Source organism: Vicia villosa, unplaced genomic scaffold (genome assembly GCF_029867415.1).
Source record: "Vicia villosa cultivar HV-30 ecotype Madison, WI unplaced genomic scaffold, Vvil1.0 ctg.000029F_1_1_1, whole genome shotgun sequence".
NCBI classification, from domain to species: Eukaryota; Viridiplantae; Streptophyta; class Magnoliopsida; order Fabales; family Fabaceae; genus Vicia; species Vicia villosa.
Genome location: NW_026704961.1, coordinates 770461 through 832928, shown reverse-complemented (window position 1 = coordinate 832928; position 62468 = coordinate 770461). Strand labels below are relative to the sequence as shown.

General features: G+C 34.8%; 3 protein-coding genes across 5 annotated transcripts; all 3 read right to left on the bottom strand.

Annotated features, from left to right (window-relative positions):
* Positions 1-29179: 29179 nt before the first annotated feature.
* On the bottom strand, positions 29180-29658 carry LOC131622276 (uncharacterized). Its single transcript, XM_058893300.1, has 2 exons — positions 29515-29658; positions 29180-29401 (listed from the first exon to the last, which is right to left on the bottom strand). Exons 1-2 carry the CDS (start codon positions 29656-29658, stop codon positions 29180-29182), a joined length of 366 nt encoding a protein of 121 aa, XP_058749283.1.
* Positions 29659-31355: 1697 nt separating this feature from the next.
* Positions 31356-32020, bottom strand: LOC131622305 (two-component response regulator 24-like). Its single transcript, XM_058893332.1, has 2 exons — positions 31772-32020; positions 31356-31685 (listed from the first exon to the last, which is right to left on the bottom strand). The coding sequence occupies exons 1-2, from the start codon at positions 31985-31987 to the stop codon at positions 31500-31502; spliced, it is 402 nt and encodes a 133-aa protein (XP_058749315.1). The 5' UTR covers positions 31988-32020; the 3' UTR covers positions 31356-31499.
* Positions 32021-42677: 10657 nt separating this feature from the next.
* LOC131622332 (CLIP-associated protein-like) lies at positions 42678-59565 on the bottom strand. Of its 3 annotated transcripts, none has more exons than XM_058893365.1 (21): positions 58866-59565; positions 57449-57604; positions 57290-57352; positions 56604-56672; positions 56268-56427; positions 55233-55391; positions 54106-54203; positions 53739-53813; positions 53594-53662; positions 53422-53507; positions 53237-53354; positions 51642-51740; positions 51202-51559; positions 49241-51054; positions 48345-48446; positions 45373-45477; positions 45131-45208; positions 44976-45044; positions 44784-44852; positions 44195-44296; positions 42678-43116 (listed from the first exon to the last, which is right to left on the bottom strand). In XM_058893365.1, exons 1-21 carry the CDS (start codon positions 59196-59198, stop codon positions 42955-42957), a joined length of 4344 nt encoding a protein of 1447 aa, XP_058749348.1. In that variant the 5' UTR covers positions 59199-59565; the 3' UTR covers positions 42678-42954. The 3 variants fall into 3 exon arrangements, with proteins under 3 accessions (XP_058749348.1, XP_058749346.1, XP_058749347.1); XM_058893363.1 differs by having other exon boundaries at positions 55233-55394; positions 58866-59563; XM_058893364.1 differs by having other exon boundaries at positions 45131-45205; positions 55233-55394; positions 58866-59562.
* Between the last annotated feature and the right edge of the window lie 2903 nt (positions 59566-62468).

Sequence of the window (62468 nt, the reverse complement as noted above, 5' to 3'; positions counted from 1 at the left end):
CAGCCCCCTCCCCCTAATCATTTACCCTAATCTTCTTCCAAACTCACACCCCAAGAGATTTTTGTGCAAACCAGTTCCAAGCTACCTCAAAGGCTCCATCTACTTGCTCTATTACATTCAAAAGTCCTCCAATCCATTCAATCAGTAAGCATTTTGATTTTAAGATCTATGATTAAAATGTATATTAGGGTGTTTACAAATAGCAAAAAAAGTATTAAGTTAGGTTTATACTGATATTTAGGATGTTTAGAATGTGTAGACATAGGTTTGATGTTTGGTTTAGGGGTCTGCCATGGAAGTTGCAGAAAACTTCCTCGCAGGGGTGTTTCGGAAGTTCATTTCCGAAAACACCTCCATCCCAGTTTTCGGAAATGAACTTCCGAACTGTATCAGAATTTCAATTATTTTTGTTTCTTCTTTTGTCTCGCATATTAATCGATTTCAATTGTTTACAGGAACATGTCAGGCAACCAACCAGCACGCATAAGACAGGGTAGGGAGACCCAGACTGCGCCGGCTAGACGCGAGCGGGCGGCGGCGCAGCTGGCGTCGACCCAGGGACGGGGGCATGGTCGGGGACGCCGTGTGCGAGTTCCCGTGGGCGAGGGAGAGGGTACATCTGGTTCAGGATCTAGGAGTCGGCTGGCTCGGGCATCTTCTTCCCGCCAGCGAGAGGAGGAGGAGGAGGAGGAGGAGGTGGCGGTAGTGACTTACCACGAGCCGGAGGGGGTACCGGATGTTGACCCTCCAGCCGGGGAGGAAGATGAGCAGGAGGACGGCTATCCGGGAGGGCCCTTTGACACTTCCGTGCTGATTCACTACCACGATCACGTTGCTCGGCGGATCTGGGAGGGAGAGGTATTTTTTTTAATTTAACCGTTTATTTGTCACCATTTTTTATAATTTAACCGTTTATTTGTCGCTTATTTAATATATGTCGCTTATTTGTTTTTTTTTGTAACAGGAGAGAGAGCCGCTGAAAATGGTGAACCACGCCCGCAAGATTTTCAGTCTGTTTAAACCAGCAGCTGAGTGGTTTAACGACCATGTGCGAGGTTCAGGGCATCAGCGGGCTCTGCATGACGGGGTACACCACCATCAGCACGGCATGCAGGGGGCATTTGTGGAGCGCTGGCACAAGGAGACGTCCTCTTTCCACTTGCCGATTGGGGAGATGACGATCACTTTGCATGACGTGCAGTGTCTTCTCCACCTGCCGATTAGGGAGCCGCTGTTGACCCGCTCCAAGATCCAGAGGGTGGAGGCCATTGAGTGGATGACGCTTTACTTGGGCATGGAGCACGAGCTTGCTCACTTTGAGTGCGTCACGACTTCTGGGCCTCATGTTCGGTTCACCACACTGAGCACTTATTTTGACCACCATCTGGACGCGGCTGCCGAGGCTGAGGGTGTGGGTAACGAGCTGTTCACAGAGTATCACCGCGGCTGCGCTCTCCGGTGCTGGTACATGCATGTGGTAGGCGCTGCATGCTTTGTGGACAAGAGTGCCAGGTACGTCGACGTGACCTACCTCCGCTACTTCATGGACCTGGATACCGTTCACCAGTGGAACTGGGGGGCAGCTACTCTGGCATACCTCTACCAGAAGCTGAATGAGGCCTCCAACTGGAGGACGAGGCAATTGGTCGGATCCTGCACACTACTTACGGTACGTTTTATTTTAACATATTATCGTATTTATTTATTTATTTATGTTTCGTATTTATTTTTAATACATTATCGTGTTTGTGTTTCAGAGCTGGATCATCTCCTACTTCTCCCGCATCCACGGCTTCCACATCGATCCTGCGTACGTTGACGCCATGCCCAGGGCCGCCAGATACGCTCTCCAGAGGGGGAACGATGCGGTGGGACCATACCGTTTGTACTTGGACCGCACGATGCACGACGACGTCACCTGGAGGCCGTTCGCCGACTACGCCCAGATTGTCCCCTTTGACGGCATTGCTCTATATTCAGGCTGGTTGGCATGCGGGACCGGCATCATGGTCCGGTATCTCCCTGAGCGGTACATGCGTCAGTTCAGATTCGTGCAGCGGATACCCAGGTCACCCTTTGAGGCAGCTCCCGACACAGTGACCCGAGTGCAGCTCACTGCCATATGGGAGGACTGACAGCATCATGTGGTACCGCAGGAGTACCGTCTCACTCGGGTCACACAGGACTGGCACAGTGAGGAGGGGTACGTTACATGGTTCTACCGGGTGTCCCATCCTCTACTGAGACCCGACGTTCCCAGCGCTCCTAGGCCAGCACATGAGGAGATCCTAGAGAACCAGCAGGCCGAGGATGACCACGCCATTGATCTCCTGCCGATCTGCCAGCGGATAGCGATGCTTGGGCGGGACGCCTTGGATCGGGGTGTCGTTCTTCAGGGTGGTCCAGATGCAGTCGCCGTGATGGAGACGACCGTCACTGATGCGGACCGTGCGGCGGGGTACAGGCGGCAGAGGAGGGCTCAGGGTGAGAGGGTTAGGCACACCCAGTAGTGGTCGGGTTTATTTAGTTTTTGTTTTCGGATTGTATCTTGCGCACACTATTTACTATTTGGTTCGGCTTGTATATATTATTTGGATTTTATTTATCGTATTAGTATTTTCTGTTTATATGTCGCTTATTTTATTTGACGTTTGCGTTTAATTAAAATGCGAGACTGTTTAAGAAAAAACATAAAAAAAAACACAGTTTCTGCATAATTCGGAAATGAACTTCTGAATTCACCCCCCATGAGGTGTTTTCGGAAGTTCATCTCCGAAGACATGTTTTCGGAAGTTCATCTCCGAAAACACCCCCCATGAGGTGTTTTCGGAGATGCACTTCCGAATTATGGAAATTTTTTTTTAAAAAAAAGTGCTTCGGAAGTTCATTTCCGAAGCAGGGGTATTTTGGAATTTTCGCTGGGGGTGACCCCCATAGGGAGGTGGCTAAAGAAATTCTCTTAAATGAAGGGGTTACTCATCACACCCTATATGTCATTCACATATTGCGGTGAAATTTTAAAAATAACCCTTAACTTTGAATTTTGTAAAAAAAAAAATCTTAATTTTGAATTTTAAAATTCAGACGCACTTCAAATACATATTATTTCTGAAGATTAGAATAATCCTCAAAACTAGATATTAAAAAACTCTGGAGGTTCGAATTCAGATGCGTCTAACATATCAAATCTAGAATGAAATCAAGACCACACAGTTTAAAAATCATATAGATTCCAAAGTCTGATTTAATATGAAGATTAGAATTCGAATGCATCTATTTAAGTAAAATCGCGCCTTTCCCTCAGCCTTCATATTTCTATTTTTGCAAAAGAGCAAAAACAGATAATACTCTTTTAAACATTTGTGATATAATATTTTAACTATTTGACTATGCATTTATTTTATGCAGTACAATGATACATTAAAGTGTATCAGCCATGTTATGAAGGTTGCAAAGCTGACGTAACCTGATGAGCAATGTTTTCAAGATGTCATGCAACTATCTAGGTTGCAGAATTTATGTAGGACTGTATATGGTTATACTAACCATGGCGTATTATTTATTTTTATAGAGAGATGGCATGCAGAGATGTCGTCATTTCATCTTTTGATAAGTGATATGTCCATCACACTTGATGATGTCTCATGTCTCTTTCATCTTTCCATCAAGGGAAAATTATTAAACTACTCCAGGACTAGCAAACTTGAGACACTAGACATGATGGTGACTTATTTGAGAGTTGGCCTTGGAAAAGCTCATGAAGAGTTAGATGACACTAGACGATGTCACTCTAGGTTTTCCTTCTTGATGGATTTGTATGAGCACCACCTGGCTCTAACCGTACATGCTGATGGCGACGTTGCACTAGTTGCATACCACAAAGTGTGCGTATTGAGGTTATACCTCTTAGTTTTGGTTGGCACACTTATTTTTGTGGATAAAAGTGCGACCTATGTCGACGTTATCAACCTTATATATATATATATATATATATATATATATATATATATATATATATATATATATATATATATATATATATTTGAATTAGAGAGGATCCACGAGTATAACAATGTGGTTTCATGTTTTTTTTATCTCTACTCTAAACTATCTTAGGGTGGTATATGGAAGATTTGACAGATGACTAGAAACAAATGTCTATTTAAGCTAATTTTTTTGCACCATTACTGATACTAATTTAATAATACCTATGATACATTATTATATTACTAATATTTCTTTTCACCAATATTTTGCACGACTTTCTGACTTGGCATATGTGGAAGACTACTCTGGAGCTTTGTCGTCTGCATGCTCGATCATCTTGCTCAGAAGGAATAAGGTGACTGAGCTGTTTCGAGTAGTTATTGGCCACATGGTGCCGAATGACATTTGCTTTATTTCATATGCCGATCACCATGAGACACGACCCTTGGAGGTGGTGGCATTGTACTTTGGATGGTTGGCATGTGGGTCTCGACTTATGTACCCCCCATTTGCATAAGTGAGTCCTGCGCTAGTTTAGGTATACCTAGATACCTCACCATTCCTTCTCCAGCCACTGTCCTCCATAGAGTTGTTGATGAGATCTTTATAATGTACGTTGATCATTTAGTGTTAGAGGATGTACGTCGTGTGCCAGCACCTCTTCCATATTGTATGAAATATGGCTACATGGTTTTATAGAGTTTCATATCCTTACATGACACCAGATGTAGAGGGAAATCCCTTAAGGCCATCTCATCATGAGATCTTAGAGGAGGAGCATGCGAGGGTGGTTCATGTTGTTGATGTGTTATCAATATGTAACTGCATTATGGACATTGGGAGAGAGACCATAACTAAGGGAGAGTTTGTGGAAGGACCTCCTCAGATGACCATTCTATAAGCCATCTTAGCACAGCTACGAAATATGTTGTAGTACCAACGAAAAAGGATAAACAAGGGTGTTAGATATGCTCACTAGTGGAATTTTATTTGTATATTTTAAATTTTTTGTATTATGGTTTATACTTGGATTGACTATGACATGGTGACATTTTGTTTTTGGCATTTTTACACACACACACATATATATATATATAGTAGTTTCTCTATTTTGATATTATTATTGAATAACAAATATGTATGATTTATTGTGAGATTGATTTATAAGTGACTTATAAATGTTTGTGATATATTTGTCAGCTTCTCAAGCCTTGTGTCAAGGGGGATATGATTGTGATTGTGATTCTAGAAGATCCAAAAGGGAACAGAAGCTTGCAAGTATAATCTCCATGGGAGGATCGTCTGGCCTAAAGGTACATCTTCTCTAAATGTATTTAATCTTTGAAATAAGTTATATGCAATATAGAGATCAATAGGAAGATGAGGTTTAACATCTCTACATACACTACAAGTTATTGCTAACTCTCATTGCTTCCCTTGGTATTTTCAAGGAGACTTTAACACCATTATTGGATTTTATGAGTATCATGGATCCCATCAACCATCATGAGTTCCAATGGATGACTTCTGCAAATGGACAAACTCAAATCACTCCATTCATCTTCGCACCTCTTATGTTCCTTTCAATTGCTCCAATGGTCACAAGGATCATTATCACATAGAAAAGAGGTTGAGTAGAGTTATTTGTACTCAGTCTTAGATTGATAAATGCTCCTCTATTTCTTGTTATACAATCGACAAGAATAGGTCAAAACATTACCTCATTCTCTTTGATTTCCAACGCCAATAGGGCATGTTTACTACTCAATTCAAATACATGCACACATGGTCCATACATCCCGATTTCAAAGATATTGTGGCCTCAATTTGGAAGAATACGGTGGTGGGATGCCCAATGTATTTTTTGTTCTAGAGGAACAAGTTTATTTTCTTCTTCATTCATATAGTTGCAGTCAAAACCAACACCGCTCATATCCCTAGCTATTTTTTATACACACTGACTTGGTCGTGCCTTCCAGCTTATTCAAAAGGGTGACTTATTCCTATAGGTCAGTAGAAATTTTAGTGAGATTAGCTTTCTCTTGAATTAATATATTTATTTGAGACTTTTTGTTTCTCAATTGTCATGCATTATTCTTTCCATTTTACATACATCAATCTATATGATTCAACAACATCTTCATTTGAGATGTCTTCATCACTTGATTCACCATCATTTTGGTTATTTGTTTTGTTCCCTAGGAGAGCAGTGAAGGCAATCACATTGTTAGCCTTTTATCCTCACTCTCATATTCAGTTTCTTCATCCAAAAGAGTAGCAGAGTACCCATTTTTTTTATTTTCTTAGGTAGTTGGTACATTCTGCTCGGATGTGTCAAAAGCCTTCACATTCATGACATTGTGTACCATTGCCTTTGTTCATATTGTCTCCATCTTTGAAACTGCGATGTAAGTTGAAGCCTTTTGAGTTGTCAAGAACTTTTACCTTCGCATTTGTCATGACATTGTTCATAGAATGTTTTTCAAGTCTTCTCATTATTTTGCCAAACCTTTTTGCAAGTAGATTAATAGAGTTGAACATGTTCTCATCAGTATCTTCTACTTCTTGCTCCTTGTCTTCTTCCACATCAACTTTGAAAGCAACTCCTTTTCTTTTATTTTCATCTTTGTCACTAAGAGCTATTTTAAAAGTCAACAATGAGCCAATAAGTTCATCCACTTTTATACAACTGATGTCTTGAGCTTCTTCTATTTCCGTCATTTTCATGTCAAACTTCTTTGGAAGTGATCTTAGATTTTTTTGGCTAGTTTTTCTTCAGAAGTTTGCTATGTCACGAATACGAACATAAAGTCAGTTGTAGTTTGATCTTCCTTCATTCTTAGGTTTTCAAACTTGGGGTGAGAATTTGAAGTCTGGACATCCAAACTTTGAAGGTTCCTTCATGATCGATTTTGAGAATCTCCCACGCTTCTTTGGCTTCAGTGCAAATGTTGATAAGTCGAAATACATTTTTGTAAAATCCATTGAATATGGCATTGAGAGCATGAGCGTTTCCATGAGATTAATCATCTCCATCTTTAGACCAATTTTCTTCTGGATTTAGGGATTGGGTCTCATTTGGAGCAATAACCACTAGATGCCCACTCTTTTATAATTACCTTCCATGTTTTGTTGTCCATGGATTTGATAAAAGCTATCACGCAAGCTTTTCAATAGTCATAGTTCGTGCCATCTGGGATAGGTGTCCAGTTCACAAATCCTCCTTCTTTCTCTCAACAATTATTCCTAGTGTTGGAAAGATTACAAAAGTTGGAATGATGGAATTATTATAACTCAATAATCCAAATTGTATTCCTTTGGATAAGAATGATCAAACAAATAATGTTTTACAATATAAACCACACAGACTCAATAAACACAAATGCCTTGTTGATCTCTCAACATTTGACTCTTCTGATAGGGAGTGAGATTTCTTAAATAACGAGTCGAGAAGTTGCACCTCATGAATAGGGTTTTGAAAACTTCCAGCTGAACAAAACACCCAAAGGTGCATATCCAAATTTTGATTTGATTTGATTTGCAATCTATCATAAATTAAATCCCAATAAATCTGATTTAGTCTTGATATGTGATCTTTTTAGGAATTCTTTCCTGATTCCAAAAAATACATAAACACGATGATAAATAAGAAAACAAATCTGGCGCTTGATTGTGACTGGCGTAACAAATTTTGGTGAAAAATGATCCATTATGTGTGGGACATCTTGATCCATATCTTTGCATTGTGTTTTAAGCACAAAGAGACCATAAGTCTCAAAATCATGTCATGAAATCTTGAATAACATGTTACTTATAAAAATGTCGTCATCACTTCTAACAACAAGTTAGTTGTAGAGGTTTTTTGGTTCCCCCTAATCATTTGTAATTTTCAACAGCCACCTAAACTACTTATAGAACCATGTTAGATCTTAGGAAAAATAACCATCATAAACAAAACAATTTCCTCCAATAGCAACTTAAGACTATAACCCCAAGAAAATTAGGTCACACTGCTAAACCGCTTTTAGCTTACACTGATAATAGGACTCGCGATCCAGTTAGAAAAGAATATGGCTAGGCTAGCAACCTACCAAGATACCATTTCCAAGAAAAAGATACGCTCTTATCTTCCATATCCCCCCTGATCTTTTAGCTTACCTATAAAGATGAGGTCATTCTGAAATTTCTAAATAGCTCTTACCCCTAAGTGCCAAATTATGGTAAGCCCGTCTCTCACCCTACGCAAACCCCCTAGAGAAGAAAATACCTCATAAGTGAGATAATATCTCACGACAATACAATTATTCTCCCTAGCTACTGAAAAATCATATACCATAGGTTTGTGATCTCTTCCATGTTCTCTTTACTTCAGATAAGAAGTACTTTTCAAAGAAGAATGATAAAAAACTTGCACTAGAAGTTTAATAGTACAACAGTACACTATCTTCTCCACTACTGCAAGGACGTATGGTACAAACCCGATTTTGGTGTGCTCTTTGTCCCCCACGATAAACACTAGTAGACTTGAAAAAGATTTGGTTGAATAAGCTCGATTGTGTTTACATTCATCTAACCTCGCTTCAGCACGGGGACCGTCAGTCGACTGTCTATTATTCTATTTCAATTGGCAATTTATTTCTTTTAAGGTGTAAATAAGTCATTGCAAATATTTATATTTATATTTATTTTTTATCTTTATTCTTTTATTTTAGTCTATGTAAAGAAATTGAAATTAGTCAATATAATAGATAAAATATTTGATTTTTGTCATTAGAATATTTATATTTCAAGGGCCAATTTCAATATAAACCAATTTTGCAAAACCTAAGACAAAATAACAATGATAAAAAACAAACGACATTGATTTGTAAGAACCAAATCATCAAAACTTAATTACTCAAAGTAAAACTAAAAGTGATATATTTGTAAAGGCTAATTATATATTTTAATTTAATTAATAGTCAACTTAAAGTTTTCATTCTACCACTAATATTTCATTTTAGTCAAAGTGATTAAAGACGATAACTGTTTCTAAGAGAAAGACCTAGACGTCTGAATTATTGTTCGAGTTTAATGTTAGCTCCAACAACGCTCCACGTACACTTGTATTATCATTGACAGACACTCCAACAACGCTCGACGTCTGACCATCACCTTATTAGAAAGACTTTTCATACAAGTAGTGTGTCTTGAGCCATAGAGCTGTCAAAATGGGCTAGCACATATGGTCGGCTCGCAAGGCCCTCACCCTATTATATTAGTTTTTCACTTATAATAAATATTCAAGTATTTATTTTATCTAATTTAGACATATATTGTATTTAGAAACACAATATATTATTTATAAGAGATAATATATGTAATACAGTGGGAGAACTGACTTTTAGAAATGTCGCGGTTAAGCAAGAGTCGCCACCGACTTTTATTTTATCCAATTTATAGAAAGGCTAAAAGAACAGAAAAAAACCTTTATGAAAGAGATGGAGTTCGGGGGGTAGGTTATACAAAGGGAAGGTGTAAGCACCCTTTGTATCCATGGTTATCCATGAGCTCTTAATTGCTTAGCTCACTTTGTTTTCAAAATATTTGAAGTGTAGTGTGTGAATAAGGGTTAGAATTATTACTCCCTAATGTATAAAAAATATTAGTATTTAAAAGAAAAATATTATGTTAAAAAACAATGGGCTTGGACTCTAAAAAAGATTTAATTAGTAATTAAAATAAAATTCTAATAACTATTAATTATAATACTAAATAATAATAATAGCTAACTAACTATAATATAATTAGAAATAAGAATATAAAACTAATAATAACTGAATTAAAACTATAATAATAATAATAAAAAAAATATCTATCTAATATAATATTTCTAAATCTTTAATATAATACTAATAACAAAACTAATGCTTAAAATAAAAAAAGTAACTTCTAAAAACGATATATATTTTTTGTAATTTTTTAATATATTTTACTAAAAGGGGTATAAAAATTATTTAAAGAAAAAAGATGTTTTAAACTTCCTGATAAAAAAGAAGAAAATTAGAACTAAAGAAGTTTAAAAAATAATAAAAAAATAGAAAAAAAGTTAGAAAATAAAATAAAGGTTAGAAGTGAGATTCGAACCCGGGACCTTTCGGTCGTGCGTCTTTTACCCTCAAATTCTTACCGATTGCGCTACGTCAATTATTTGAAATAAAATGACATAGACAATTATAAGAGGGCAAATTTTGGGGTATGACAGCTGCCCCTTGTCAATCTTCTTAAACCTGAGGATGTAGAGTGGTTTGTATACCAATCGGTATTTGAAGGTGGAAGAGGATTGAACACTAGAATATCCAGAAATTTGCCCTTGATGATGCAGGGACTTTTTGCCGGAGATGGGCTTAAAGATGCCATCCAGATGTTGGCAGGAGGATGCTTATAGTGATGGGTCCCTTCGAGGGTGGATAGGTGATAACCATCGGTTTTGGGATGGGTCTGAGTGTGAGATGGGCTTAAAGATGCCATCTGATTTTGATAATATGAGAGTCAGAATGCGTCGTACGTTAGACTGTATCTGAAAGGATATACTTAGGATGAGTCGTACGTTAGACTGAATCCACTGTATTGATGAATGTCAAAGTAAGCCGTACGTTAGGCTATACATTTAGGACGAGTCATACGTTAGACTGGGTCCGATTACATTGATAAATGTCTGGAAAACCGCGAGTTAGGTTGAAGGATGGGTCGTACGTTAGACCGGACCCAATTTGCATTTGAAAAATGTCTGGAAAACCGTGCGTTAGGCTGAAGGATGGGTCGTACGTTAGACCAGATCCAATTTGCATTTGATAAATGTCTGGAAAACCGTGCGTTAGGCTGAAGGATGGGTCGTACGTTAGACCGGATCTGATTTTGCATTTGATAAATGTCTGGAAAGCCGTGCGTTAGGCTGAAGGATGGGTCGTACGTTAGACCGGATCCTTTGTATTGAGAAGTGTTTGTTGGAGATTGATCGTGTCAGCACCATTCGTAGTAACTAAATTAGATCTTGGAAAAATGATCGTGTCTACACCGTTCGTAGTAATAGAATTAAATCTTGGAATATTGATCGTGTCAGCACCATTCGTAGTAACTGAATTAGATCTTTGAAGGATGATCGTGTCTACACCGTTCGTGATGATAGAATTAGATCTTTAAATGTTGATCGTGTCAGCACTGTTTGTAGTAACTGAATTAGATCTTGGGAAGATGATCGTGTCTACACCGTTCGTGATGATAGAATTAGATCCTTGTAGGTTGATCGTGTCAGCACCGTTCGTAGTAACTGAATTAGATCTTGGAAAGATGATCGTGTCTATACCGTTCGTGATGATAGAATTAGATCCTTGAGAGTTGGTCGTGTCAGCACCGTTCGTAGTAACTGAATTAGACTTTGGAAAGATGATCGTGTCTACACCGTTCGTGATGATAGAATTAGATCTTTGAGAGTTGACCGTGTCAGTACCGTTCGTAGTAACTGAATTAGATCTTGGAGAGATGATCGTGTCTACACCGTTCGTGATGATAGAATTAGATCTTTGAGAGTTGACCGTGTCAGTACCGTTCGTAGTAACTGAATTAGATCTTAGAGAGATTATCGTGTCTACACCGTTCGTGATGATAGAATTAGATCTTTGAAAGTTGACCGTGTCAGTACCGTTCGTAGTAACTGAATTAGATCTTTGAAGATTAGAGATTTTGTTTATCTGTTTGTACCTGTATTATGAAAAAAGGTAAAGTTAATCTTTATGCAATGTCATGATGCATGTATTATGTGATAAGTTTATCAAAATAAATGAGAAACTTGTATGTATGAGTTTATCACGAGACGCTGTTTGCAATGTATGGATACGTATGTGATATATGATGTATGAACACGGCTTATGCCGTTTGGAGTGTAATCATGATTACTTCTTGATTGAGAAAATAAGTCTCCATATCATTGTGATTTTGATGTCTGATCTTGTTTTGAGGATGCTCAGCTGGGGATTTATGATTTCTGCTTGGGGATGAGAACCATTTGAATGATTGATCTTGATGTACCCTGACTGGGGATAAGAGAGATGAATAACCCTGTTTGAAGAAGAGAAATGTGTCGGGGAACCGACAGTGTCGAAGATGTAAACTCCGTTGAGGAACTAAGTCTCTGTTGGGACGGGAACATTTGAAGATATCTTCTTAAGGATTACTCTGTGGGGATATGATCTTGTGAAACCGGCTCTGTGGGAAGGCATGGATGACTTGAACATTGCCCCCAGTGTTTATAGTAGCTGTCATTCCTGCACTCGTATTGATTGGAACACACTAATGAGTATTGATCGAAGTGTTCAACATGCCTTGCATAGCTTTTCCCCAGCTATTAGGAAATTTGAAGAGATTCGCCTCGCGAGGACTTTATGAGGTGTGTACTATGGGTGACATGCCCCCAGTAATCATAGACTTAGGATGATGCTCCATGTTGATTGGGAAGTAGCTGCAGATCCACTTGGGTGTATGCCCCTGGTTGTTTGGAATCTTGAGAGATTCTTGGAATCTTGACCTGACTGCCCCAGATTGATTGACATTCTTTGAGAGTTTCTCGGAATCTTGACCTGACTGCCCCAGGTTGATTGGGTAAACCATGTCATACCCCTTGTATACATAAGAGACATTGCTTCTGACGTGGTTTTATCTGTCGGGATAACTTTCAGTCATTAGTTGTACCATGTGAAAATTCTTCCTGATGCTAACATTCGAAATTATGTAGCAAAATATGTTTAATAATGAATTCATGAGATGCAGTGCTTATGCCTGTGTTGATTTTTTTTGAAAGCATTAAAACAGAAGATGTAAAAAGCGTGATGTTTATAAAACGTGATGTTTGTAAAAGGAGATATCAACTCAGCTTTTATGGCAACCCTTAAGGAGTCAGGATACCTTTTTGGTGACAGTATGCTTTTGAACTAACCATGCTCCAGTTAGGACTTTCAAGGGTTGTAACGTGGCTTAGTTCACGGTTTAAGAAACAAAGGATAATGGCTCAAAAATTTATTTATACCCATCCCAATCTTCGTGATGTTCTTCGATCCTATGCTCAATTAACTCGGCGTTTAAGCCTTAGCAAAGCTTGAAGTTGTAACATTGATATTTGATGATGGTTAAAATACCAGAGGTTTATTTGGACAGGTAGTCGTCCTTTTTTTGTAATACTTTCTTTTTGTCGAGGATTTGTAGTGACTCTTTTGAAATGTTTTCTTTTGTCGAGGAAAAATTTTTAGCAACCTCCTTTTTAACTTTGATTTTGTTATCCCTAACTTTTGTCTGAACTGTTTATTTTGAGATTACAGTCAGCGAGATGTTTTGATTTTTGATAAGTCTCCTTCATAGATTTTGACTTAACAGTTTCTTCTCTTTTTGACGGATATTGACTACCTGACTTAATGGATGCGGGAACCCATCATTATTTGGTGTAAACAATGGCTAGCATAATTGAGTTAACTGAGTAGCTACCCTGCCCCAGGTTATGATTAAAGGGTTTCAATTTGCACGTGAAAGAAAACTCCTACACCTTAGGCTCAAAGGAGTTGACGAGGGATTAACATCCTCATATCTCCACTGTTTAGGAATTGAAACAATGCCTGTACATCGTCAGCATAGTCTGTTCGAAAGCATATTGTATGAGGTTGCGGTATCATTTTCGTCATTCTCCCTCAAAAGGCATACAGATTTAGTAGGAGTTAAGTATCACAAAACATATGCAAAGTAAAGACGCAGTTTAAAATGAGTGATAGCGAAACGAATTATTCAAGACAAACATGTGCAATGCACTGATGATGATTATTAAAACAGATAATGTCTATCATAAGTCGAATTTTTAAACAAACAGGATAGAATTTGCAAATGAAAGTAAAGCTAATGAACCAATAGTCCATCCTTCTAGACGTTAATCAGTCTTGTCATGATTAGGCATGAGAGCAGTGATCACCACAGGATTTTTAGGACTGTCGAACTAAACTTCACTAGAATCAATCATGTCTTGGATCATAATCTTCAGTGCCCAGCAGCTATTGGAATGGTAGGCGCATCACACATTTGGATTGTGCTTTAGCGAAAGAAGTGTTGATGTGTTAAGGCGGATCCCATACAGTCATCATTTATGCCTTCAACAGGTATTGCAGTTCCTGATCTACTGACATGTCAATTTTGGTGAATTAACGCTTAGGTGCCTCTGGCTTGCGTCGTTGTTGTGGAATTGGTGTAGAGATTCAGAGTATCCGGGGTTCGAGCTTCCAGAATGTATATCTGATAAGAATGTTTCAGAAGTCTGGGGGTTAAGCTTCCAGAATGTTCATCTGATTGGAATTTTCAGAATGTCCGGGGTTCGAGCTTCCGGAATGTATATCTGATAAGAATGTTTCAGAAGTCTGGGGGTCAAGCTTCCAGAATGTTCATCTGATTGGAATTTTCAGAATGTCCGGGGTTCGAGCTTCCGAAATGTATATCTGATTGGAATGTTTCAGAAGTCTGGGGGTCAAGCTTCCAGAATGTTCATCTGATTGGGATTAATTTGTTGATAGTATTTGTCCGACCAGTTGGTCGACCTGAAAGGCAAAGTTAGTTTTATGTGATGTTATGAATGCAAATGCAATCTTTTCAAGGATCTTTATGAATTTAGTTAGCAACAATAGAAAATGATTTGATCACGTTTTTGTCTGAAGAATTCTGAATTTTGTCTTTGAACGTCTTTCTTTGAGAATCAAGCTCACCATATCGAGTGGGTCATCGCCTCTGATTCGGGATACTTCTGAATTGGAAGGTACATGGCTAGAGGAAAATAAATCCTCTTGCCCCTTGATAGGTACTGAGTCTTTGAATTGGAAGGTATGTGGCCGGAGGAAAATAAATCCTCTTGCCCCTTGATAGGAATTCAGCCCTTGATAAATCACCTGAAATTGTGCGCCCTAAATTCCTAAGATCCTTGAAAGGGTTAGTTAACATGTGATGTTATGATTTTATGATGTCATGATGTTATGTGAATGCAGTGCATCAAGCAAAGCGTAAGATAGTAGGGATAAATAAGTCCTACAAGCAAAACTTGCAAGGAAATCAAAGGGTTAGATAACAAACAAGTCACGCAAGAGTCCTTAAGTTTAAAGGCTTGCATGAAGTATGACCAGGTAACTACCCTTCCTCAATAGGTACTTCTAAGGATAAGGATGAAATCAGCAACGGGTTCTACCAGCTACTCAGAATTGCCAGCCCCTCTAAAGCACCCTCGAACATGGTACATGCATACCACACAATGATACTTTGAGAAAGAACCTATCTGAGTTGTAGTATCGAGTAGCGGCTATGCCCTCAACATACATCAAGAGTAGTCCCCCCACTACGTTTCTAAGGGTCAAGATGGGTTAAAGGTAATTAAAGGTCCTTAAGCTCCGACTCACCTACAGATATCCACACGAACCTCCCTCATGCAAGAGAGGCATGCAAACACCCATAGAGGCCTAACTTAAGCGTGAACTCTCATATTGACCAATCCTCCACATACATGAAGGAGGTCGCCATGACTATGCCACTTCCTATCTCAAGGTGCACTCGAATCCGGGTATAGGATTCATCTTCCATTCAATTCCCAAAACAACCCTGAAAAAATAAAGCAAGCAAAACAAACATTAAGTGATCCTAAACTTTAAGGTAACCCCTCTTTTTTAAAAAATCTCCAGCAGAGTCGCCAGTTCTATAATACGGTGGAAGAACTGACTTTTAGAAATGTCGCGGTTAAGCAAGAGTCGCCACCGACTTTTATTATATCCAATTTATAGAAAGGCTAAAAGAACAAAAAAAAAAACCTTTTTGAAAGAGATTGAGTTCGGGGGTAGGTTATACAAAGGGAAGGTGTAAGCACCCTTTGTATCCATGGTTATCCATGGGCTCTTAATTGCTTAGCTCACTTTGTTTTCAAAATATTTGAAGTGTAGTGTGTGAATAAGGGTTAGAATTGTTAGTCCCTAATGTATAAAAAATATTAGTATTTATAAGAAAAATATTAGGCTAAAAAACAATGGGCTTGGACTCTAAAAAAGATTTAATTAGTAATAAAAATAAAATTCTAATAACTATTAATTATAATACTAAATAATAATAATAGCTAACTAACTATAATATAATTAGAAATAAAAATATAAAACTAATAATAACTTAATTAAAACTATAATAATAATAATAATAATAATAATAATAATAATAATAAAATATCTATCTAATATAATATTTCTAAATCTTTAATATAATACTAATAACAAAACTAATGCTTAAAATAAAAAAAGTAACTTCTAAAAATAATATATATTTTTTTGTAATTTTTGAATATATTTTACTAAAAGGAGTATAAAAATTAAGATTTAAAGAAAAAAGATGTTTTAAACTTCCTGATAAAAAAGAAGAAAATTATAACTAAAGAAGTTAAAAAAATAATAAAAAATAAAAAAAAGTTAGAAAATAAAATAAAGGTTAGACAAATCCTTACCAATTGCGCTACGTCAATTATTTGAAATAAAATGACATAGACAATTATAAGAGTTGCGCTACATCATCTATTTGAAATAAAATGACATAGATAATTATAAGAGGGCAAATTTTTGAGTATGACAATATAGTATTTAAAAATGTATTATATTTAAAATAACATAATTTTTAACTTTATTTATAATAAATATTATGGAGTTTTATTATAATTTTTAAAAATAAGAAAGCCTATTTAGGGTCGGGTAACCCGAAGCCCATCTAGAGCCGGGCTCGGTTAGTAAATCTCGAGCCCATATTATATAGGGTCTTTTTGACCGAACCCTAAAAAGCTGAGGACCTGCTAGGGCTGGCCCGTTTAGGGTCGGGTGGCCCATTTTGACAAGAGCCATTTGATTTGATACCACTAATAAATAATGAAGAGGGCATCTATATTGAATTAAAACAAACCATGCAAGTGCGAACGTCTAAATGGAAAATGGATCACCTCCTACTTATTTTGTCCAACTTTTCCTCATGTGTTAATCCAATAGTTGAGAATTCATAAAAAAGAAATAAACAAAAAATTGTGTCTTGAAAAGAGTGAAATATAGATGGATGATTGTGATGAGAACAGGAGATACAACAATGGAGAGCTGAAAGTAGAGAATAAGTGTAACACGTATGGCACAACTAAGGCTATCAACAATGGTTTATGGATTCAACACCATTCTTTTTCACTTTTTACACTCCACATCATCTTCTCTCTTCCACCTAATAATTCAAGACACATTCAACTTTAACTCACTACAATGGTTTTGTTTAATTCAACATCCTACCCCATCACTTTTATTTCATATTCTTACTTTCTTTTATATTTTTTTGTGTGATTATATATTAATAATTATTGAATGAAATTAAATTAAAATAATTAAAAGTTAATTAAATTTATTTTAATTTTGTTTCTATTTTAATAACTTATTTGAATTTTATTTTTTTAATTGTGTGTTTTTAATTAATTATTTTCTTGCAAGTAATAAAGATGAGATATTGGAATAATCATTATTAAAACAAATAAAGTTACAAAATTTAAAATAAAATACAGTAAAATAGAATTTTGAATGTTAAAAGGATTATTGTTAGGATCATTTCACTAAAAAGATGTTTAGATCTGCAAACAAGAATTTATTGGAGGCTAAATAAAAAAACTAGAGAGAAAAATGTCGAATTTTTTTGTGTGTCCAAATCAAATGAACCAAATCTCTATTTATAGACACAAAAAAATTAAGAATTTTGGTGAAAATAAAAATAAATAAAAAAATTAATTTATTATAAAATATTGTTCTAAATAATTAATGTAAAATAAAAATCTAAATAATAAAAATAACCAATAAAATTTTGCAAAGTATATGATGTGGTTCTCACTCCCTTCTCATTCAACATGTTGAATATATTCAACACCAATTAATCCATATCATATTCACCATGTCATTCAACACACCATTAGAAACATTCAGCTATTGAAAAAATTATTCAACACCCAATTGTAAATGGTCTAAAGGGTTTCATAGTCATGCGGTGGTTTGGGGCATTTTAGAGACAATAATATTGCAATCATTGGTTGTTTTTCCTCCTAAATCCGTATTAGTTCTTACATTCACGCTGCCATGATGGCAAAACTGAGTTTGCTCTTAATAATAAATTGCTCATATTATGGTTAGAGTATGATTCGTCTTCAATGGTTCATACATTTTCTTCTTTATGACTAAGGTTTCTTGGAAGTTGAACAAGTGCTGGGTTCATTATCTTCATCACATCAATAGTGTGAATTTTTTGTTTCTCACATTCTCATAAAGGATAACTATTGCACCGCCGCCGATGATCTAGCTAATTGTATTGTTTCCACAAGATCCTTTACTTTGTGGGAGATAGTTCCCCAACTTATGATGTAGATCTTTATCATGATAGATTTAATTTACCAAATTAGAGATTCACATGACTTTGATGTGTATAATTTGAAGTGGATATGTTTCTATTTTTAGTTTCGTTGTTTTGTATTGCACTCTCTTTTTCTTCTCTGTAATTTTATTTCTTTTCATTTTTTTATTAATGTATTTAATTAGGGTCGTTTAAAATTGAATCGGTCCTATTAAAAATTTCTAATCGAATCGAATCAAATTGAAAATTGTAAAAAATTGTATTCAATTCCGATGTGTTTAGATTATTTTTTTAACAAAATTGTGTAGTTCGATTCGATTTACGATTTAAACCAAATTATATATATATATATATATATATATATATATATATATATATATATATATATATATAGAATCATATCTTTTTATTATATTTATTTTAATTTACATATAAAAAACAAAATATTATTATTTATAAATAAAATTATTTTTAATAGAAATGAAATTATTAAATATTTATTTTTTTTGTTTTATTTTTAATTTATTAACGTTAATAAAGATAAGATTAAAAATAATTTAATTTTATATTATCTCTTTATATATAAAATATTAATAATAAAAAAGAAATTAGTGTCATGATATTAACATAGTCAAATGCATACACTTGTGTATACATGCATCAAACTATTAAATTATAAGATGCAATTCATGTTCATACATTAAACTATAAATTTATTTTGATTAATAAATTCAGGGCCGGTCCTTTGAATTTGTGTGTCTTGGGCAAATCATATGAGTGATGCCCCTATAATTTTTTTTAACGATAAATACTTAAGGATAAAAGAAATAATTAGATAAAAATACATTTTTATTTGACATTATGCAAAAAGAATACAAGTATGGATCTTTGAATCATTGTTTATACTACATCGAAACATAAACCACTATAAAGAGGCTTATTCTTCTTTTTTTTCTTCTTCTTCTTCTTGATCCGATCTTTTTTCCTATAAAAATTTTTTCCTAAAAAATCACCATCTGGATCAGGAGAGTCGTAATGTTTTAAACAAATTTCAAGAAGTTTATAACATGCTTTCAAGTCTCTACCAGATAATGATCTAAGTCTTTCAATACTAAACAAGAATTCAAAAATATTTTTATATGTGCTATACTGCTAAAATCTTCTATCAAATGAGTCAATTGTTTGATCTATAATATATAAGAAATAGTGATTTCGAAAAGACTCTTCAGCAGACTATGGATTCAGTTGTGTGGGTTTATATGGATTTTCATCAGTGTTGTTTTTTACGAATTTGACGTTTTTGAATAAACACACATTCAATCTTCATTTCATTTTCAATCTTTTCAGCACTAGCCTTAACATTTACAAATCCAGATTCTCTTTTAATATATATAGATGTTAAAAAAATATTTTTTTGGTGCCCCTAAAATTATGGGGCCCTGGCCTCCCGCCCCGCGAGCCCGTGCTCAGGGCCACCCCTGAATAAATTTATTGTACATTAATATATTAATATATGAATGACTATACACAAAATTATATTATTTTTTTAAGTGTATCTATGACTCATTAATTTTTTTTTATAAAAAAATCAAACCAATCGAATAAATTTAAACTACATTAGTTTTTTTTTTATTTGACATAATTTTATTTCTAAAAATTAATTGAATTAAAATGATTCATGCATTTTTTTCTTTTTTCAGTTCAGATGACTTTTTATTATCATAAGTATTGCATCGCGAATATCAACTAGACATTTGTCGTGTTTCCTCTCAAAGTCTTATCCTGATATATTTAGAGTGAGTGGTGGTTTGAGCATTTCATTTTAGTGATGGTTAGAGCATCCACATCCATCATATCCATTTGGATTCTTTAAATAGAACTCACATAATTTTTTATATTATTTCACACTTCTCAATTTTTTAAACAACTCCTCTATAATTTTCAAATATCCATCTGACCCATAAAAAATCTAAAATGAGTCCCACTGTAACTCCACGATATATTACATAATGGTTTCGTACAATTTTTTATTAATATTAAAAGTCTAACTGGCAAGTGTAAATCGTTCACAAACTAACCAATGTCACAAATTAAGCAACCCTTATTCTTTCTCAAATATCTATTAATTTTGACAATAATGACTTAGTTACTATGTAGGAACTCTAAAAAAACCTGCGATAATTGTGCTCTTAGTAGTTCATTTAAAAAAATCTGACTATGTGGATAGACTTATCCATTTAAATTTGGATTTTTTTTTCAAATGCAATGGTTGATTATTAAAGAAGATATAATAAGAATACAAAAGGATCCGTCAAAAAAAAAAAAAGAATACAAAAGGATATTCTTATTAATAAAATAAAAATGAATATCTATTTATAAAAAAAATGGAACATGCATGTTTTTATAAAGCAAATGAAACTTACTTTTATGATGCTGTTTTTTCCTTGGACAAAAAAATTCCATTCATTAACATGTCCAGAGTACTTGTGAACTTGGACCATGGCTTGGCTTCTTTTCCATTTTCCACTACCAAGTACTATGTCTCATCAACCTTGAGGCCTATTAACTAACTAGATTCTGTGGCTATCAATTGTTCCTCACTTACAAAAGCTGTTTTTTTTCCTTATTGTCTGCTGACATACAAAATATACACATTTATAAGTCCTACATAGAAATTATATATATTTTTTCTTTTGTATTTTCTCCAATAAAATAAATTCAAACTCTCTCAAACAACTCATTATTAATAACTTAAGCGTGTGCTTATTTAGTTTATTACAATTATTTAATGACTACATGGATTTTGTATGCTTGAATAGATCGAATGAAGAATCAAAGATGATGTTGTTGTAAGTAAGAGTGTTACTATGAGCTGGATAGATAACTATTGATCAAACAACCAATAGGGGGGAAGATGAACAAGTGGACTGGGAACAAGAGCAGTATATACTTCTTGCATGTGCTTCAAAAAGCCATCGAGAAGTGACTAAATAAAGACATGTGCACTGAGCATCAGTATGTGATTCGTTTTTTATTTATTTAATAAATATAAAATAATTTATAGGTGATCGGAAGAATGAAGCCGAAGAATCTTTTCAACTTTGGTTGCATTAAGGTTACATGTCCGAAATTACAAAGTTGTATCAAAGAGACTTTCTAATCGAGAGGAATGTGTGGAAAGAAGCAAAAAAATTTAGATGCACATTAGAAATTATAGTTGTTTGAAATTCGAGACAGAAAACAACTCAAAACATAATAATATCCAACGGATAATCAATTTATCCCACTTGAAAGAACCTTTGAGGAGCAATAGCAAATAATCCAACAATGAATAAATCACAAAAATAAAAGGACACATAGATTTTAATGAGAAAAATCTTCTCAACGTGAGAAGTACAAATTATGGGCATAACTTAGTCAATCAAGCTCCACTATGATTAAATTTGAGAATACAAAAGAGTCTGAAAATATATATAGCACAGTTCGTGCTCAACAATTAGCCAAACAACTAAGAAACAATTTTTAAATAGAGATCTAAAAAAACCAAAAAAAAAAAAATGATGTTACTGTTCGAGTTTGATATCTCCCATCATAAATAACTTCTCATCGATCCAACCGTTCAAATTGAAGTACCGGAAGTCACGAACCTTTATTCTCTTCTCTCTCACTTTTTTCTTGTTGTTTCTTTTCAAAAACTAGCCCTTATTTCTTTCTTTCTTTCTCTTTATATATTCTCAATAAACTCTCTCCACTATAAAGCGAGGCAAATGGGCTTGATAAGTTTGGACTTTTCTCCACATTGTTAGGAGCCCAAAAACTCAGCACATCTCCCCCTCACAACTATGTGGAGGTGATCACCAAACCGACGATCTCACAATAGGTTTCGAACATCCATCTCGGTATTGTCTTGGTCATCACATCAACACCAATATCATCTGTGTGAACCTTGGCCAATTCCAACAATCCATCATCCAAAACATCCCACATCTAATTATACCTTACATCAATATGCTTGGACCTATTATAAAAAGTTGAATTCTTACCGAGATGAATTACACCTTGACTGTCACAAAATAGAAAGTATTTTTCCTGACAAAACCAAACTCCTACAATAATTTCTTCAACCAAAGCAATTTCGCGCATGCTTCTATAGTGGCAATAAACTTTACCTCAACTGTGGACAATACAACACACCTTACAATCTAGATTGCCATGCCACAGCCCCCTGCAAACTTAATCAAATAGCCTGAAGTGGACTTTCTAGAATCAATATCTCCAGCCATATCATAATAATTATAGCTCACAACGGTATGCTTATCACCTCTAAAACAAAGCCTCAAACTGGTAGTACCACGAAGATACCTGAAATCCATTTTACAAAATTCAAATGCTCTCTACCTGGATTAGACACAAATATACTAACTGTACCAATAACATGTGCAATATCGGGTCTTGTACGCACCATTGCATGCACCAAACTATCCACAGTAGATGCACAAAGAATCCATTGCATTTCTTATTTTCAGCTTCATTGGAAGGACTCTAATTAGCACTCAATTTAAAATGAGTAGCAAGAGGAGTACTTGCAATCTTAGCATTTTTCACTTTGAACCTCGGTAACACTCTTTCAACATAGTGTGTCTGGAGCAACCAAAGTTTCTTCTCTTGCCTATTACGAATGATTCTTATACTAAGAATCTACTTAGTAGTTCTCAGGTCTTTCATGGCAAATGACCCGCCTAATTGCTTCTTTAACCTGTCAATCATGGAAATATTTTTCCCAACAATAAGTATGCCATCAACATACAATAACAAGATAGTAAAATCATCATCACCAAAATTTTTAGACAAAGACACAATGATTAGAAATACACACATAGACTGTTTCTTAGCCTACACACATAGGCTTCCTTGCCTTTAGCAATAAAACCATCAGGTTGCTTCATGTGAATTTCTTCCTCCAAATCACCATGAAGGAGAGAAATTTTGACATCCACTTTCTTTACCTCTAAATCAAGAGTAGCATTCAAACTCAACACAGTTCTAATGGATGACATTTTCACCAAAAGAGAAAAAATATCATTAAAATTAACACCATTTCTTTGTCTGAAACCTTTCGCCACTAATCTGGCTTTATACCTTGGAGATGTAGAATTGTTTTCTTATTCACCAATAGATCCACCTGTTTTCCAAAGCATTCTTGCCTTTTGTCAACTTTACCAAATCAAAAGTGTGATTATCATGCAAAGACTTCATTTCATCTTGCATTGAATCCAACCAATTTTTCTTTTCTTCACTCTCCAAGGCTTCATGATAACATTCGGGTTCTCCTCCATCTGTCAAAGTAACATAGTCATCAAAAGGATAATTGGTAGATTTTTTTCTCTGCCTATTAACCTCAAAATTTGAATTTGAGGTGGATTAGGAGCATCACCAAAAATCCTCGTCTTGTGACATCTCATGTTCCTCTTCAGTATCATCATTAGGAACATCAAAATCATCTCCAATATGCTAATCTCCAACATCTTCATGTTGCTCATCATTGTGAACATTATTTTCTATAATATCCAGATCATGTTCAGGCATCCGAACTAAATCAACATCAGATAAACAATTACCTTTCTCATGTGTAGTCTTCTCCATCTTATCAATGTCTTCAATGGTTTGATCTTCTATGAACTTCACATCACGACTTCTAACTTCCTTTTTCTCAATGGGATCATAAAACTTGTATCCAAATTCATCTTGATCAAAACCAATAGAGATGCATTGTCTTGTCTTTGCATCCAAATTCGATCTTTCATCCTTTAGAACATGCACATATACCTCATAATAAAAAACTCTCAAATGATCATACCTGCATTCTTGCGAAACCAATTATTGTCTGGCACCTCATCATTCAAAGCAACAGCAAGAGTCAAATTAATAACATGCACTGCCATGCACAATACCCCACCCTAGAAATGCTTAGGCAAATTTGCTTCAAAAAGCATACACCAAAATCGTTCAATTAATGCCATGTTCATCCTCTCTACTAAATCATTTAGCTGAGGAGTTTTAGGAAGAGTCTTTTCATATATGACATTTTGCTGCTTGCAATAAACATCAAATGATACACAATATTCACCACCATTTTTAGTATGAATGTATTTCAGCTTCTTGCCTGATTGTCTCTCAACCAAGACATTAAATTATTTGAATGTCTCCAGAACTTGTTCTTTTGTCTTCAAAGCATAGACCATAACTTCCTAGAACAATCCTCAATAAAATTAATAAAGTAAAGTGCACCACTAAATGACTTTACTCAAGATATCTTTGAGCACTTGGTTACTCCACAAGAGTTAAGTGCCACTCCTTTCAACAATTAAACCTTGAGAATTATTGATGAAGTCTTTTATTTGCTTTACTTGAAGATCAGGAATGTGATAGAGTTTCCTAACATAACTCATCTCAAACCCGGACTTCATTAGATGTACAAATGCTCCACCATTGAGTTTGATATCCATGTAAACACAACTGATATCCTCCCGCACCTGACCACTTTCTTCATTTATTAGAGCTTCTCATGGAGTCTTCCTTTCAGTAGCTATCAACTTCAAGTACTTTCTATTTAGCATATCTTTGTAGGGATCAGCATTTTTAGTAACTTGTTCATACCCATCATGAACTCCTTTGTTCAAAAGGTATATAACCATCAAAATCACAAAAAACATTATCAATGTTATCATTCACCTTCACCACATGATCCTTTTCATGAGAACTCTTATCATGGTACTTGATTGATTTCTCCATGATTCTCTTCATTATGTTGGTACGAAGAAAGTATTTAGTTTTCATACTCAAGTGCCTATTAAAAGAGGTACTTTCATATCTATATAATAGAGATTGAATTTCAGAATACATGATAGTCTTGGAATCCATTTTATAACTTTAAGATGGGCAATAGGATCATAAAGGCTTCCATATTCATCTACATATATCATAGAGGTTCCTAATTCAACACTTTCATCATTATTGGTAGTCATATTATTTATAGATTGTGTGTTCTTTGAAACCAATATATACTCCTTGACATTAGTAGTATAAATGCTTTCATTCACACTTTCACCCATTGTCTTCACATTTTCAAATGCATGATCATGGTTATTGACAATGCCATCAGCTATAGCAATATCAACCTCAACATCTTCATGAACATGATCATCATTATCCTTATGCACTTTAGGCTTTATCAACATGTCGTACATGATGTGTGCCATATCCTTACCACCATCAAAATTTCTCAAATTTGTTTCATGGGCATATTCATAATAAGACATTAGAGTGTCATGAAGATTTCTCATATCTCCACCAGCAGCTAGATCAGACTTAATATCAAGTGGGATGTTGTGGAGAGAAATATCTGATACATACATCTTACAGCTAGACTTCAATACACTAGTTTCAGCTTCACCAAACAACCTATCAAGTTTTTGGTTAATCATACCTCCAGACTTATGAGAAGACATAATAGGAGGAATTATGCTGTAACCACTATTCTTATCTAGCTTCTTCTGAACCACTGAAGGCTGTTCAAAATTGGGAGGACCTCCAGCCTGACCACCAGCCTTCCTTTTAATGACACAATCCTCATAAGATAATTCAGAATCCTGAGTAAGATTTTGAGACATCTTTCCAAACATCTTGGTTGGTCTTTCCTTTTTCTGAGTATTCTCTTTATCAATCTCAATACCTTATAAACCCATGATGTCTTTCTCATATATGACCTTCTTCATGAGAACTTATTTACCCTTGTTATTGTCACCACCTTTAGATTTGTAGAAGTTCATATGCTTTGATCACAGGGATGGTTTATGCTATTCATATTGGCCATTGAGTTTTTCCTCAGCAGAACCTCCTCTCGACCGGGATTGGTAAAATTCCTTGAGCTCTTGATTCTTCCTTTTGCTCTATAGCCAAGAGTGACAAAATATTGTCATTCACTAGAGAAACCTCTACGCGATGTATATGTTATGGAGCCAGTTAAATTAGCATTATGTTTCCACTTCTTCTTGATATGGACTTTCTTGCAAGCTCTAATATTCAATTTCTTTAGACTATCATGTTGAAGATATACATGTAGTTCGAAGCAATAAGGTTGTATATGTCCAAACTTTCCACAATAGCGACATTTTATAGGCAGCTTCTTTTTACTACTGTGAAGAGGTGAAATATGTTGTGCACGATGTTTTAACCAGTGGTCCAACCTTCGAACCTCATACTTCTTTTTCAGGTTGAACAACCTTCTATGAGGGAATCTTCATCTTTTTTGTGCTCGTCCCAAAACCTATTCTTTTCACATTTTTGGCCATCTCTCCAAACTCCATCATTCCATCAAGTAAACTCGAACTATTTTTCAAATTATTTTCAATATGTATTAAGTTTCCAAGTTTGGAGTTTAATAAAGAAATTTTTTTCTACACCTCTGATGGTTGATGCAAGCTTCTTTGTTTCCATCTGAAGAACACCTATGGTTTTCTTATGTTTCTCTATTGTTAAGCACGCTTCTTCCCACTTGGTATGTCGTAGCCTGAAAGATGTATCAAGCTCTTCTTCCTTCAGGTCTTCCTAATTATCAGTATTTTCCACTTGCTTTTGGGGTGGTTGAGACTGAAACAAAAGAAAGCTGGAAATGGTTTTTGGAACTGTTGATGAATGATGTGGGCCATAGTAGCAGATATGTCTTTATATCAGACCAACAAAAGGTATGTGTTAATGATTTAAGTTACAATTACTTGTTGCATTGTTTGATGAATGGTTTATGTGTGGCTAATGGTTGTAAAATTTCAGGGTCTTGTTGCAGTGTTTGAAGAGATGTTTGAAAGGATTGAGCACAGAGTTTGCTTAAGGCATTTATATGCTAATTTCAAAAAAAAAAAATTGGAGGAGGTGCCCTAATTAGAGATCTCATGATGGAAGCTGCAAAATCCACATACTACCAAGGTTGGCTTCAGAAGATGAATGAGTTAAAGTTGGTAGATCCTAATGCCTGGAGCTGGTTAATGGGTGTTCCTCCAAAGGCCTGGTGTAAGCATGCCTTCTCCTTTTATCCTAAGTGTGATGTTCTGATGAACAATATTTCTGAATCTTTTAATGCTACCATTTTAAGTGTTAGAGACAAACCTATTTTGACAATGTGCGAGTGGATTAGGAAGTATTTGATGAATAGGTGTTCTGCCTCATCCCTAAAGCTGAAAAATGGCCTCATAAAGTAATGCCAATTCCTAGGAAAAGGCTTGATAAAGAGGTCATGCTTAGTGGACATTGGCTGCCCACCTGGGCAATGGATGAGACTTTTGAGGTGAATCATTCCTATAATGGTCAGAAGTTTATAGTTGACATTTCTAAGAGATCTTGTAGTTGTAATTTCTGGGAGCTGGTTGGTATCCCTTGTAGACATGCTATTGCTGCTCTAGGTTTTAGACAACAAAATCCAGAAGATTTTGTAGACCATTGTTACCACAGGGACAAGTATGCCATATGCTATAGTTTTGCTATAAGCCCAATAAATGGTGAAGAAATGTGGCCTGAAGTACAGTCTGAGCCAATAATACCCCCTATGTACAAGAGAGGTCCTGGCAGGCCAAAAAAATTAAGGATCAGAGAGTGTGGTGAAGATGGTGCAAGGAGGAGGAGATTGCCAGGTGTATCTTATATGTGTACTAAATGTGACAAATTTGGTCACAATGCTCAAACTTGCAAAAGCACAACTCAAGATCCCAATGCACTAAAGAGAAAGGTATGTCTACTATTCTTAACATGTATGTTGAATTAACAAATCCAAATATGTATGTTGAGTTAACAATTTCTGTTTTTGACTGATGAAGAGGAAAGTGAAAGTGGAAGTTCAAACTGGTACAACTGAAGTTCAAACTCAAGGGCTATCTGAAGTTCAGACTCAAGGGCTATCTGAAGTTCAAACTGAAGGGCAAGCTGAAGGCCAGGCTGAAGGGCAGGCTGAAGGGCAGGTACAGGCTGAACCACAAACTGAACATGTACAAGACCCTGCAGATAATGGTTCAACACAAGTCAACATTAATTTTTTTGGAGACATCACTAATGAACTGCTATCAAGCCTTCCAGACATTAACTCTACCCAATGTTCTTCTATGAATGGCAATGCACAAAGGAAAGGTAAGGCAAAGATGTCACCTAAGAAGCATATAAAAACGAGGACAAGTGAAAGACAAAAATTATTCTGGTTTAAGAAACCAATCATAGGGCCAGGTGCTAATCCAGATCAGCCATTGACTATAACTGATGAAGACAAAAATGATGATGACTCAAAGCGTGGAAAGAAGAAATTAAAGAAGAAGTGTTAAGTTATTAGATGCTGATATGTCCTAGTTATGTAATTAGCTAGTGAACATTTGTTTTTTACTTATGTTTTGTGTTGGTACAATGGTTATGTTTTATGTTGGTACAATGATTATGTTTTTTGGTTGTACTGAATTATGAATTTGGTTGACGTTGGAACAATGGTTATTTTGATATGTAAGACCTGTTAAACCAAATCTTGTTAACAAATTTTGTTATTTTGGAACAATGGAACAATGGTTATGTCTCCTATGTTATACTGAAATATGGCAGACACATTTTAAACCAAGCTTTTCACCAAAATATAAGACCTTTTATCATTGATTGAGCAAACACATCAGTACACATCATTACAAATCATTACACATCATTTGGAACAACACGCATTACATTACATATAAGTGTACAATACACCCATTACAATCCAAGACATCACCAACATCACTTTCAGTTGGGAAATTCTTCTCTTCAAATGAGCCTGCTTCACCTTGGTTTTTTCCAGCATTGCTTCTACCAACTCATTCTTCATTTTTGCCAACTTACAATGTTTGCATACTTGTTCTGAAGGTGTGATTTCATCATCCCAAGCAAAAAGGTCACAACTATTGTCCATCTGCAACGACAATACAATACGATTACGACTTAAATGACAAAAAAATTCTTCTCTCCAGATTACGACTTAAACCCAGCAAATACAATAGATACGATTCATACATTACGACTTACCCCTGCATTTCTGCACTTCCAGAATTTTCGGTTGCGATTTTTGACGGTGTTAGCTACCCACATCTTTATAGGACGACTACATCCACATGTAGGAACATTCGAATTGTAGGAGTTGCAGCTAACGACACTTTTGCTAGAAGACATTTGGTACGAAGAAGACGATGCAAAGGAGGAAGAAGTTTGAAGAAGATGATGCAACGGATGAAGAAGCGTGAAGAAGATGGTGATATGGAGGTACAAATCTGGAAGAATCGTGATTTGGGGATATGGTGATATGGAGGTACCTTATGAAAAAGACGGTGATTTGGGGATTTCCTGCAAATTGCCCTAATTATAAAATGCAAAGTGCCAGCGTGTCACCCCATGCCACATCAACATGAACATTCTGTCCACGTATGCTAAATTGAGAGAATCTGGCTCCATAAGGTTTTTCATTTTGGATTTTTTTTTTTGTTAAGGGGCCAGGACAAAAAAAAAATTAATAGAGGGGAAAATCAAATCTCGCTACTATTGCAGGGGGGTGAAAGCCATTTAACCCACTTATAAAATATGAGAAGTGTGATTTGACTTGCTCAATCCTATATGAAATTCATCACAAATAATATTAATGAAAACAATGATTAAGTAGTGACTTAATTAATCTTCTAAGAGCATCTCCAATGGTGGTATTTTTGTTTGAGTTCTCCAGCTGGATATTAATATAATAATTAAATATTGAAATAATTTGCCATGTCATAGTAAAGTTGCATTGCAATGCAACTAGTAAAAATTTGTGGTACCCAATCAAATTAATTTATGAGGTAAAGTTGTGGGACCCATTAGAGTTACACCAATAAAATAAAAATTAAATAAATTATTTTGAGATGATATAGCTGGTGGGACCCATAAAGAACTCAAAAATGGGTTGCACCATTGGAGATGGTCTAAATCCCCCGTAGAAAAAAAATTAATTAATTAATCTTCTATTAGTGAAGAATATTAATGAAGTCATTCTTTAATCAGAGTTCCTCTAATATACAAGCATTGATAAATTGAATAAGAGGTCGTCTTAAAAATTTTCCTAATTTTGCGTAACCTGTAGGGCCCGCCTAACTTCTAGGCCATTGAAGCCCCTTGCTTTAGGTTTCTTAAAATTAAATTACATCTATAATAATATTTATATTGAAAGAAACATATGTCGTCAGCAAAAGATCTAACTTGAAGCTTTTATAGTAAAGTTAAAAGTCTCTATCGAACCTTACTGTATCCTTGCCCTACAAATATATTTTTGTGTAAGATCTTGATATCACTGTTGTGCACTGGTTCAGGTAAGTGTTTGAAAAAATACAAGATCTCGTAGACCTATACTAGAACCACAGATTTTATATTTTAAAGGTGGCAAACTTACTGTTTTTATGGTAAAAAAATTAAATATTAATTAATTTATATCGCAACAATTATAATTAATATCACAATATTTATATCCATTAAAATTAAAAAAATTACACGATTGCAACGCGACTAAGATCGATTCTTATAATCTCATTTTATCAAAGTCTCAAAGTAGATACCGGACACAACACATATATGTAAATGTTAATATTAATATTATATATAGAAAATTATTTAACCTATATTTATATATTTGTTGTTAAAAATCATTTTAAAAAACTTATTTATTTGAATATTACAATGTATAGTTAAAAAAATTCTATGAAACACTTTTTTGAATAGTACAGTATGTATTGTACTTGCATCATACAGATGTCGGATACCAATTTAAAAAATATTAAGTTAAAAAGTTTAAACAGGTATCGTATAAATATTAATCACCGAAACGTATTTATCCATAAGAAAGTAACTAAAAAAGATAGAATAATTTATTTCTTAAAAACATAGAGCTACAAAACGATTCAAATGAAAAAGAATACAAGGAAATTGGAAAGAAATACAAATACTACATATTCTTCAATTACTTGCATCCATCACATAGTAGGGTTGGATTTTCAATTGGACATGAGATTGTGTTTGATCTTGTCAAGAATAGAACTAAGTTTCACTTTGTTCAAAGGCTTCTCTTGATACTCATCTAGTCCCGCTTCCATAAACTTGACTATTTCCTCTTCCATTGAATGTGATGACACTCCAACAATAGTGCTACAAATTCCCCTTGCACGAAGTTCCTTTGTTGCCTACATATAACAAACACATAAAATCAACACATGCATATTTTTCTAAACTTGGAGAATATATAATACAATAACTAATTAGTATATACCTCAAGGCCATTCATGATAGGCATATCTTTATCCATGAGAATTAGGTCAAATTTTTTGCCATAGCTATGAATTTCAAGTGCTTCTTTTCCATTTTTCGCACCTTCACTTTTCACTCCTAAACTATTCAACATTTTTTGATGAATTTTTCGAATGAGATCAGTGTCATCTACAACAAGTGCTGTTAACTTGGATGTAAAGTTTTCAAGTGATGTCATTCGATTTTTCTTTTTAGAAGATATCGCAACTTTTTCACGTCTACACAAAAAAAAAATTATTTCCTCTTAATATACATCAAAAAATATATATATGTAGATTTGAATATAATGTATAGCATTAGCACTAACCTGGATATAGAAACTCTTTCTCCAGATTTTGATGAGACTAATGATGAGTATAGGAAATGAAAAATGAGCATGAATATATATAGACTCCAGAGATATTATATTTATTTTCATTTCACATAATTCAAAAGAAAATGAAGTGCCCAATTGGATGAACGTACACATCAACTTGAATTCGATGTGCTATGTGTTTAGATTCTGCTGAAAATCACAAAATCTAAGGGAGAGTGATAGTTTGCCAAAAATGGGGGGTGATTCCTATCTTGAATAAATTTTGTAGGACATCTTTTTTCTATTTTGTGTTAGACAACAAGACAGTAATATTTTCATGTATATTTTTAATGGATACTTTTTTGCTACTTGCCTTTCATTTTCATTGGCACGAGGAAATGAGTGAACCATATTAAACTTGTGACTTTGTTTCTTCTTCGTTATAGCCATCGAGTGTATACCTAAACCTTACAATACAAAAGAGTTAAAAGGAAAGAGAGAGAAAATAATGATTACAATACAAGGAAAAGAATAAAATAGAAGTAACTATGTGTACGTGTACATGTCCACGTATAAAACTTTATTTACTAGCTGGAGAAGCATAATAGCTTAAGTGGTGTCTACAACAGCATTCAGAATCATAGAATTCTACTAGCTAGTTAGTCCTACTTATATATAGCATTAGATTCTTATATATATAATCTTTATCCATATGTTATATATATACTATGCAAAGCAAATTATAATGGAGTACAATCATATATACTATTTTTAAACCTAGTTAAACTCTATATGGTTTTAAGGTAAAAAGAGTTTACATATTTTTGTACAGTTAGTATGTGTCTAACCAAAACTCTATATGGTTTGTTGTCTAAATTGACATTTTTAGGCAAAGTCTCCAAAAATTTAAAGCCACATTGGTACTATACTACCCAAAAAATGTAGAGAACTATTTATACACTTTTAACATAAATTTTAACAGATTTTTTATTGATTAAAATTTATATGATTAAGTTCATTTGTAAGCTCTAGCTCAGCTGAAAAAATATTGATTTGATTAGGTGAAAATTTTGTCTGAATTTGTCTTTACTAAAAAGATATACTATGTGACAAATTAAGGATTGATAGAGTTTTAAGGTATATTGTGGGGTTGAGTTAGCTCACACAGGGGATGCGAAGTTATGTGTATGTGGTTTTCTGTATCATTATGAGATTGTCTTTCTCAACTTTAGTGTTAAGCTATTTATAGTGGTCCCTAGCCCCTTTGAGAATAGCAACTACCACTAAGAGGATGTAGAAGTGGATAGTTAGTCCACCGCTATTTTGAAGAGTGTGGTCAAGTGGCCCTGTTTGTACCATTAAGAAATGGGGACACATCATTTTGCCTCAATCCCATGTCACATGACCATTCCTAAAAAGAGGCGATGTATGCAATATAAAAACTGGCACATCTAGCGAACGAGTGCCTACTAGAAAATGGGTGTTCAATAAGGTGTTATGAACTCAACCAAGTCCCTTATCTCCGCCTCTCCCCTTTGGGCCACTTTTGGATATACAGATGCACAGTCCCTCAAGCACGAGAGCTTATAAAGGGTGTAGTGTTTTAGTTTCATTTCCTTCATTTGGACACCAAAAGAGGCCCTTAAATTAAGCAACTTAAACAAGGCTCAAGTTGAGTTCCTCTGACAAAATTTTAGTCGGGGCCCTTGGGCGAGATTTTAGTTGAGTTCCCCATGCGAGACAGTATATGATTCCCCAAGGCAAGACTTTAGTTGATTCCCTCAGGCAAGACTTTAGTTGTGTCACCCAGACAAGACTTTAATTAAGTCTCCCAACGAGACTTTAAATGAGTGTCTTGGGCGAGACTTTAGTTTATTCCCCCGAGATAGTCTTTAGTTGAGTCTCTTGTGTAAGACTTTAGTCGAGTCCCCCAAGATAAACTTTAGTTGAATCTCTCATGTGAGACTTTAGTTGATTCCCCCAAGCAAGACTTAGTTGAGTCTCCCAGGAGAGACTTTAGTTGAGTCTCTTAGTCAAGACTTTAGCCGAGTCCCTTGGGCAAGACTTTAGTTGAGCCCACAAGAGAGACTTTAGTTGAGTCCCTTAGGATAGAATTTAGTTGAGTCCCTCAAGCGTGACTTTAGTTGAGTCCCCCAAGTGAGATTTTAGTTGAGTCCCTCAAGTGAGATTATAGTTGAGTCCCTTAAGTGAGACTTTAGTTGAGTCTCCCAAGTGAGATTTTAGTTGAGTATCTCATGTAAGACCTTACTTGAGTCCCCTCAGGAGAGATTTTAGTTTAGTGCCCTAGACAAGACTTCAGTTGAGTCCCTTAGGTGAAACTTTAGTTGAGTTTCTTAGAAGATACTTTAGTTGAATCCTCAAGGCGAGACTTTACTTGAGTCCCTCAAGCGAGATTTTAGTTGAGTCCTTCAAGCAATACTTTAGTTTAGTCTCTAATAAGAGACTTTAGTATAGACCCCCAAGAGATACTTTATTTGAGTCCTTATGCGAGACTTTAGTTGAGTTGTCGTGTGGAAAAAACGTTTATAATACTCCTTTCTAGGAAGACAAAGATATTCTAGTGGGAGTCCAACATTCATATTGCGCTTTTAAGGCGGGAAGAATCTTCCCGTGGGAGTCCAACATTCATATTTCCCTTTTTAAGATGGCAAGGATCTTTCACTAAAAGACCAACATTCATATTTCCATTTTAAGGCAACAAGGATCTTCCAGGAGAATTTCAACATTCATATTTCCCATTTTAAGACGACAAGGATCTTCTAGGTGTAATCTAGCATTCATATTGCCAACAAAGCCAAAATAAGTAATTTCAAATTATAATAGTTTTTTCAAAGAGATTCATGCATCCATATGTGACTCGCGTTTCTAACAATTAACTATAATAATATCTTAGATTTACTAAATTCCAAGTTCTGGGGATGAGACGTCCATCAAACTCCTTGAACTTGTAGGTCCTGTGAGGTAACTTCTAGTAGATGAGGTATGGTACTTCCTACTTGGGTTGTAGTTTTCCCTGTTGGGAAGGCACAAAGACATGTCTCAACAGGAAGGCCTGTCGATTTCAACAGGAAACATGGCATCTACCCTGTATACCAGAGTGAAATTAGTCTCTTTGGTAGTTGAGTGAAGAGTGGTGTGATATGACCATAATACTTTATGCAGCTGCTCCGCCCATAATCCTTTAGCGTCGTCCAACTTCTTAATCCCTTTCAGTGTTACTTGTTTGCTGATTATGCTTTCCCACTCGCTTGTGAATGGACAATATAAATGAACTTTCTTTGCACTCAAAATCGTGAAAGAAATAAACCATGGCAATGCTGGAAAACTAAGTTTCATTGTCCAAAACGATGAACCTTGGAAACCCAAACCTACACATAATTGTCTATCAATAAAAATGGCGAACCCTTTTTGTTGTAATATTAGATATGAATTTAGCCTTTATCCATTTTGTGAAATAATTTGCTCTAACAATCATGAACTTTAGCTGAACGAGAGCTAGAGGAAAAGGACCTAGAATATCCATGCCCCGCCGGTAAAATGGACAAGGCTTCATAAGAAAGAAGAGGAGTTCAGTTAGTGCATGATGGGGGTTTATGTATATCGGGCATTGTTGACTATCTTTTACGAATGCCATATTGTCTTTCATCTCGGGCACTCTGGTATCTATGCCTGGTATATCTAAAGGTTCCCATGCGAACAAGTCAATGGTCCACCTGAGCAGGAAGACCAACTCCACTTTTTCATATTCACATAGATGGGTGCTCAGTTTGGTAACTTAGTGCTCTAATGGGTCAATTTGGACATATTTCAAGAATTCTATTAGTGTAACCATTTCATTCTTTATCTCCAATATAGGGTCCCATCTTAATTCTTCGGTGTCATATTTATTTGGATGAGGGGCGGTGCCTAAGGCGACAAACTCCATCCTCATTTCTAGGTTTCTCTAATAGCATTCCTAGGAAATCTCCTAGTCCCAAATAACTACACCGACCCACTCATCAAGTAATGGGTATTTGAGGCTCTAATGAAGGGTGGACAGGTTCATCCCTTGTAAATTAAGAATGGGTCTTCTGAAGATGACATTATAAGGGGGCAAGGCGTCTACTACGAGATACTTCACTTGAATCATCTTGGTGATCTTCTCTGAGCCGAACGTAATTTTAAGTGTTATGTGAACCTTTACCAGTACATGTTCACCTGAAAGGACAACATAGAACCTTGGAATGCTCTGATGTTGTTAGGTTCGAGTTGGATCCTTTAGAAGGCATTATAGAATAGTACACTCGTTGATCTACCAGGGTCATTCAATATTTACTTCATATCCCAATTATCGTACATAACCATTATGACCATGTGGTTATTGTCGTAAGGAAGAACACCAACAATGTCTTCACTTGAGAAGTTGGTTTTGGATTCTCGTTCTTTCCCCAAGATTTTATCGACATTAGCAGGTACGGGGTTGGTTGTAAAAACCTTTTGAGCATACTTTCTCTAATAGGAAACAAATTCTCCTCCCCCAAAAAAACTTAGGAGATGGTGTTGACGCCAATATTGGAGCTTTGTTTAAGCATCCTCGTGAGGAGATGGTGAAAGCAACAGTGAATAACTATGAGCATAGCTTAAGTCATTTTTACCGAGCTCCACGGTGGGCGTCAATTATACTTGCTAAATAGTACAATACCTGACAACCCTTAATGGTTGAGTGTTGTCAAAGGTTTTAAAGTATGTAAAGGGGTTGAGAGCTAGCTCACGTAAGGGGTGAGAAACTCTGTGAGTACGGTTTTCTGTATCACAATGAGATTGTCCTTCTCAACTTTAGTGTTAAGGAATTTATAGTGCTCATGTGCTTGGATCCTAGGCCCTTTAGGAATAATACATATTACTAAGAAGATGTAAGAGTGGACGGTTAATCCATTGATATTTAAGAGAACATGCTCAAATGACCCGGTTTGTACTGTTAAGGAATGAGGATACGTCATTTTCCCATTTTCTCATGTCGGGTGACTATTCCTGGAGAGAGGCGACATATTCAATAAAAGAGTGGTACGTCTAGGGAATGGGGCCCAAACTATAAAATGGGTGTCCATCAAGGCGCTATGGACTCAACTATAGTCTCTTGTCTCTGCCTCGCCCTTTGTGGGTCTTTTTCTTATGGTATATTGGACCAAACTATAGACTCGATAGGGATAGCTTCATGGTTCGATAGGTTTAAATGCATGTTATGGTTGAAGTTTGTTCAAGCATGCAAGTGTTAAAGGTGTGCATGGTGTAGTCGAAGCATGTTCTAGCATGTAGTTGTATAAGTTAGCTTGTTGCTTAGTTAGCTTAATGTTCAAGTTAGCTTAGGGTATAAGTTAGCTTGTAGCCTATAAATAGGTTGCTCTCTCAGGTTTTTGAGAGAGGGTTAAGGTTTGTTGATATTTGTTAGTAATCGATTTGCCCTAATTGAGAAAGTAAATAGTAAAATGGTTTTAACCAATCCTGATTTTTTGTTCTTCTTTCATCTTCCCTATTTTTCGTAAACTGAAGGGTTTCTTGTGTTTGTTCAAGAAAAATCAATCTTTCTCATAGTCTTTATTTGTTATTGGTGCAGCGATTATCACAACAAACTAGTGTAGTGAGTGTGGATCAAGATGGCATCAACGAAGTATGAGATTGATAAATTCACCAGTGTGAATGATATCAATTTATGGCACTTAAAGATGCAAGCCTTACTGGTTCAATGGGGCCTTGTAATCTAAGGATTTGAATCAACGAAAGGAGCACAAGGCACAATATGTGGGTGAAGGTTTGTCCATTAAGGGGAAATTCTTAAATAAAGATGGCAGGTTTAAGAAGGAGAAGGGTAAAGGTCGGCAAAAATCTTATATGGTGGAGATGCTCTTGGAATTAGGTGTTATCACTATAAGAAGAAGGGTCACACAAGAAAGGTGTTTTCTAAATGCCTGAATAATCATGGAGGTAAGAAAATGGCAATGCAACTATTGTGCAAGATGATTTTGAATCATCGGATGTCCTTGTAGTTTCAAGTGGCGACTCTAAAAAGGAGTGGATTACGGATTCAGGTTGCACTTGGCACATGACTCCAAACAAAGAAGTATTTGAGGAATTACGTGATAAAGATGGTGGATTAGTGCTGCTGGGAAACAACAAAGCCAGCAAAATTATAGGTATTGGATCTGTAAGATTCAAGTTCCATGATGAGCAATAAAGTTGTAGACTAGTGTCAGATATGTACCTGATCTAAAGAGAAATGTGATTTCTCTTGGTGAATTCGATAAGAAAGGATACGTTTTTAGAGGAGAGCAAGGTATCCAAAAAGTCATGGAGGGTCGAAGGAAGTCTTGAAAGGCGTGTGAAGAAACAAGGCTTGTATACCCTTGAGGCAGAGGTTGTAACTGGATCAGCTGATTTTGCCTCCATAAAACATGTGTTGAAAACAAAACCATGGCATATGAGATTGGGCCACGACAGTGAAAGGAGCCTTGTCGAATATGGGAAACAAAATCTACTAGGTGGTGACAAAGTCGAAAAACTGGAATTCTGTGAACCTTCTGTTTTTGGTAAATCTTGTAGAGTGAAGTTTAACAAAGGAAAACAAATAACACATGGATCCCTTGATTACATACATGTTAATATTTTTATACGACTCTCTTTCAATATCATTTAACTTGTCAAACTCTTCCATCTAATTCAAAAAGGTATGCAGCCAAGTTTCTGCTATTTTTAGGATGAAATGTCCATTCAAGGGATATTCTTGTTAGAGAACATCCTGGTTTCAAATAAACTTGTACAAAATATGCAAATTTTGAAAATCATCCAATACAAATAATTCGTTCAGTAGGGTTTTTGGTGGGCAACTTCGTGGTAGAAAAAAATGTCGAGAAACCATACATTGTTAGATAGATACAAACTCTAGCATATGAACTTGCCACAAGATGACACATTTCATAGAAACACATCCATTTTTCTCCGGTGTTGGGTCGTTAACACAAGGAATCGGAGCATCATAAATTACACCGTATTATTCTTTTTCTCGTATCTCCTCGTATAATCTTCCTTATGGGTCGTCAACTCTTTGATAAGATGTTGATAGACAAGTGTATGATTCTCATCTCCCATAACTAGTAAATTTTAGACCACGCAGAATCTACAGTTACCATCACCTTTAACATCTATAATTCGATCAATGTATTTGTGCATAAAAGTGGGTATCTCCTCAATGTGTCTCATTTTTTGTAAAGGGGAGGAAAGCGATATTTTGATGATGTGGGGACCCCTAATAGATCTTTTTTTAGATTGTGAAAATGGAGAATCTAGATAAAGTGGGTTGACATGTTCAAAATATAATGGTAAGCACTTGAGAGTATTATCATGTGTTAGGTATAATTCAAAAGATTCTAGAAGAGTAATATCAAAAGATTATAAGATTTGAAGAAGAAAAAAAAAAGCTAAATATGCAATGAGTAACCAACCCCTCTTATTTAATGAATAGAAAAATATTTGTATGTATCATTGTTTAAGCGAACTAATATTTAATGCGCTATAAGATTCTAATTAAAGTATACTAGTAACCTTCAATCAAAAAAATTAAAATAGGACCTTCCCTCCAAGCAATTCGCCATACGCTCCCTCCTAGTATTGTTGTTCGCCCTAGGATCATTATTCATTACTCTGAATTTCTTCATCACTATGGTGAGTTATACTTGTTTAGGCGTTTGATTCACATTAGAGCACAGGAAAGGAAGAGCACATTAAAGTATATACATAAATAAGTTTTCCATAAAATAATATCGGAAATGCTAACCAAAATGCATGTATTTAATCATTAAAACTCTATTGAAAATTAAAATTTTAACTTTTATTAAAAAATATTTTCTTTATTTAATATGTTTAAAGAGTGCCTCGAAGACAGTGTTTAGCGAGACCTAAATAATATAAGTAAAACAAACTTCAAAAATTAATTATATATTTTTTTTTAATTAAGACATTAAACATAAAGTATTAAATAGACGTGAATATTGTTGTCTTTTAATGAGTTTGTTCATAGATAAAAACAAATATTGCTTTGTTTATTGGAGGACAAGATCTGAAGCTATTGTGTTATCCATTGGCAACTTTTTTTTATCTAGTACCTTAACTATTTATAAAAGGCTTAATTTCTTTTTATTTTATAAGTAAATCTCTAAGTTCATTTTAGCTTTTTAACTTAAAAAAAGTTAATAATATATTAGTATTTTAACTCTTTAAAACATATCATGTTAAAAAATTTGTTTAATTAATAACATACAATTTTTAAAAATTGATCGTTAAATTTATTATTTATTAGACAAAAATAATTAATTTGATATATTTTAAAGAGTTACAAAATTCATATAAAACTTTTTTTAAATGAAGAGATTGAAATAAACCATGAAGTTAGCCTAAGAAAAAAAAAAAAAGAAATTAAACCATGTTGTCAGCGTTAAGATGATCTGTTGATTAAGGTTATAAATATTGCTTCCTTTTGTTTTTGCTATATTAAATATGTGTAATGCCAAAAGAAATCTACTTATAAAAAAATTATTTTGAAAAAATAATAACAGAATTAATTTTATACTTTCATCAATTTCATCAAAATCAATGCACAATTTTCAAGATATTATTTCTTCAATTAATTCTTAATTTGGTGTCTCTAGGACAGGAGTTAACATTACCCATAAAATAATGGAAATTTCTTAACTCACTAAAAATTCAAAAAGTATTCTATACAATTCTAAAAATATCCCTCAATTTTCGGAAATGTATTTTTGAACGTACCTTTTAATTGTTAAACATTAGATTGTTTCAGATATGTACCTTGTATGTGGCTTTATATGGCTTTTTATGATTTTGTCTTCGTACCAAGAAAAAATAGTTCGCGGTTGTATCAAACTTCAATGATTTTTTATGTATTGTAGGAAAAGTATCTCAGCATTTAGTCAAGATTTGGTTTGACTATTGTAAAAGATATCAACGTTAGAAGTAGAGGGAGTCTGAGCATAATGGTAATATATTTTCACGTGAAAAGATTAGTTTCGATCTAGTGCAGATTCAATCAATGACTTTGGTGCCGTCAACGCTACAGATCCGGAAGCATGAATATTTCGGACATCTCAATACAGTCAATACATTAATATTTGTAGGCATGTGCAATTTGCCGTTTTATGCTATTAACATGGATGTTGTGGATTTGTTCGCAGATTCATCCTTTTTGTTTTTGGCGATTTTGAATTTGTATTGCAACGATGTACTCTATCGATTTGAATGAATGAATATCATTTATTTTCTGTCAAAAAAAATTAAATTATTTTAAACACATGTATTTGGTATGACATTTTTCTAGGTTGAGTGGAGCAAGATCGTAACAATATGGTGAATTTCAATAATGAGACACTTTTCTAGGTTGAGTGGAACAAGAACGTAATAATGTGGTGAATTTCAATGATGAGAATGTATTTCCTTTCAGAAATAGAGTTTATCATAATTTTTCATTATAAAATTGACTTGTAAAAAGTAAGAGATATTCATTAACTAATGTGAAATTTGGGTTTCTCCAATACACCCACTCACATCAAGATATGAACTACAGATGGCTCAAATTGATATGTAAGACTTAATTTTTTTCAATAGACTCTCTTACATCTAACACTATTAGACATTGTGAACAGACATAAATTATAGATAACTCAATTGATAATTTTTTTTCAATAGACTCTCTTACATCTAACACTATTAGACATTGTGAACAGACATAAATTATAGATAACTCAATTGATAGATTCGTAATACCATAATATAATTAGAATTTGAATAACTCATCCTTACAGAATTAGATTGTAAGGTGAAGAGTGTCCCTTCATATAAATATTTATAAATATTTATGAAGCCTTAACTTTAATGTGATACTTAAATTTTTTCCAATACACTCCACTTAGTACTATAGCCTATAGGATTTGGCGTGTGGATACAAGTAGTAGGTAGCCCAAATTGTCAAAATATGACTTAATTTTTTCAGTACACCCCCTTACATTCATCTTTATTAGGTTTAATGTGTATATAAACGGTAGGTAACTCAAATCGATCGACTCGTGATACTATGATAGAATTATAGTTTTTGATATACTAGTTAGCAAATTACTAGAGGGAGTTTAGCAAGAGTTATGTAGTTAGGCGCACAACTTCAAAGTGGCAAAATATTGCTTTTGAATCAGTAGTTAGTCCCTTGTATTATTAAGATATCTCACTGAAAAACTAAATGATTTGATATCTAAAATAGTTCGAGTTACATTACTAAAAATTCATCTCACTCAACCGTTTTTTATTTTTGTTTTTCACTTTAGATTTATACAAGAAACGGTCCAAATAAAACAATATTAAAATAAAAAATTTCACCAGATAAATTCAAGAGTTGATTCATACAATTGTAATGCATTAGAAGTCCTTTTCTTTTTCTTCGTTAGCTCGCACATGCATACCCCCAAAAAATATCCAAAGCTCACCGTTGGAGGAATCAAAACTAAACCAATGAAGCTTTTATGAAAACCACTCAATACAATCAATATAATATTTTCTCAATGTAGATAACAATTTACGCACTGAATTCCACCACCAGCACTCTCCCAATTCCAACAAACATTGGCAGGGAAAAAGGAAAGGAAAAAACAAACTACATAAATAGAAAAAAGAAAAAGGTGAGGAGGGAGTAAAGAATTGAAATCCACTTCTAAAGTTCTCACACGCAAATATACATAATGCACAGCAATGAAGAAGACAACACCCAAAAAGCATAAATATTCACAAAGAACCTGCTAATCATGAACGGCATCAATTGTTTTTCCCGTCCTGGCTTGTGAGATTCGATTTGCATAAATGGTGACCAGCTTCAACTGTGTGCTGTTGAGGCCTTGCAAATATGGCAAGAATGCTTTCCCAAGCATGATATAAATATCCACCAAACAGAAAACAACTGTCTGCAACCATGCACCATTTCCATAAAATAAGCAACAAAACAAACCGGATATAAAGGGAACAAGGGACACGTAAGAATAAACAAACTAGCATTTACTAACGATAACAATATTACCCTTAATCCAAATTCGAAGAATAGAACCAGTCGGATTTATCATTTTCTTCTAATACTAATGTTCAGTTATATTTTATCACTTTGTCAAGAGTAAACAAATATAAAGAAATAATATTAGGACGACGGTGCAATGCAAAGTTCAGGTGCTTAGATCAAATCACCATCATATTCACCAAAATACAAGGTGCTCAACACATGGAAAGCATAAGTAGTTCCAAAAATGATTTTGTTCAAATGAGTCCCTAAAATTAAGTTCGGAAGAGAATGATCATTCTATTCTGTTAATGCATTTGGCATGGCAAATTATGCTGGAATATCGTAGACATGTTTATGATTAGACACAATGTACTTCCAATGGGATGATTGGGCAAGTAGTGACTTTTCAGAGACAGTTGTGGCAGATAGAGATGGTGGTAACTGGTAAGTATGCAAATTAACTTCTTTTATTGGGAGGGGAATTAATTCGGGATTTATTTTTATAAATAAAGGGACACATGATATATGGGTAATATCCTCAATGGAATTATATTACCGGTGCCTCATTTAAGAACTATTCTAAATCTAATCATACCTCAAATACTAGTACTTGTCTTTTTCACATATGCCCTTTTACGAGTCTTTTTCACACTAAGGCAAGACTGAACCTTTTTTGAGACAATAAGTGTTACCCAACTTTATCCTTTATGCTTTCATCCAAGATGTTTCAATTAGTGACGCCGTTGTCTACTTGCCCAAAATATATTTCTTATCAATGTATGAGACACTATTTTATGGTACCAATTCGTTTTAAGTAGGTGCCAAATAGGTTTAAAGCACCAGATTTTCTGTTGGCCAATAAAGTGGTTATAACTACATATACACCACATCACAATGTTCTATGACTGACAAGAAATTATCACTTCAAATTTCAAAAAATATAAGGGATGATGGGCCATAAATTACTGCAGATAAAGGACCCAAAGTACCTTACGAACATCTGCACTTTGGTTTCCAAAAGCTTCGAAAAGAGCAGGTAGAAACGAGGGTAACTGAGCCATCAGTTCCTCCTGAGTGAACCTGCCCACAAGCTGAAGAAAGGAATAATATGATGTTATTTGTTACACAATAAATGTTTATAACGCATAACTAATTAATTTGTGCATAAATATGGATCCCTTCTAAAGAAGAAGGGCATGTAGTAGATGTATGGTACAGATATGGAAATATAGTGAATCCTCTAAGGTTGGATATGATTCGGAGGAGGCTAGAACAGCTCACTGGTTAGATTGAAGCTTCAAGTCCAATTTAAGGATCATTCACTGGTTTATGCTATTTTTTAGCTTCATGTCCAATTTAAGGATCACTCACTGGTTTATGCTATTCATATAATGTAGTAGCTAATTAACATGGAATAGAAAATAAATAAGAAATGAAGGACACTTGAGGGATATATTTTACAAGTATCACCAGGACACTGGTATAGCATATGGGCACAATACCCCCAATATTGAAATATAGCATTGGTTCAATGGCTTATTTCCAAAATAGTAAAAAGGTTGTTCAAGAGACAATTACCTTTGTTAAGCAATTAATGCAAGTGACAAGCATTTTATCATCCTCGGTAACCAGTAGAGGGGCAATAACCTGAAACAGTTTAAACATTGAGCATTAGCTTTTAAGTTAACAAGGTGAAATCCCATTTTCTTTTCCCAAACATTTTACAGGGAATAAGGTGGCTACAGAATTAAAAAATCAAGAAATACATACACTTAGACATCTGAATGGATCATACTGAGATAAAACAATGGTCAGACAGTGCTCTGCTTCATTTGAAACCTGAATAAGGGATGAAAGAAACTGAGACTATAGGAAAAGAAAGGATAAGTAGAAAAGACTAACTAGAATAGGACAACTTCGGCTACCTTAGGAACAATATCTTTTGTAACATAAAGCAGCTTCTCAATTACAATCTCAACTGAATTCTCCAATGCATCTTTCTGCTAAAAATAAATGTAAGCAAAATAAATAATTTTCAAAACTAGAGATTACTTTTTTGATATTATTGAAGTCCAAAATATGCCTTATACTTATAGAGGGAGAAAAATGTATGGTGCCAAGTACTGATAACAGCTGTCTAATAAATGGCTTAAAATGGAATACAAACCTGGTTTTTTAGCATTTCTACTATCAATGAAAGAGCAAGCTCTCTGACTGAGGAATCCGAATCATCCAGTACCTCAAGCACAACTGTCAAAATCTGATTGAAGTACTGCAAGTACACCATAAAATGACCATTACTTAGTGATAAAAAAAATCCAAATATATTGAGCAATTTTGTTAACTAAATCAGACATATTACTCGTATTCAAACAGAAATTATCTATTTATACACCAATTGATTGATTGCGCACAAACAAATAGTCAAAACTCAAGCATTGATACATGTGCTAGATATGAAGGGGTGTACTTAATCCTATATTGCCTATAGAGATATTTAGTGTTTATAACACTTAAGAAACCCTCACTTTATAAACCGGATTTGTGGTTTGGGTTAGACCCCAAGCCCAGATTCTAAGGATACTACGAATGCAGCAACAGAATTATCTACCTGTTAACTCCCCCTTAACTCCAAATTATAAACTAAAAATCTTCCCAATCTGTTCACATTATCTACCTGGTGTGTTACGAATCTTTTTTTTTTGGTGATAGGTGTGTTATGAATCTTGTGATCTTTGATTTTAAGTATTTTGGATGTGATTTGAATGTTGAAGTTTTTATAAATAACTTACGTGTTTTATATGTATATTTATGAACAAATATGCAATACACATAAGTTCGCAAAATTGGTAGGATCTTAACGATCCCAGATTCACGATCTTCTGACCCATCCCTGATCATATGTAGGATCAACCTTGCCTGGAGCATTGGAGCATTAGTCCGTTTAGTCTGTTGTTTCTTCCAAAGCTCCTCTAGACTCTAACAAGTTCTTAAAATTTGAAGGCGAAATTTCCAACAGTTGTCCCGTTAATTCTGAGTCATGTGGTAATATAAATAAGTGTTGATGTTTAGCCTTTTTGTATCAAATCATAATCCTCAATGATAATAAAGCCTTTAATCTTTCTCTCTTCACTTTATATTAAACCCTAAAACTTCAATAAGACTATTCTCTTGTGTTTGTTTGAGGGTTTCTAGAATCATTCCCAGGTAATTTAAAGTGAAAACATTACATTCTCCTGTTTGTTACAATTTTTAGAAAATAGAGAAAAATTCCGCAAAAAAACACCTTAGGCATTATTAATTCCCAAGTAAATAAGATTCCCACAATTATTTCAATCTTTATTCCCATGAAGGGTGGGTATCTTCTCTCTCATGGTATAGGAATTGAAATTATATCCATGTTATAAATAATAAATTCCATTCCCACCTTTTTCTGCTACATATTAAATTATATAAATCTATCCATCAATGTTAAATGCTTCAAAACATGTTTTTGAACTTACCTAGTAATAGAATTTCGATATATGATTTTCCTACGAGTATCATTTTCAAGAATGTTATTTTATATCTTGAAAAACAAACACCGCTTTTGGATATGATTCCATATTTCTTTAAATTTCATCAAAATTAGGAGTCCAATACTGGTATAAAAAATATATTAAGGAATACTCTTCTGAATTAAACCATAATCACAATCTAAAGTATTTATTATTTTCCATATTCCTTACTCATCTTAAAACCCTACAAATTCAATATTGTATGGTTTAAGTGTGATAGCATTCTGTGTCCTTTCCACCATATTTTTCCACCAAGCTTACTTAATTCTAGAAATCGATTATAAGAAAACATCATCTACATGGTTATTTTTTTCGGGCTGTTCGTATACATTTTTTATTGCTTCTGAAACTTTTCACAGCCTTGGACCAATTCATCTCGATTTCAGATTATCCTAAATTAAGTTTAACCCTGGCCATCCTAAATGTTCTCTGGCCCCAACTCTCCCAAATTAAATTTTTGGCCAAGGCTATCCCATATGCAATTTGGTCTTACTATTCTAATTCAGTGATGAATTAACAGTAATTTACACCAGTCTCCCCATTATGAATTATGCCAATGATAACTTCCACTATCTCACAAATAAGTCATGCCAGGATGAATTATTTATGGCAGCTGTGTTACACATCTGGCTCAATTTCAAATTCAAGGTATATTTTTTTGGGTATCCTAAACTTATGGATTTAAATTTTCCAAATATTCCTGGTTATAGAACATTCCAAAGAATCCAAACAGCTCTCCATGTTGTGTGATTTATTTAGGCCTGATTTACACATCAAGCTCAAGTTCAATTTTATTTATGTTTTGTTAAAATCCTGAATTCCTTGCCAAAGAGCTCTTCAGATTAATAATCAGTCCAGCCATCTTGTTTGTCCAGGAACTTACAATAATGAGTCCGATAGCAGAATAAAGGAAGGTTAGCATTAGGTCTATTGTGATGAAACATAACCAGAATTCAAAGTATTTATTTCTCTCTTTCCTCCGTGTATAAAACCCTATAACATCAGTATCAAAGATAGGAATACAAGAAGACTTACTTGTTAAGAAGTGTGGTTGGGCCTAACTCAACCCTACAAAACCAGCTTGTAGGGTGAGGATTGCCCCCACTTATAAAGACATGTTCAGGCCATATATTGTCTGATGTGGGACTCTTAACACACCCCCTCACGCCCAAGACTAGACAACTGGAGCGTGGAAATAAATGGTGGGTGGCCCGATAACGGAAACCATAGAAGGTGGCCCACCGGATCTTAAACGAGGCTCTTGATACCATGTTAAGAAGTGTGGTTGGGCCTAACTCAACCCTACAAAACCGGCTTGTAGGGTGAGGATTGCCCCCACTTATAAAGACATGTTCAGGCCATATATTGTCTGATGTGGGACTCTTAACAATATCAATATTAACTATCCAATAATCAACATTAGTATTTAGTAACAAAACAAAAGGCCAGATTTGATTAATGAAGTTTGATGGATGTTATTAACTTTTTCATTCCAAAATAGAGGTCATTTGATAAATAAGCAATAACAACCAAACATAGGGACAAGAAGAAAGAGAAACGCTCAACATCAAATCAAGCATACCTTGGTCCAAACAGACTCATCATTTGTAGTAGAAGCTTCTAATAACTGTTGAAGTGCAGTCTGTTTACTTGAAACAGGGCTTCCCTCATTAGCATTGGATATCTACGTAGAATAACTATATCTTTTGAGTTTTTATGTCAAACAGTTTATGATACAACTATCAAAATAAACCAAAAAATTGTTAAGCGGGATAAAAATGTATCCACTAGCAGACACTTGTTTTTACAATGTAACTTGACTTGGCTGCTTATAGAGTCTCGAGGCTGATTCTAGAGATTTTGGTTTGTTCCACTGGCACTACTGTAGACAATTTCCCTGCAGCTCATTAACAAGGTTTTGGGAAGGGTGAGGATACAAAGGTTTAATTTTTTTTCTTATGTTCACTCCTACTAGCTGCAGCATAATGCAAAAGATTTAAAAATGACGGTGGCCATTCTTTCTTTTAGATTTTGTGTTCTTGGCTTCCTTGTGGGTTTTATAGCCAACGACAGTTAGGGGATTCTGTTTTTGTTTAGGATAGATGAAAAGGAAAACTTAATCAGGGATTATTCGAGCAGTTAGCTATCTAGTTAGAGGGGTTTAGTTAAGGAACTTATTCATTTATAACTTTTTCCATTGGGTAAACAGAGCCTTGAGGAATTGAGGATAAACCCATTCTCCTTTTATCAGTATTTTGACAAATTGTTTACTTCCTTTGATTATTTGATCAATTTTCCATGACTTGAGCTTGTGATTCTTTTACTTCCTACTTTTTTTACTACATTATGCTGTTCATGGAGAATGGTTCATTTCCTTCAAATTCCTCTCATCCACTCTTTATATCTCCTACGGAATCTTTTGTTTTCAACTAATAGATTTAAAAAACCAACTGGTCCTCCACCAGTAGCACAACTCACCGTATGAAGAATTTGAGGAATGCTGGGCCCAGTGTCTGTCATAGAATTAATCTTTACAGCTTCAGTTGAGTGATAATTAGGTTCCAATGCAGAAGAAAATTCTTCGTCATGTGCATAGCCATCACCAACATCTAAACGATCTAATGACATCAGACCATTAACATCTAGACGAGGAGTTGAAAGACCCTCGAAATTCATTCTACTGTCCACTTGTCCAAGTTGGCTAGATTTAGCGCCAAAATTTTGACCCATTGGATTGACTGAATATGCAAGATCTTTAGGTTTTGAGCTAAGACTGTCCAAATTAGAGTCAGTCTCAAGGTTATGGTCATGATTATGACTATGATCCTCTTTTTCAACAGATGCTGCTGGACCAAGACTGGATTTCAAAAGAGTTGAATCCTGGGAACTCCACTTCCGACCACCATCACTATCTAGGGAACCAACCGAATATCTTCCAAGGTATTGAGTTTTTCTGGAGAAACCAACATACCCATCTTCAGATGATGTTCCTACAACATCAGATGGATCATAGGAAGACTTGGATCGTTGTCGCTCTTTCTTGTTCTGCATATAGTTTATTAGTTCTACTTCAATGCGAGGAGTGTACTGTTTAAGGGCTCGTCTCAAAGAATTTTGTTCTTCCACTGACAAACTCAGAATGAAATTAAGAACTGCAATTGAATCAAAGTGAGTATACACTGATATAATGCAAGTAATAGCTGCTTCTTTAAGCTTGGTATTCTTGTCATGAACCAAAGGGGTTAACTTAGCAAGCCACAATTTTAGTATGCCAATATTAGCCGCGCCTTCTGCATTCATTGTATGCTTGTTAAAGGAATTGATTGCAAATTCAATCACGGCCAATTTAGCCTTTGGAGACCTCTGTTCGTCTAGTGAACGTAACAGTGCAGGTAAGAGAGAATCTACACTGTAAGTTTTGCTAACAACTTCCAATGTTGTTGAACATGGTTGCCTAACAACTTCTTTAGGATCAATTAACCGAGAAAAGACATGTGGTAGTATTCTTTCCATGTAACCCTCAAAAGGCTTTCGACACGCCGGAACAATATCTGTTAGTGTTGAAAGAGCAGCCTGCGCAACTTTATGGTGAGGGTCATCCAAGTGCTGGAAAAACAACTTCATTACCTTCTCAAAATTCTGAACAACTTCTAGAGTTCCCTTTGGACCTTGCTGCAACAATGAGTGAAGATAGTTAAAGGCAGCAACCCTAGAAGACCAGTCAGAACCTGACCTGAGTCCTTCTCTCAAAGCTTCATGAAGAGATGCTGGTCCATCTGTATAACCTGACATCTCTGCAGGAGATAGCTGGTTATCATCAAAACTCCTCCTCCTGCCAGCAGACATACGTCCAGCTACATTCTTTCTCACTAGTGGCCTCTGAAAATTAGGCACATAACTATTATGTGATTCTCTAAAGTTTCCATCTCTGTAAGGGGCATCCAAATACTGCTTATCAGTGTTGTGGTTAGTAAATCGCCTAGCCTCCCTAATGTCACTAATGTCATCAACAGAACTTCTTTCATGTAATCTTTCAGAAGGCCTTCTAGTTGAATATGAGGATAATGATGGTAATGGCTCGGTTTCAACATTACTATGATATGATGACTTGGCAGAATCTTTGGAAGCTTGAATTTGAGTGATTATGTCTGATAAACCCAGACCACCATTCCGGTTACTACCTTTATAGACACCATAAGCAGTAGGTTCTGTTGTTGAAGAGCTTGTCAAATGATTGGATGCAGAGACAGCAGCTGGGAAAGGCGGATCACGAGCCGATGGAGGGTCGACTTCTGCACTAGGGGCAATAAGAGAAAAATTTAGCCGTTCATGAAGAGTTTACAAAAGAAACACACCACTACCACCAACCATCAAATAGTTTAAAGTCCTGAAAATTGAAAATAAAATAAAAATATTTAACAGCCAAGCTTATTTGGTACCTAGATCCAAACTTGATGACCGAAGAGACGATAGATTATGCTTATCAGATATATTCAAGCCTCTAAGCATGCTCTCAATAGCAGTGACCTTCTGTTTGCTTGCGTGCAACACACTTTCCAAACTACGTTCTGTACCCTTACCAAGTGACTTTGCCTGTGAAAGAAGTACGCCAGAGGAGACAGATGTCCCTGATGATAAACTTGAACTTCTATCCATTGCAACAATTGCAGATGTTCCATAACCAGGTGGATTAGACGAAGCAGAGGCTTGACTGGGTAAAGACATCAGTGTACCTCTATCACGAATGGAAGGTGAAGCATGTCGCTTGTGTATTCCTCCATCCTCTTCATTTATTAACTGCAGTTAACATTCACGTTAAGAGATAACTCGAACAACAAAATAAAGGAAGAAAAACACCCTCAAGATCATAAATGTATACCCGTTGAATAACAGGGTCAAAGGATGTAAATAGGCGACGACAACGCTCTGGCCAAGTTTTTGCAAACATTCTGTAGCACATCCTTGCAGTAGACCGTACCTAAAAAAATTTACACAGTAATCATTTGCATGCACATGTACTATAGCAACAGTAATATGGTTGCTATAAACAATGTCATAATGTCAATAATAACTAGAAGCTTTCTGTTTATATATGAAATTTGATAGATAAAAAGGCTTGCTAAATAATACAGTAAACTATCATAGTTTAGACTTTAGAGTAACTGATCTGCATACTGCATGATAATTTATCAAAACATCTTACCAAAAATCATTATAAAATGAAACAGAATAAAAAAAAAAAAACACATTATTTGGACACCTTTTACATAGAAGAATAAAAAATAAAATTAAAAGAATGTGTTACAAATGATAAAAAGCATAGATGTATGCAAGAAAATATGATTTCATGCCTCACCCTAATTTCTTTGTTTGGATAGATAGATTATGGAGGAATAAAACGGCATGGAATATAACAAAATTCCATCGTTTGATTATTTAAAATTGGATGGAGCGGAATGGAATGGAGTGGTATTTATTTCAATTCATCACTTATTACCACCATTTTCTTCCCCTCTGATTTGGGAGGGATAAGAAATTTGTTCCGCTCTGTCATAAAATATCCAAACAAGGGAATGGAACCTCTATTCTGTTCCATCCCACTCCGTTTGTTTTTAAGATATCCAAACAGAGCCTAGGCGACATAACATAACAGCAGGAGAGTAGTGAGTTTCACACAACAGCTTCCTTTTGGATGTTATTTCTCTCTATGTTCATGTTGGAAAAGTAAAACTGATCTAGTCATTACATTTCTGCAAGTGCGGTGCAGGTTTATACACGCATAGCATTGAACAGACCCTTTCTTCGGCGACACAGCATTTTTGCATGAATTTTATTGATACAAATTTTTCAGAATTTTAATTATTCCTAACCAAATGCGGTGAGAGTTGTGAGTTTCACACAACAGCTTCCTTTTGGATGCTTATTTCTCTCTATGTTCATGTTGGAAAAGTAAAACTGATCTAGTCATTACATTTCTGCAAGTGCGGTGCAGGTTTATACACACATAGCATTGAACAGGCCCTTTTCTTCGGCGACACAGCATTTTTGCATGAATTTTATTGATGCATATTTTTCAGAATTTTAATTATTCCTAACCAAATGCGGTGAGAGTAGTGAGTTTCACACAACAACTTCCTTTTGGATGCTTATTTCTCTCTATGTTCATGTTGGAAAAGTAAAACTGATCTAGTCATTAAATTTCTGCATGTGTGGTGCAGGTTTATACACACATAGCATTGAACAGACCAACAGACCCCTTTCTTCGGCGACACAGCTTTTTTGCATGAATTTTATTGATGCAAATTTTTCAGAATTTAAATTATTCCTAACCAAACACACACCCCAACCAAAGTTGTGTAAATTATTATTCATAGCTCAGAGAGAAGAACAGTCCAACGAAAAAGCTAGTCAAATTTACAACTTCAATGCATAAATATTTACTAAATGCCAAATAACCTGAAACTATAATTCTACCTCACTCATTGCATCTGAAACGCAACACTTTATCATATCCTCATATAACTCAGCTGAACGAAGTATTTCTGGTGCATCCGGCCAATGTTCTAGGACCAAAAGAGCATATTCACAACACCTACAATACAAAAAGTTATAAAAACCCAAAAAATTCTTGTATCATTTCAATAGTTGACAATCCATACCTTGCACGAAGTATTGCATTGCGGTCATTTTTAGCACAATCTGCTATACGAGGAAGCACACGAGGAACTTTGCAGTTGCGCAGCATCTGGAAAGATAGATGACAAAGGTGAAAATGAAACAAGTAAAAGACATAAAAAGATGCAAACAATTATATCAGTAGGATTACATTACCGTTTTTATGCAGTTATCTGCAGACTCTGCAATTACAAGCACAGTAATCACAACCAGCTTGAAAAGGACCTGATTATCAGATCAAGAATCAATAGTTTTGAAAGTATCACAATCATGACAACCAAAGATAACTGGTTGAACTTACTGGTATAAACATTTCAGCATATGATTCAAAGTCGCCCAGGAGTTCCTTTGACAAAAAGCACAATAAATGGCAAGCCTATAATACAGTAAACAACAAGCTAAAATTAGATTGGTATTAGTATTAAATATAACAAGAACCTCACCTATGACAAGGTCCACGAATAAATGAACTTTTCACTATAAGATACACAAAGCAAGATTGCTTCAAGCCTTCAACAGAGACAATTCACAAACCTCGGTGTTAAAATAGAAAAGGATGAACAAGAAATCAAACTTTCACCTTGACACGGTACAGTTATTTCTAACTAACAAACATAAACACTATCGTTAAATAATGACAATATAATACAATAAAAATGTTGGATCACCTGCTTTACAATGCTAGATCTTCTGTCTGACAATTGTGTACTTAAAGGTCCGCCAAGTTGCTTCAGGAGTCCACGAAAACAAGCATAATCAGTAGCGCCTGACAAGAAGAGTATTATGAAAATTCAGAAATCATTACAAACCAAAACAAAAAGACAACTCTCCAATCAATTAAAATTACAATAAATGTAGAGCTACTTTCCTTAAATATAGAGAAAATAATTGATTAAGAAAAACATTATCGTTATAGAAAATAGGAAGATACAAGAGGCATGTGGATAAGGCGTGTATTCAGGCTGCGTCACAAAAACTTTATATATAGGCAACTATACACTCTGTAGCATTCACTACATAAGAATATGCTAAGAACATTCTACAATATATTTATAGATTATTCCTACATCATTTAAATAATATTTAAATATCAATATATACAAACAAAGATAACTCAATACATAATAGAAGCATTGAAATGTCGGCTTTGAAATCCCATCAATTTATTGTAGAACTAAGATCCTGATATGCTCCTTTTTAAATGGGACAAAAGTTTACTCTTATCCCTCACAGCTGTAGTTTTTGGTCTTAGGCCCTGTTTGGATAAATAATTTAATTAAGCGCTTTTAGCATAAGAACTTATCATATAAGTGACTAAGTGTTAATAAATATGTTATGTTTATAACAAAAGAGAAAATAAAGTCAAATTATTTGCATATAGGCTAAGAGCTTTTTTCAAAAGTTATCCTGGAGAGCTTATATGAAAATAAGACGAAAACAACTTATGGACATGTCATAAGTTGTTTCCGAAAGTTCTCTCAAACAGTCTAACAAGTGTTTATGCATGTAGATAAGCTTAAATAAGTCAAGCCAAACAAGCCTAATAGAATTTGATTTTCCTTTCTATCATTTATTTATTCAACTTATGTTTCTATCACCCATAAAAACCCAAAACCAAATTCATAAAACATTGCCAATAACATCCTTCAAATTAGTCCTTCAAGTTAAAGATATTCTACAAAAACAACCGTTTGTCCCTCTTAAGAGGCCCGAGACGGGTACAAGTTCTTAATATTGTATTATAAGCATATGAAGATCAGTACACAATCCTGAAAAGGAATTTTGAAACACCAACCTCCTAGAACAAGACCTTCAATTCTCTGCATAGCAGCAATACGAATGGACCAGTCTTTTTCAGGCACAAGGATAGATGCAATCTTCTCAACTTCCCTGATTAACTCCTTATCTGAGTATACCTTGATAGGGTCTATGGGTTTCTCCGTGACATCACCTTCTGCTGCTCATGATTTAACAAATAAAATGCACATTTAAATAGTTCATTAATTAAAGTGTCGCCATCCCAGTTAAGAAGGTATGGATAAGTATTGAAAACATACTTTTGACTATGCAAAGACTTTAACTACATGCAATGTGGAATTCTTTTTTGCAAACTTACAACTAGGAATGTTACTTATCTCTTCTGAAGTTTGAACCATATCATTCCCCCTTCAATCATTTTATTCCAAGTTTCACCACTAAAATAATCTAAGTTTTTACACATTCTGCACTTACATCTCATGTCAATCTTTTCACAAGTGCAGAAGAAAATATCCACCATTTGACAACTAAAAGTAGGCGGACCCCTGGCAAAGGGTAATTAAAGCTAAAGGTAGAATCCCAATTATCATGCAGGCATAACTTGTGGAGTTACCCAAGGATGCACGTAAGCTACAGTATCCCAAAATTCCAAAAAGAAATTGACGCAAATAAACAAAAGGAAAATCAACACAGCCAGTGCCAATTGAAATAACATCCCATATCATCAAAACTAAAAGCTCTAACATTAAGTTATGAGAGCTTCAATGATAAGATAGAGAAGGAAATAAACTAGTATAAACTCAAACCCAAAAATGGGATCTACTAAACAAACACGTCCCCTCTTCACATATACAGCATCATAAAATTTTGAAAGTATGCCCCGGTAATGTCATTATCATGCAACTATCTCAAACGAACAATTTTTCATAAAGCTAAGAAAATATATACAATTATTTAACCTGTAAAAGAGGAAAATCATGCATAAGATAAATCCGCAATGTGTGTATAAAATTGTATTGATACTAAATTAACATAGAAATGTTTGTGATCAAAGAATTGCAGATATTCTAACCTCCAAAAAGAGAGGCTTCCCTTGAAGAACTTTTCGCCTTTGGACTACTTTTCTTGGGATTCAAAGGCTTAATTTCTCCACTAACATAACCACTTTGAATACCATTTGAAGAGCGAACATTTGGTTGAATCCCCTCGAGCCTGGCATTAATATCTTTCACCTGAAACCAAAATGATGCAACGGTATGGATGTATAATTAATAAACTCACACAATAGCTGACATTAAAATGTAAATCGACCTTCAAAGGTCCAAATCCATAAGTTTAAATGTGTTTGTGTGGGTAGATATTTATAAGAAAAAAACAGTCGGGAAATCAATTCTTGTTTGACATATACCAAAGATGAAGGAAGATTGTAGCGGTGAAGCTCATCACGAAATTGAGGTCCAGCTTGTTTATACATTTCCTGTAAAAGAGAATGTCAAAGAAATGCACTAACAGTAACATTCACTGTGTTTAAATAACCACAATTGCTAGCCTCAGGAGCTGGGTATATTGCATCATGATAAAATTTCCGAAGTGTCAAATAAAATAAGATAAACGTAATCGAGTTGTTTATGATATGCAGAACAAGCAAATTTCCATCAATGGATAAGTTCAAACTTTCAAAAGAACAAATCAGCACCAGATCCATTCTCAATATTAAAGCAATGAAATTCACATGCAACAGGCCTTGAAAAATAACATAAATTTTAGTAAACAAAATATGCTTTGAGATTATAGAATAACCAAAAACCATAACTTAGCATAATTCAAAGATCCAACCATGTCCTACATTATACCCACTTCCATATTTTTATTCTTCTATATCTATGTCATTGGTTTAATTTTTTCATCTAAAAGCAAAAAGCAATACTAGCAATTATTTTTTTACTTTTAGCTAAAATTAAGATTATGAAAATTTAAAATTAACTATTGATTTGATATGGCATAACCCTTTTTAGTAGCTAACATAAACTCAATAATGCCATTGGCACCTAACCCTTTAGTTAAAATATACAATACAAAATAAGCCATACTTACCTCAATGCACAAAATAGCAGCTTCCCTAACAGCAAGATTTGGGTCACTCAGCAACTGCAAAACCTGACAATTGATCATGTATTGGAAGGAATTAGTATCAGATCCTACAACTATTTAATCGTACGAAGAAAGACGCTGCTTATTTGTAAAAGTTAATACAGGAGGTAGGATAGCCCGTTGAAGTGGAAGTTCGGTAGATGAAAATAGATTTATTGCAGATGTTACAGTTCTAGTAAATTCCTCTCTGACTCTCCAGCTTTTATGCGCCCAAGCTGAGGATCCTGCTCTTTCAACAATTATTGTAGGAGAAGAAACCTGCAAATAACAATAATATTTGAAAATGAATGCCAAAATAAAGGTACAAAAAAAAATCATTTTCAGAATGCAAGCAGAACAGAACATAAACTCCAGAATACACATGAAACGTTGTGCATTTTACTATTAGGGAGAGATGCAGCATGGCAGCATAAAAGAAACACTCAACCTTCAAAAAGGTCAAACAGTAGATAAATCCAACTTTGACAGACTGTCCATGTGAAACTACATTCATTTGGTGATAAATTACAAGCTTATACATATTACCTAGTGATATTGATGGCTATGCTTTCTACATTATGCAATAAATCAAGTGGATCTATAAGACATAGCAATTCTACCTTCCAGATTAACCTGTTCGCCATATGCCATATTAGAAACGATTATTTTCCCTAAACAGTCACTCTGTAGCTACATATTTTTTGTAAACTTAATAGAGAGCATGGCTATCAATATCACTGGGTAATATGCACAAGACAAATTTAATTTTTACAGAAAATGAAATCCTGCGTGCATTTTCTTCTGCAACGTTACTTGAAGACATTTACTTAAGTGTTTCGTATTGCTCATCTGGAATTAGATACAGTAAAAAAAGTTACAAAATAATAATTCAATGGTCTAACATTAATTATTTTATTGTGGTTAGAGACAAAACAATTTAAAACACGATTCTAGAGTGTATTTTCTGTGATGAAGCTATGAATCATATCGTGGAATTTCGATAGAACCTTTAATTAATGAAGAGAAGAACTCAAAATGATCCTAATGACGTCCTCAACTACAATTGAAGACCTAATTAATGAAGAGAACAGCTCAAAATGACCCTAAAGAACCTTTAATTAATGAAGGGAACAACTCAAAATGATCCGAAAGACGTCCTCCACTACAATTTAAGACCTAACCGTGCTAATTAAATCAAGAAAACATAGTACTAGCCAATAATTTCAAACAAGCGACACAACACAATCCGCTTTATCCCACTAAGTGAGATCATCTGAATGAATCAACTTCCGTCATAATTTTCTATTCAGAACCACGAGTCTCCACTCGATATACTCAACCAAACAATTAAGAATAAAAACTTTCATGCAAATTTTCTAACAATTTAGACGCCGTGGAGTCTCCACTCGAGTATACTCAAACTTATCCATAATAATTTTCCACCGTTAATTACCACTCAAATTTGAATTAAAATTCAATTAAAGGTAAAATCAAGTAAGGTCAGCACTATGGCATCGATAACAAAGAGTAAAAGTTAAACCTCCATGAGTGTGAGAAGCAATCGCCGCGCAGCATCACGGACAGGCTGTTTAGCATCACCGAGACGGTCAACAACGGCCGGAAGAAGAGCGTTAAAGTGAAGCTTAAAATGCTCGCCGGAGAGAACAACCGCGGAGGCGAGAGACTGAAGTGCGCCCTGAGATACACGGAAGTTGTTATCCTTCAAAAGATCGATGCAGGAATCAACGAGCGAAGTAACTTCAGAAGAGGTGAGACTCTTTCTAGAAGCTTCTAGAAGTTGGTAGAGACGCTCCACACCGGCCATCCTTTCTTTGGTGTCCTTGGCGCGTGTGAGTTCCAACGCTTCCTCCATTTTGGATCTGTTTCAGATCTGTTGTTAGTTTGAAAAGTTGCGGTTGCGGTTGCGGTTAAAGGGAGAAAATGAATTTGGAAGGACGTTAGAGAAACGGGGAAAGGATGGAGAATTGGAAACCGGTGTGAGATTGGTTGTTTGCCGCTTAATTTAGCGGAGCCGTCAAATTCAAGAGAAAGAGAAATACTGGCACGAGAGAGACAGTGGAGAGAGAGAGATGCTGATGAATGAAATTGAAAGGAAAATGCACACTATGCTTTGTGTTGTGTTATGCTGTTGCGGGTGTGGTTGTGGAAAATTTTACCATTCTTCTACTTTGAATTTACCCTTTGTACCACTGTTGCTCACGTAACTGATTGCTTTACGCTGTATAATGTATTGGTATTTGGTAACAAAATTGTTGAAATACCGACGACTTCATGCTAAGTGTTATGATCTCTTAACACGAAATTTGAATTATTACGGATTTCATTCTTCTAAAAATTAGGGTGCGAAAAGCAAAAAAAAAATTGTTAAAATAAAAATTAGGAAGACCTTTTTAAAAAATACCCGCTTCATCTTATCTTTATGCTTTTTGTAAATTAAAAAAATATATAGCTTTTATAAAAGTAAATAAATAAACAATTGAATTAAGGTTAAATATGTTGTTGTCCTTTTTAAATATCTTAAATTTGTCTTATTTTAGTTTTTATAAAATTATTTTTGCATAATGTTAGTCCTTCTATAGAGATTAAAATTACGTGTTTAAATAATTTTGTAGAGACTAAAACATGACTTTTTTTATAAAGATTAAAAGTTAAATTTGGCAATTTTGTAGCGATCAAAAACATATTTAACCGATTGAAGTAATTCCAAAAATGGATATCCCATAAGTGGCACTCTTGTCCACAAAAACGGACATATGTCAAGCGAGTACGACATGTATGCTCTTAATGTGTATGCTTTATGCTGAATAATCTGCCCATCAACATCACAAAAACGGACATGTCAAGTAAGTACAACATGTCAGCTGATATGCATATAATCCTCGGATGTCTTCTATCTCCTTCAGGGCAAGCCCTGGGTCAGCTCTCACGTATGTCACCATCATCTCTAATGCCTCATCTCTAATAATATTGTCGTGGTCTAATAATATTTCCCTTATCGGAAGATGCAGCAGGCATGAGACATCGTTCAGGGTGATAGACGTCTCACCATGTGGAAGATGAAAATATGACATCTCAGAATGCCATCTCTTAACAAACACGGATAGCATACCATGTTTAATCGTAATATACCTGGTCTTGCATATGTCTCGTGGCCCATATAGTTGCAGCACATCCTAAAACCACTAATCATGAGGATGCGTAGGACCCGCAATATTTCGGCCATGGTTAATGCATTTTAAAGCATCAAGGTCCTGTTGAAAAATAAATCATCGCTAAAAATATCGAATATTATAACACATGTATTTTAAAGAATGAATACAATTGAATTTTACCTCTTAGTCACATATGCCTAGCAACATGATTCGGATATAGAAATAGTGGCGATAAGTCGAACAGGCCTTCTCCAAATCTCTGGAGTGCATGGGTGCCTAGGGTACCTCAACCTATATTAGTGGAGCTTATCGGGCATCAGGATGTGACACTTGCCTCCTCCAGGAAGATGAAGGAGGGGATGCATGAGACCAAGAACTTGACGCTTCCCATCAAGTGAATTAGAACCGACTGGTGCTTGCGACACTCAGGCTCTTTCCCTCTGAACCGATGCATGTTACATAACTCTGTCGTGCCTCAAACTAGCTTGGTTATTAATCATAATGCCTATAATTAAATCACACAAGCATTATATAGATGAAACATTGAAAAAACTGAGAGTTTGTGAGTTGGGAGAGTTTGTGAGTTGAGAGAGTAAAAGTGAAATGAGAAAAGAGGATAGACTTCGGCGCGAATTTGATTAAAAAAATGTCTGGATATGCATCTCCTTAAGTTATACGAAGATGCATTTCTGTATTATTTTTTGACATAACCTTAGGGCCTGGTTCAAAACAAATGAGTTGTATATGAATGGGGTGCGTCCAGAGATGCATTTATGAATTGTAAGGGCAATTTTGGTTTTTTACTACGGTGGGGGAGCAATGCTTATGATGGAAAAAGTAATTCCCTAAGTTTTCTGTTTATTTAAAACTTTATTTTCCATTCTTGGGCCTATTTTAATTATCCATAAATGTTGGCCTAAGAATAAAGCATGTCCCTTCCTTTAGAGGTACTACATGTCTTAGGATAGTATAATACAATGTACATAGAGTGACAACTCTAATTCTTTTGGCAGATTTTTATCCTTATATGTTAGCTTGACAACTCAACATTTATTCAACTTATAGAATCTTCTCAAATTTAGTTTTTGCTTCAGGTGTCGCCACATTAACCAATATCTTTTAACATTAAGTTAATTGAAAATCAACAATAAAGATTTTTCGTGACACCACTCATCAGATTGACTAATCCTTCAAAATATTAAAACCAAGGAAAATACAAAGATGGAGCACATAGTAGGCTCAGCTACAAAACATCACAATTTACCTAAAAACACTTAAAACTAATGTTAACCATCTAAGATTCAAGTGATAAACTTAACTATGAGGAACTTAGATAACTCACGAAAATGGTGTTATCACTATAAATACATGATATATGGTATGCCACCTAGCTCTTTACTCAATTTTCATCCCCAATTTTTTAGGTCATGTTCATGTAGTAGGAAAGTCAGTTGATTAGTATTGGATTTGCATTTTTTAGGTATTTTTTTGTGAAAGACAAACACCACAATATATTTTAAATGGTGTTGTAGGTCATTTGGGCATCAACGGGGGCTTTTATGTCATCCAATGTTATATAATATTATTGCGACTAACAAAGAGGTTAGGTTATCTTGAAAAAATTATTGATAAAACTTTTGTAAAATCCAACATGTTTAAATAAAATCCTAACACTCTTACATAGTTTAGAGGGGTGACTTCTTAAAGATCTCTGCTTTATCTTGATCTATTTCCAATCATTTTTTAGACCTTATTCTCAAGATGTTTAAATAAAATCCTAACTAACTTTATTTTCCAATCCAACATGTTTAAATAAAATCCTAACATGTTTAAATAAAATCCTAACACTCTTACAAAATTCTTTTTTCACATCTAACTAACTTTAAATCTTTATTGTTAAAACACTTTTCAAAAAAGTCTTAAAATACCAAGAATTTATCCACGAATATTTCCATGGATTTCTCAATGAC

Excerpts from the sequence above, each read along its gene's own strand:
- LOC131622305 (XM_058893332.1), bottom strand. The coding sequence starts at position 31,987 with ATGACATCACTTGAAAACTTTACATCCAAGTTAACAGCACTTGTTGTA. Across the intron at positions 31,686-31,771 it reads CTATCATGAATGGCCTTGAG|GCAACAAAGGAACTTCGTGC; the intron begins GTATATACTAAT and ends TGTTATATGTAG.
- LOC131622332 (XM_058893363.1), bottom strand. The coding sequence starts at position 59,198 with ATGGAGGAAGCGTTGGAACTCACACGCGCCAAGGACACCAAAGAAAGG. Across the intron at positions 51,055-51,201 it reads GTCATCAAGTTTGGATCTAG|AAGTCGACCCTCCATCGGCT; the intron begins GTACCAAATAAG and ends CCCCTAGTGCAG. Across the intron at positions 45,209-45,372 it reads TAGAAATGCTAAAAAACCAG|CAGAAAGATGCATTGGAGAA; the intron begins GTTTGTATTCCA and ends ATTTATTTTTAG.
- LOC131622276 (XM_058893300.1), bottom strand. The coding sequence starts at position 29,658 with ATGTCTTCTAGCAAAAGTGTCGTTAGCTGCAACTCCTACAATTCGAAT. Across the intron at positions 29,402-29,514 it reads GGAAGTGCAGAAATGCAGGG|ATGGACAATAGTTGTGACCT; the intron begins GTAAGTCGTAAT and ends TTGTCGTTGCAG.